A 72,089-nucleotide genomic window follows, 5' to 3' on the forward strand; every position below is an offset into this window, starting at 1 on the left:
ATATCCACTTATCAGTGAGTACATACCATGTGTGTTCTTTTGTGTCTGGGTTACCTCTCTCAGGATGTTATTCTCTATTTCCATCCATTTGCCTGCAAATTTCATTAAATCCTTTTGTTAAATAGCTGAGTAGTACTCCATTGTGTAAATGTATCACCTTTTCTGAATCCATTCTTCTATTGATGGACATCTGGGTTGTTTCCAGCTTCTGGCTATTATAAATAAGGCTGCTATAAACATAGTGTAACATGTGTTCTTGTTATAAGTAGGAGCATCTTTTAGGTATATGGCCAGTAGTGGTATAACTGTGTCTTCAGATAGAAGTATTTCCAATTTTCTGAGGAACCACCAGATTGATTTCCAAAGTGGTTTTTCCAGCTTTAGATTGCTCCAGTAGCACTTAGCACATGATACTTATAGAACATTGCCTATTAACCCTGGCCAGCAATGTTGAGCTCTTCCAGAGTTCTGTGGTGTTAACTTAGATTTTCCTATCATTTCCAATCTCCTAGTCACCTTTTCTAGTTACTCTTTCAACCTTGTGACTAGCAATGTGGTTAGAATCTCCACTTTATTGTGTCCTACAAAAGCAGGATACACCGCCTGTCAAACTCATGAAGAATAGCATAGATAGGAATATATCATTGGTTGTAAACCTTTAGTATGATTAATACTAAAAAACCATGTAAGAACAGTAAACAAATATGGGTAGCTTTTTAGGTTAATAAAAGAACAAAGTGAAGTCCCACCTTACATTATCACAAATAAATATTACCTATAATACAATAATTGCATATTATACTAGTTACAACCAGGCATGAGCATGGCCACCAATTCTTTTTAAGTCAGTCATAAACCTTACATAGTGCTATGTCCAAGTTGCAGGTAACCAAAGACCACGGAGGAACCAATTCCAATGTAAAACACATAAGGTTATTTTATTATGACCTCAGGAGCAAGGTATTTTAGACTCTCACAATTGAAGTGAGTCATAGTGAGAGCTTAGTGTCTAGAGTTTCAGGGTTTTTATTGTGGTTGCAGTAAGCAGGGGGAATTTCCATATGGGTCAGTAAGTTAATAGCTTTTGCATTTCTGGCATAATCTACAGGGACAGAACACAGGGTCAAAACCACCTGACAAACAGGATGGCTAAGTTATCTATTCTCTGCAGGATGTCTTAATATACATATACATATGCAAATGAATATACATATGCAAATGCATATACATATGCATATACATATACACCTTGACCCTGCTATTGTAGCATGAGTGGCTGTTGCTAAGGCGACATATTGCGGTGGCCGGGGATTGAGGCTGCTATAGGATACTTGCTCAGGAGGACTCTGATTTTCTTCTTGAAATTGGACTTTAGCCCCTGGTCTCTCACAAAATGGAGTTTCTTCAAAAATGAAGTTGCTTGGGCTTTACAATAGGAAGCAATTGCAAACCTTCAATTGGTGCAGCCTCCTATATGTCATCAAGAGTTCTGGCAGGAGTAACAAGCTGAGGTACTACTCCATGTATAGCACAGTTATGAGGAGTTCAAGGTGGCCAGGAGAGAATTTATTGATGAATGTCTACTAGGATAACTGAGATCCTGACTGCAGATTAGAAGAACAAGGCTCTTAGCTTGAAGATCTCTCAGCATAATACTTTATAACAATATTTAACAGTGTTCACTACTTCATCAAATTTTCTATAGAGAGTTGTTTCCTTGGAACTTATTTCTTTTTATGTATTCAATTTTTTCACACAATATGTGTGGGGATATTATCTCTTTGTCTCTGTTTTCCCTCCTATCTCTTATGATGTGTTACCTGCATTTGCTATATTCACAGACATCGGTATCCTCATCCCTATCTTCTTGACCATCTTGTTTTTTAGTCCATTTAAGGAACTGAGATCTAACTCATCTTCTTAACCACAAGAAACACTACTTCAGATTTCTTTGAACAAGTTAGTTATTTAGAGTACAACATTCTGTTCTATTCACCCTTATTTTGCTCCTATATGTCCCATATGAAAACCCAGCACTGTAATCATCTGTTAGATTTAACAAGAACATCCCAGATCTCTGTTTAGTAGTCGCCAGTCCTGCCTCTCAGTCTTCTCCTATATGCACTCTGTGAACAATGCTGTCTCCCTTAAATCATCAATCATTCTTTATCTATTCAAGCAACTTTTGAAATCCAATATCATTATTTGTATGACATGGGAAAGTAAGTAAATATATTTTGGTTTATTGTAAAAAAAAAAACAAACAAACAAAAAAAAAAAAAAAAAAAAAACAAAAAAACCCCAAACCTGTATTAGAGTTTGCATTAGAAAGACAAGTGGCTTTCCACAAATTTTTACATTTTTATCAATTTACTAAGAATTTCATAAAATGTATCTTCATCATATTCAACACCCCATCCAAATTCTTTCAGAACTATCCACACATCCCTACCTCAAGCCTTCAATTTCTTTTATTTTAAACTTATTAATTTCAATTTGTGTTGCCCAAGTACTCTTGGTTGTATTGCTGACCATGAATGTGCTCAGCCTACCTGTGTCCACACTTTTAAAGCAAACTAACTCTCTCTCCCAGCTCCTATCAAAGGTCATCAGTACTTCATTTAGTGCTAGGACTTCATGTCTTTCTCTTCCCTATCTCCTGTGCTAGGATATTATTTGATTTCAACTTTCACAGTTTATTGTGCATGCTGTCACAAATAACAATGAGTACATATGTGTACTGTAAAACCCTGGAGTCATAAGACATTAAGAAATCTAACAGGTACTGACTTTTAAGCTGTATCTATACTAGTTAGCTTTCTTCATGCTAGAAGGTGGTATGCTTTCTATTGGAGAAAAAGTGAATAGATATCATCCTGCCATGTACTCTATGAACTAAAAACTGAGTGGCCTGACAAGACAGGTCCATTTATGCAACAGTGGCACAAATATGGGAGAAATAACCAACCTCATTATTATATGCTTAAAGGAACACTCAATGAAATGGAATCTATAAATAGCACAGTGAGTATGGCTGACAACCTCTGGCTAAATAGTACATAGTCTATAAAGAAGAATATACTAATGTTAATCTGTGAAATGATCATAATACTAAGATTATCTCCCCTTTAATTATTACACTGATATTTTTGAAGGACACAATTGACTAAATCCTTAGATACTCTGAATTACTAATATTCTTATTAAAAGATTATAGTAATTTTATATTCCTCATCCAGGATAAACAGAATCTGGAAGCAATGATATCATGGCTAATGACAAAGGGGCCTAAAGTAGGAAAACACATAGAAATGATAGCTGTGATATTAAGTAGCCACCAACTAGGATTATGAGAAAAGGCAATGCAGCCTTGTAAGATGGAAGAGAGGGTATAAAAAGTGAGAAATGTGCACACCAGGACTAGAATGTTTTGGGTGGCTCTGGACTCAGGTGAGTTTCTGCGGGAAGCATGGCAACTGTGGATATGTTGAACCCGCTTCTTGTGTCCTTACAGTATGACAATCATGGAGCTGCTCGAAATAACCAGGACCAAAGAAAGTAAGACTTCTGGAAACACCCAAAATGCTATGTATAGTGATTCTACTATATTATCACAACCTGGAAAAGAGGAACAAAATTCAAATTTTCTTTTTTGTGTAATGTTTTTGGTCTTCCTCCTGATGGATGGGTACAAAGGGAAAATCATATTCACTATCATGTGTAGGACCCAGCAGAGGGAAATGAAGAAGCCCATGAGCCGTCGAATTTTGACTATGTGCTCCTTCCAACAGGAATTCCAGGGGCTGATGGTGATAGCCTGGAGGACACTCACGAGACAAGTGGTGTTGGTGGACATACTCCTGCCAAGTCTGAGAATATATAAAATAAGTTTGCATCCCATATCATTGAAGAACTGATTCCACTCAAAAGCTCCCGTTATCTGTAACATTCCTTTGGAAAAAATGATCAAAGAGTTGGCTGTGAACACATGTGTAAGAATCAAGTCTATAGTCTTTAATGTGCCTTCGTTGTAGTAAAGGAGTAGATAGTGGAAAAGATGAGAGAAGTTTCTCAGAATTCCAAGTGCACTCTGAAGTGAGAGCACTATTCCTATTGCCAAGTTCCTAGATTGTATTTTGTCATCCATCACTTTAATGCTTAAATCATCAAACAAACAAACAAGAACAAAAAAACATGTTTCAACTAAATGTTTTACTGAACATTTCTAAGCTTGAATATTTGTGTGAGAGTATCACTTGAACTCAAGATTGAAAAGCTGCAGTCTGCAGCATACCAAGACTGTTTCAGAACAAATAATTCTATCATCATTAATAAATGGGAAATACTTCTACTTGAAGACCCAGCTCTTCCACTCCTGGGCATATACGCAAGATGTTCCACCTTGTGGTAACAAGGACACATGATCTACAGTGTTCATAGAAGCTTTATTTGTAATAGCCAGAAACTAGAAATAGCCCAGATGTCCTTCAACCAAAAAATGGATACAGAAAATGTAGTTCATTTACAAAATGGAATACTCTTCAGATATTAAAAACAAGGACATTATAAATTTTACAGGCAAATGGATGAAACTAGAAAATAAATATCATCCTAGGTGAGGTAACACAGTCACCTCACAAAAGTTACTGTCACAAAAGAACATGCTTAGTATATACTCACTGATAAGTGGATATTATTTGTATAGTACAGGTTAACCATGATACATTCCAGAGACCCAAAGAAATTGAAAAAGGAGGGCCCAAGAAAAGATGCTTGAATCTCACTTAGAGGGGGAAATAAAACAGTCATAGGAGGGAGATGGAAGAAAGAATCTGGGGAGGGGATCAAGATCAGGCGTAGGAAGGGATAGGAAAGAGGGCCAGAGGAATAGGAGGAAAAATGGAAATCTGCACCTGCCTGGAGTTGGGAGGGGATTTGGGGGAAATCTCTAGGAAACCCCAGAAACCTGGGATGGGGGAGGATCCCAGGAGTCAATATAAGTGACTTTAGCTGAGATGCCTAACAGTGGGGAAAGAAAACCAGAAGAAGCCACTACCTAGGTTGGTGGTCCAGTCTCTGAGAGCTTCAAAGGCCCAGGTTAGTTGACTGTTGGTCATCCTGTGGAGTTCCTATTCACTTCAGAGCCAGCAATACTTTCACCTATTCTTCCATAAGAGTCCCTCAAGCTCCATCCACTGTTTGGCTATAGGTATCTGTATTTGTCTGGGTCAGATGCTGGGTGGAGCCTCTCAGAAGACAGTTGTGCTAGAGTTCTGTCTGCAAGCATATCAGTATCATGAATAATATCAGAGATTGGTGCTTGCTCATAGTCTCAAGTTGGGCCTGTTATTGGTTGGCCATTCTTTTAGCTTCTGCCTAATTGTTGACACTGCATTTCTTGTAGACAGGATATATTTTGGGTTGAAAATTTTGTGGGTAGGTTGGTATCCCTCTTGCTTTCCTGGGGTTCTTGCCTGGCTACAAGAGGTGGCCTCCTCAGGTTCCATTTCCTCAATGCTTTGAGTCATAGCAAGAGTCATCACCATTGATTTTTGCGTGTCTCCCTTATCCCTGGAGTCTGTCACATCCTGGAGATGCCATCTCTCTTGTCTTTCCCCACACCTGATTCTGAACCTATCCTCATTTCCTTCTCTGTGCCCTCTCCCACCCAGTTCCTTCCCTCCATGTACCTTTTTATGACTATTTTATTCCTCCTTCTAAGTGAAATTCAATCATCCTCCCTTGTGTCTTTTTTCTTGTTTTGCTTCTTTGAATCTCTGGAATGTCGCATCAATATCCTGTATTTCATGGCTAATATCCATTTATAAGCATGTCCTTTTGAGACTGGGTCACCTCACTCAAGATGATGTTCTTTTTCTAGGGCTTCCCTCCTGTTTCCTCCAAATACCTGATCATCTTCCTATTTCCCCCCTTCCCCTCCTTCTCACCCAGATTCTTTCCTCCCTCTGCCTCCCCATGGTTGCTTTCTTCTCCCTCCCATGTGGGATTGAAGCATCCTCACTTGGCCCCATCAGCTTGTTAAACTTCTAGTGTTCTAGGGATTGTATTCTAGGTACTCTGTCCTCTTTTTGGCTAATAGCCATTTATCAGTGAGTACATACCATGCATATCCTTTTGGGTCTGAGTTACCTCACTCAGGATGATATTTTCTAGTTCCATCTATTTGCCTGCAAAACTCATCATGATATTCTCAAGTTACCCGTGAATTTGTTTTTAATAGCTTTATAGTATTCCACTGTATATATGTACCACATTTTTTATCCATTCTTTAGTTGAGGGACATCTAGGTTATTTCCAGGGTTCTGGAAATATTATGGATAATGCTGCTATAAATATAGTTGAACAAGTATTACAAGTAGAATTTTCTAAGAAATCACCTCCATACATGTGTGTTGGAAGTGTAGGGCCACAGGTAATACAGAATGATGACTTTTATAGCAATGTAAATAAAAGATCAAAGTAGTCACAAAAATCAAATGCATCCAAATAAACACCAAGAAAAATATGAGTTCTTACATTATGAGTGCATTTATTCAAAGTACAACATAAGATGGCATTAATCAAGTTTCTTAAAAGTCAACAGGTATGAACCTATGTCTCCATATTCACACCACAACTGACAATACCACAAAGCTAAATTTTTGACTTAATATTATAAAATTATAGCAAATATAATTGTAAGTGTTTTATTTCTATTTTGTGAAATGGAGGATCAGATGGGATCTCCTCTAAATTTAAGCTGAAGCTACACTGGATCTTTCTACAATCCTACTATCTCAGCCTATGAATGTCTAGAGTTGCCACTATTATGACATCTTTAATTTTATAATACATGTATTTTCACAAAGATGAGTTTCATTTGTGAATGTTAGTGAGCTTTTGTATAATTTATCAAATAAATAAATAAATAAATAAATAAATAAAAACAACCAGAACTGATTAGCTGGATGTATTATTTGGAAATGATGGGCAATAAGTAAGATCTTTGTACAGGATGAAGTAAGAGCTGTAGAGTCAGTTCATAAACTTAGCTAAATATTCATGGATATTAATGCCATGTATACTGTGAACTCATTATAGTACTTATTTGAACAGGGTCCTGGAACTTTGTTACACTTTACAATATTGGGTCCTTTTTCAGATAACTAAATCATAAAAAAGGACATCTTCAGGATATACAGCATCTTACATAAAAAAATTAAAAAGAGTTTATGCATGGGAACTTTACTTAAAGTCTATGTACCTGTGATACTTGGCTTGCTGAGGTGTTTGGACACATGGTCAGAAGCGTGCTGCAGAAGAATCTGCCATAGGGAATCTGGGAGAATAGAAATACCAATTATAATCACAGAAAAACACTTAACACCTGAGAACTTCCACAGCATTGGATATACCTTGAAATCAGTGACTAGGAAGTAGAATGCAACCAATGTTAAAGGACTGAGCACAGGCACTAAACTTTCATTCAATGAACAGAAAGGCAAAACGATAGAGAGAATGCATTTGGAGTTTTCATATTTCCCAGTATCTAAGTCACTCCACCAGTTTCCCATAACTGCTATCTGTCTTCAGAGCCACAAGAATTTTAACAGGAGCACATAGTGTGGTCATATTTATTACAACAATCAAGTAATCTCACTAACAAGTATTTGTTTAAGGATTCGTTTTGTTAAGAGGCTTCCTAAAGTTTAGTTGAAAACTGCAAAGAAAAGTGACCATCATCACTGTATAGCCGAGTTCATTTGACATCTTCTATAATTTCTGTAAATGTTTGACTGAGAGAAGACTTTGTGGATGATTGCCTTAATTTAAAAGGTATTTTTGGTTGAAAGATTTGTGTATGGATTGGTGTCCTTATCCCTCCACAGGGGGTTCCTGCCTGTCTATAGAAAATGTCTTCTTTGGGTTCTGTAGCTATACTGCTATGCATCTTGACTAAGGTCACCGGAATTGATTCCTAGAAAGCCTCCCCCATACCAGGTATCCGGAACTTTGTAAGGATTTCCCCAACCCCATCCTGTCTAATAGCAATGTAGGAACAAAGAGCAAAGAGACCGAAGGAATGGCCAATCACTAACAGGTTTAACTTGAGACCCATCCTATGGGCAAGCAGTAATCCCTGACCCTATTAATGATACTCTGTTGTGCTTCCAGACAGAAGCCTATCCTAACTATTCTCTGAGAGGGTCTAACCAGTTGACTGAAACAGATGCAGAGACTCACAGCCAAACATTGAGTGGAGGTCAGGGATGCTTATGGAAGAATTTGGGTAAGGATTGAAGACTGTGAAGGGGATAATAACTCCACAGGAAAACCAACATAGTCAACTAAACTGGACCCCTGTGAGTTCTCAGAGATTGAGCCACCAACAAAAAAGCATACACAGGCTGGATCGAGGCCCGTGCAATATATGTAGCAGATGTGCAGCGTGGTCTTCATGTGGGTCACAGACAACTAGAGCTATAGTTGTCCGTAAACCTGTTGCCTGCCTGTGGAATATGTTTGAGAACAGGGCTGCCTTGTCTGGCCTCAGTTGCAAAGTATGCTCCTAATCTTGAAGACACTTGATGTACCAGATGGGGCGGGGGATACACAGGGGAGCCTATCCCCTTAAAGGAGAAGGGGAGGAGGGATGGAGGAAGGGACTCTGTGATAGAGCATCAGGATGGAGGGGGCAATAATTGAGATGTAAATAAATAAATAAATAAATAAACATATTTTTTGTGCAATTTGGGGACTTGAGAAATGAGAACATGACCTGGTTTCTTGTACAGACAGTACAGACATAATTATATATTCAATAGTGCTACATTTTGAAATGCTCAATTCATATTCATTTTTTCCATTGCATCCTAAATTAATATCATAATATAAACTATAGTGATCCTTATTCAATCTAAATCAACAGAAATTGCCTATGTCTAAGTTGAATTTTTTAACTGCAAGAAAAACAAATTTTATTTTTTGTGTTTAAATATTCCTATAATTTCATGGTAGAAAACATGGTTACATCTCTCAAATGAATACTTGAATATTATTAGTTTCATGATCCTTGTTCAAAATTCATGATCATCTATGAAACATAAAAACTAACATGTCAAATAACATTGGAAAATGTGTTTTGGTATACACTTTACAATTATTTATTTTACCTTTTGTAATTACAACATAATCACATAATTTTCTCTTCCCATTACTCCCTTCAAATCCTTGCTCACTTTTAAATTCCTAGCCCATTTCTTAATACTTGTTAATACACACACACAAATACACAGAAATAAAAATATATATGTATAAATGTATATATGTAACCACACAGGTATGTATGTATATATGTGTACATATACATATGTATATACATATATATATAATGCATATACATATATACATACAAATGTGTTTGTATATATTCTTTTTTTATTAGATATTTTATTTACACTTCAGATGCCATCCCCTTTCCCCATTCCCCCCCCCTTAGAAACCCCCTATCCCATACCCCCTTTTCCTTTTTGCATTTATATATTTTTTAAAAATAATGTTAATCATAGGCTTTATAAGTTTGGAATTGTCCAATCAGAGGTGTAACCCACTGACCAACCTAGATATAACAACTATCTTTGACTGGTGGAGATACATGAATATCTGCCTCCCTGTCTCCCCCCTCTTTCTCTCTTTCATCACCTAGCTTCTCCTCTCCTTCTTCTTCTCCTCTTCTTACTCCTTTTCTTCCTCTCAGTACTCCTCCTACCTTAGCTCCTCCTACACATCACCCTTCCTGTTAAAATGAAACTTTTCTCTCAAAATACAATTAGAGCATAATTATGCCAATTTGTACCAGTGAGGTACAGGATAGTCCTAATACTCAGTCCATCCTTTTGTTGACTAACCAGTTCCTCTGTCATCTATTCTAACTAAAACATTTAGTTCTGAACCTGGCTTTAGGATGAATGTCAGCTGATGACCATCCACTCAAATCTTTTCTCTTAAGGTAAATAGCTATAAGTTTTCAACTCCATCAGAAATCCAGAATGACTGAGTTAACTATAATTGTGGGAAGCACAAAGCATAGCTTCTAAAACTTAGCCAATTTATAGATACCTCTGAACACCTGGACACTCGCTCTACTTCAAAACGTTGGAGCATCTGTTCTTCTGCCTTCTGGCCCGGGATCATCTGACAGACCCTAGTGCTGCAGAATTATTAAGGGCTGATTACTCTGTCTAGGCAGATATAATCAGTCGACTATTTTGCAAGTGTGTCCTTTTCTAGACAGTAATTTGTCTGTAGAAGGAAAGTGGCAATTCTTGCCTAGTGGCTGTCTCACCACAACTGGAGTAACTCCAAGGATGCTCAATTTTGTCTTAGAATTCAATATAGGAAGGTGTCCGGAGCAGACAGGTCTCTAATGAAAATGAACATTAATACTGAAATGTTTGTCATGTCAATTCTAAGGATTTCTGATGTTTTGAAAACCAACTATCCATGTAAGGTAATCTGGACTGTTTCCTGTTAACTCCACTCAGCTATTTCTAAATAAAACATAGAGAACACCCTTATAATAAACTCCAAGTCATGAATTTGTCATAGTTCCTTAGCTCACAGGCTGACCATCTCAAATCAGTTTAAAAAGTTAAAGAAGGACTGGGTCTAAGCTTTGTATTCCTAAATGTGTTATACTGGTACAATGCCTATGAGAGTAACAATATTCATCTCACTCTTATATCACTAAGAAGGTCATGCCAATGAAAACCTTAAAATTTGTAATCAAAGTAAATTGGTGCCATTTAAGAATTTATATCTTCATCTTGATATTAATTATACAGATTTCTACTAATAGGTTATGGCTATGCAATTAACCCCTAGCTAATCCTCTCTATTCCCACAAAACCACTACATTTCCCCCTCTCTATTCCCACAAAACCACTACTTTTCCTGTATATATTCTTACATACATAATGTAATATATACAATCTATATAATGCTACCTGTGTGTATGATTTTAGGGTTATTCATTTGGTACATAAAATCATAACAAATTGAGATTTAAAGTTGTGGAGCCCAGGGATAACTGGTACACAAAAAATTGAATGCTTGCACATAAGGTTTACAGGTCATTTATGAAAAAGTGGAAGAAAAAGTGTAAGAGCTAGAAAATATGGGAGTTTATGATGACCCTGTCTCTGCTAGGAATGGTAAAATATATATTCATAAAGTCTCTCGAACTGCCTAAGCATGAGCTAAATAAGAATGGTAGATAATAACATGATAATATCATATGCTTTAGCTCTAACCACTGGATAGGCAGACATAGGATGTTATTTTGTGATCACTGACTGGTGTACTTTGAATTCTAGGCAAGTGAAAGACATTGTTCCTAAAAGAAGCAAGACTTGTATAAAGAAGGTCAACTGAGTTTGTTTTTTGAATCAACAAGCACAATTGAATGAGATCACTCCTGAACTCATAGTGCAATTGAACACAAACACACATACACAAACACATACAAAAGAAATTAGATTATTAGCTTGGAGTTAAAGGCTTGTATTTATTCTCGTAATCTATCCATTGTATAAAATTAATCAAAATATGTGCTGCGAACATAGTTTAATGGTCACATCTTGGCCTGGCATGCCCAGAGTTATAGGTGCCAACATCAGTCATGAAAACTGGTAAACCTATTATAAATTTTAAGGGACATCTGAATACCACCAACCAAGGGGAAATGACAGATAAACATTCTTCCTAGATGAACATTGTACAAAACTCACCTTAACAATGTCATTTTCCCTTCAACATGTACATTTCTGAGTTCATGATGGAAAGCAGCCTCTTCAGTTATCACACCACTGATATATAGGAGCAGTATAGGTTTTGTCCAGGACATACATGCAATTCTGCACAAAAATATGTTTTTTTTTACTATAAAGGCAGGTTCAGATTATAGTTTCTATTCAATATTACATGAACATAATTTCCTTTTAATCTTTATTAATCAGGTGAAGCTTATTCCCCAGCACCAGATTATCATATTGAAAAAAATAGTCTAGAATTCACATAAACCATGGGGACCTAGAAATGTGAATGGCACAATTACTATGTCCCCAAAACATCTTTTAGGTCAAATTCAATGTATCACTGGGATGATTCACCATTAGCAAGCATCAGACAAGATTTTATCACACCATGTTGGGGACACCATAGATTAGCACCAGATTTGAGACAAGTTCTCTTTAGCAAATCTGCTTGTAGCCCAGAAAGTTATCTATTTTGTTAACTGAAATTTGTCTGCATGTGTTTCCATCCCAGAGTTCCTTCTCCAGACTTGAGCACTTGCCAGACCTCCTCCCTTTTTTGGCCTTTCACAGACTCAGTATAAACTTCATACCTCAATTCTTTCTTCAGCAGAATCTTCAGCTCCTGTGTGCAGATTCTAGCATGACAGCCAGCACTGTGGTAGAGAGGGGAATATCAGCCTTGAGATAAAGATTCATAGCTCTGTGACTTCATCTCTCTCAGAACTGTAATCTTTATCTCACCTGCAATGACAATGACAACACTTGCATTGAGATTCAATAACTTTTCTGAGACTTGTTCCTGGTGATAATCACCAAAGCTCATTTATTGTTTCTTGTGAGTGTCTCAAAAGAAAAAGTGTTTGGAGATCCTCCTAGGATTTCAGGATCATGGAAGGCTGACAGGGACAGAAGTTGCCAGGAACATCAGGATTTGATGTGTGAGAGTGTACATAAAGAAGCCTGTGTGTCTCATTGGGCTTCAGTTTTTTTCTGTGTTCTACTGCATAAAGTAAACTAGTAAAATTCAGATTCCACAGCTGTCCTATTTTAGAACAGTCATCAAAGCAAAGTCACTCACGAATTCAGGGATAGATAATAATGTTTCATTAAGAAGATAACACAAAATCATAATCTGTACCAGAAACTGCTACTTTCATTCTACAAGTAGATGAAAAAAACTATAAATTAAGGCATTTAACCATGCCAGAAAATGTTACAGATATCAATGTCAAGAAGCCTGAACATAATTGTATTCTAATAAAATTGTCCATATATAACTATGCCACATAAAATATGTTACCAATATCCATAAAATATCACATAACATAGCTGTTTTTTTCTTTTTCTTTGTTTCTGTTTGTTCATTTGTGTTCGTTTTGGACACTTTGTAATGTTTACTATTTTTGATGCACACAAGTAAAGAGTACAGTGTCATAAAATGATGAACGTGTAATGAGAGCCATATATATATATATATATATATATATATATATATATATATATATGTGTGTGTGTGTGTGTGTGTGTGTGTGTGTGTGTGTGTGTGTGTGTGTGTATACACACATATCCCCTAAATCTGTTCCATGCATGCTCCTTGGTTGGTGGTTTGACACTTGAAACTCCATGGATCTAGGTTAGCTGATTCTGTAGGGTATTTTTTGTGATGTCTGTAACCTTTTTGGTTGCTTCAATTCTTTCTCCCTTCTTTCACGAGATTCCCCAAGTTCCATCTAATGTTTGGCTGTGGGTCTCTGTATCTGTGCTTATCAGCTGCTGAGTGAAGCCTCTAAGAGGACAGTTATGCTAGGCTCCTTTCTGCAAGTGTCTCAGAATATTATTAATAGTTTCAGGTGCTGGCTCTCTCCCATGGGATAGTTCTCCAGTTGGGCCAGTCATTGGTTGGGCATTTGCTCAATTTCTGCTCCATCTTTATTCCTGTACATCTTGTAGACAGGAAAAAAATTTTGGGTCTGGAGGCTTTGTAGTTAGGTTGATGTTCCCACTCCTCTATTGGGAGTCTTACCTGGTTATAGGAAGTGACCACTTCAGGTTCCATATCCCCTGTTGCTAGGAGTCTTATGTAGGTTCACCCTCATAGATTCCTGGAAGATTCCTTTGTACTAAGTTTCTGGCTTTTCCCAGAGATGCCTCCCATCAATTTCAGTTCTTTCTTTCAGTTTTCTTTCCTCCCATCCTTCCCATACTTGATCACTCCTGTTTCCCTCCTCAGTCCCTCTCTCAGACACTTCCCTCTCTTCATCCACCTTCAATGTCTGAGTTATCTTCCCTTCTGAGTGAAATTCAAGTGTCCTCTCTTGGATTGTCCTTATTACTTAGATTCCTGGAGTCTGTGGTCTGTAGCATGGTTATCCAGTATTTTATGGCTAATTTCTACTTATAAGTGATTACACACCATGAGTGTCTTTCTGGGTCTCACCCCACTCAGGATGATATCTTCTAGTTCCATTCATTTGCTTGCAAATTTCATGATGTCCTTGTTTTTAATAGATCAGTAACATTCTACTGTGAAATTGTAGCACATTTTCTTTATCCTTTCGTTGGTTGAAGGACATCTTCAACCAGATGTTTTCTCATGGAAAGATGATTTCTAATTTTTGGATATTACAAATAAAGGTGCTCTGAAGACACTTGAACAGGTATACTTTGTGGTATGGTGCAACATCTTTTGGGTGTATGCCTAGAAGTAACATAGCCTTGTCTTGAGGTACAACTATACCCGGTTTTCTGGGAAACCACTAAACTCATTTCCAAAGTGGTTCTAAAAGTTTTTACTCCCACCAGCAATAAAAGAGTATTTCCCTTGATCCACATCGTTGCCAGAATATACTGTCTCTTACATTTTTAATTTTAGCCATTCTGAAGTGCATAAAACAAAGTCTCAAAGATTTTTGATTTGCATTTCTGGTTAAGAATTTTGAGCATTTCTTTAGGTGCTTCTCAGCTATTCACAATTCCTTTGCTGAGAATTCTGTTTAGCTCTGTACCTCATTTTCAGTTAGGTTAGTTGGTTTGTTGGTGTATAATTTCCTGAGTTCTTTATATATTTTGGCTGCTAGTCCTCTGTTGGATGTATGATTATTTAAGATTTTTCCTATTCTGTAGGCTGCCACTTAGTCCTATTGCCCACATCCTTTGCCTTCTAGAAGCTTTTAAGTTTCATGAGGTCTCATTTATTTTTATTTTATTTTTAAAATTATTATTCACTTCACATCTCAATATCAGCCCCCCTCTCCTCTCAGTACCCCCTCACACAGATCCTCCCCAATTCTTCCCTCTGCTTCTCCTCTGAGAAGGGGGAGACTCACTCTAGCCATCATCCCCAAACACCACACCCCACTATCTGGGCCGCACCATGGCACATTAAGTCACTGCAGGACTAGGAGCATCGTCTCTCACTGAGGCCATATAAGGTGGCATACTAATGGGAACAAGAGCCACAGGCAGGCAGGCAGGCAGGCAGGCAGGCAGGCAGGCAGGGAGGCAACAGACTCAGTGACAGCTCTGCTCCAGTTGTTTGGAGACCAGCATGAAGACCAAACTGCTCATCAACTACATATCTGCAGGGAGCCTCGTTCCAGCCCATGACCACTGTCATGTTAGTGGCTCCGAAGGGTCCAGATTACTTGACTCTGTTGGTCTTCCTGTGGTGACCCTGTCTTCTCCGTATCCCCCAATCCTTCCCACAACTCTTTCATAAGACTTACCTAGCTCCATCTAATGTTTTGCTGTTGGTCTTTTCATCTCTTTCCTTGGCTTCTGGGTTGAGTCTTGTAGAGAACCATTATGCTGGGCTCCCGTCTGTAAGCCTAAGAGAGTATAATTAATAGACCATGGATTGGTTCTTGATCGCTTAATGGGACTCAATTTGGACCAGTCATTGGATGGCCATTCCCTCCTTCTCTGATCTATCTTTGTCCTGCATATTTTATGGGTAGAACACATTTTGGGTAGAAGCTTTAGTGGGTGATTTGCTGTTCTTATTCCTCTACTAGGAGTCTTTTCTGGCTAGAGGAAGTTGCCATTTCAGGATCCATATCCTTAGGAATTTCAGCTGGAGTTGCCCCATGGAAACCCTGAGGTCTCCTCCCACCCAAAGTCTATGGCATACCCTAGATATTGCACTCCCCTGCACCACAGCCTGTTTGTATTCTCTCTCCCTTGCTTTTTCTACACCTTATGCCCTCATCCCAACGTCACTTTCCAACCTATCTGGTCTCCCACAGAGTTCCTTTCCTCCATCAACCTAAGATATCCATTTTTTCCACTACTGACACTCAATAATCCTCCCTTGAGCCCTCCTTGTTATTTGACTTCTTTGGGAATTATATTGAATAGATACAGAAGAGTAAACAGGCTTATCGTCTCTCTGAATTTAGTGGAATTGTTTTAACTTTCTCTCCATTTAATTGGGTGTTGTACATTGGCTTGCTTTATCTTGCCTTTATTGTGCCTTGTATCCCTGATCTCTCCAAAACATTAAACAAGAAGTGTGTTTGAGTCTGTCAAAGGCCTTTTCAGTATCTATTGAGATGATCCTGTGGTTTTCTCCTTTCTGTTTGTTTTTATGGTGGATTACATTGATGGATTTTTGTATGTTGGACCATTCCTGGATCCTTGGAATGAAGCCTAAATAGGATGATCCACCTTGATTATAGTGGATGATGCTTTCGATGTGTTCTTGGATTCAGTTTGTGAGTATTTTATTGAGTATTTTTCCATTGATGTTAATAAGAAAAATTGGTCTGAAATTTTCTTTCTTTATTGAGTCTTTGTGTTATTTAGGTGTCAGAGTGACTGTGGGCACAAAGAATGAGTTTGGCTATGTTCCTTCTTTTTCTATTTTGTGGAAAGATTATAGGGGCTTTAAGATAAATGAGTTTTCTGTGCAACTTTGTCTCTTTTCATCCTTTGATTTAATGTTGTTAGACTCTTACCTTCTGTCCTACAGCACTGAGCTTTGACAAACATAACAGACTTTTGTCAATAGTAGGTATTATATCATCATTATATCCAGGGTGCAATAAACATTATATAGACACAATAAGAAAATCGATTCTGTCTCAAAATACTTTGCTAATATGCTTTCTATTGAAGCCAAAGAATGCTTTTTAGGATTATTTTTTTTTTTATTCCATCACTTCAACCCCAGCCTGCAAAAGCATGAGAAAATTCACTTCAGTTGTAACCTTCTAATGACACAGCTTTCAGTTGTTCCATCAGAGTGCAAGAGCTGCTTTGAGCTTTTCTATGTTGTAGATGTCTTTATATTGTCTGTGTGAAAAGAGATTACCACCCCTTGTAATTCTTCCTGAAGTTTACATCAACAAAAATTGGTAGCTATTATACAAATTGTGATTGGTTCTCATATATAGCCCATGTATAAGGGTTATTACTGGTATATCATATTCAGGCATATTACTGACAGAATTAGGATTTGTATGTACCAGGATATGTCTCTTAATGGTAGATGAACAGGTGGGTCACCATGTTTTCTTGGATTTATCTGAAGGCCCGCACTTTTATGTAGGATGAGGCTCTATCTCTCATGCTTTACTATTATTGGAAATAAAAGTCGTTTTGAAATATATTGTTTTTGCTCATACATTTCTTTTCCATTGGATAGGTAAGGCGAAGTGAGTTGCCAGGAAACAAAAAATCTAGGTCATTCATCCAAATTAGCAGCAGCAAGAATGGAAGAGCTACTGTGTGCATCTACATAGCTAAAGTTCTAAAGGAGAATAAAAGGTGAAAAACCAAGGTTACAGTAATATAACACTGAGACACTTCAAAGATTTGCCAGGGATTAATACCTAGTTTCTACCCAATGAAACACTGCCCTGTCTCATAACCAGCTACCTCATTGTGCTTCTTGTCTGAAGTTGCTGAAAACTCCAAAAATGTGGTATAAACTTTCTAAGATGAGTTCAAAACAAGAGTCAGAGGAGAGGATATTAAAGCCCTACACTGTACCCACAAAGAAATAAGGACTGTTGAAAATGACACTATTTTAGAAAGATGAAAAAGGAGAACATGAAAATAACAGGTTATGTGTAACACAGTGAACACGAATAAGTTTGAAGGGGCCAGGATATATTTCAAGGACTATTGAGCCATACATCAGAGCTCAGTACTTAGAGTTCAGGCATTGATGTCATGAAAAAATTGATAGGTCTGATCATTGTGCACTGTAGAATTATATGACATTGTGTCAGGCATACAATTGGCAAAGGCCAAAGTATTTCAACTGAAGACACAGGGCAAGAAGAAAGCAACTATCATAGTAATGGATTTGGCTGTGTGGAGTGGCCTACAAAAAGATTCATCACAGAAAGATGATGGGTCAGAGTATGTATCATAGATTAGAACAAGGTTTATGTCAGGGATGATGAGTATATCTGAATTTCTAATGACAGATATTGTGAAATGGAGGACTGGACAGGTTGCTTTGGTCACAACACCTGACTTAAGATCATGAATCATTTGCCAAATCTGGTGCATATGTGTATCGGATAGAGTCATCATCAAGGATTAGTGATGTGAGATCAAGGAGAAGCTTTGGAGCCCCTCACTTAACCACTTGCTCTCCAAAGATCGAGTACTAAATGTTGATATCTCAAGGATTTTATCAGATTTGTTGTTTAGGTTTGCTATGAACAAATTAGCTTGCTGATGAAAACACCTAATGGATATAATGCTATATAATTTATTGTTACATAAGTCAGGCTGAGGCTATGAAACGTTTATAAATTCTTCACCATCACGTGGTCAGTTATGTTTTTACATCCAAGAGATTAGACTGTCCAGCTGAATGAGAGCCACATAAACACAGCCCTTACTCAATTGTGCCTGAGCTTTTGGAGACAATAACATCCACAGTTGAACAAGCCTATGCACACAGGATACTTACAGACCCATAGTTATCCTCAGTGTCTATTTTTATTCCTGTCTTTTAAGAAGCTCATCTGAAACCCATTAATAACTCATTGTAATGATGGACTTCTGAAAGATATAGTGCCATCCTATTTCTTTGACCTCAGAGTATAAAAGTGACTCAATGGCCACCTGGGTGTTGATACTTTATGACCACAGCTCATTCTGCCTGAAACAGGGTTATTGACATGTGGCCCCATATATCTTGAAGTAAAGACTCAGTAGCAGGTTCCCAAGACACTCATTCATGCTTTGTGGTTACCTCTTTCCAGAAGGACCTTTCATATTGCATAAGGCCATTCTCTATTCAGTGATTTTCACACCTCAGACCATTGGTCAACATGGAAGTCAGTCAGATTTGAAATGGTTTGAAATCTATTTTCAAGAAGTCTTAGTAATAAAATTTACACAAAAATGTTTTTATTCAAAGATATATTTTATCATAATTTCCCCTCATGTCTGACTTAGAGTTTTCCTTCTTGTAATTCTGTACATAGTACACAATGTTTCATCTGAAGTCCAAGTCATTGGTGTTTTTCTCTTATTTTGGGTGAAATGATACAATTGTAAAAAACTTCAGTGAATGCAAACTTACAATATAGGCCAAGATAAACATGCTGATGAAATCTTCTGGCATCTATGAATGTGGAGTTTCCCATGACTGAGCCTCCAACCTCTGGCCCTTTCCACATACTAACTTTCCTCATCAAGTTATATCATAAAATGCCTTATTGTTCTCCAATGTCCTCTCTTCCGAGAATTCTGAATGTCTCCAAGGATTCTGTGTCATGTTAGCTGAAGACATTGCTGGTGACATGGTAACATTATCTTCAACTTTGTGTGTCTATAGGTGCCTTAGTGAACTTCTACCATGATTATAAAGTACTTCTTTACTTCTAGTGTTTTTTATTTCTTATTTTTTTAAACACAGTACATCCAGGGAGATGTGAGTACATGTTTAATGTTTCTTGATTGGGAACGAATGACATATCAAAGGAAGGGTGCCACTTAAAGCAAACTTGGTAAACCAAGTAATTTTGTTGGGATTCCTTAAGGAAATATTGACAAGGGGTTACTTACATGGATTCAAAGACATAAGCATCCCTACAGCCTATCACATTCTGCGACTAGATTCCACACCATAAACATAACCTAATGTTAACACTTTGATAAATGAAAATAGTATTACTACAATGACTCTTATTGACTTATTACCAAAACCACAGTTCACAGTATATCTTAATTCTTCTTAGATGAGTTTATTTAAAGTAGATGGTAACTAACACAGAAACCTTCACCAATTGATGAATGATGAGAGAGAAAAAAATACCAGCGAATGCTGAGATACAAATGAGACATAATATATTAAATGCACTATTTAAGGCTTATTGAACTTCTATGAAGTGTGACTGGAAAGATAAGAGGCAGAGATAGTTGATGACATCAAGGAAACATTGTTTTCTAGAAATTACTGGGTGTATGCATATGCCAGTGTGACCACTTAATGAAGACATATGCAAGTCCAAGACTGAAACAATCCCAAAGTAAATGGAGAAAAGTGGGAAAAGCCAGAAATCTAGCAGAGGAGCTATTAGTGTTTGATAGTTCTTGTGGAGGGAGTGTCAGTTTGTTTACTGTAGTGACCCCTGATAGGTGGACACAAGAACAGTTCCTATTACTTGTATTCTGCTGCTCTTGGAATTGTTCATGCTGAAGATTTCTTTATTCTACCAACATGTTGCTGTGCTGTGTATTTCCATGCAAGTTGTTTTCAATGAGTTAGTTCATTGGTAGATCATGCCTATTAGGACAAGAAATTTTAACTCACAAAATATAAGTAATTTTGTAAAATCTTGCTTCATCTTTCTTTGGCTTATTTTTAATCAAGATGCCTTTCCTATAATAAGCTTGAATGATAAGTACAATTGTCTGTTTCCAAATTATTCTAGTGAATTATTGAGTCTCTGTAATTTTTATATGTAAATTTTTGTAGCAATTGGATTGTGGTCAGGCTTCTTGCCAGCTGTTTATGTATTTCAATTCTAGTTAATTTGCAATATCTTGTACAAAAAAGGCAATAATTTTCAGTGCAGATTATGATGTCATGTTTTCCTCTTACTGATATTTCAATAGCTATCCCTGAATTTCTGCCTGACTCTTTGTTCTATCTTAGTGTTCTAAAGGGAAACAGTCATGATTTTTGAAAATTAATTGTTTACATTATACAGATGAACCAAGAAAACACTAGAGTCCAATGAGACACAAAAGTTTCTTTGAAAGACTCTCAAACATCGATGACTTATGTACCCAGTGCTGTCTCATTGTGCAATCCTTCAGCGATCATGGAATCCCAAGAGGCTCTCCAAACATTTTCTCTTTTGAGACAGTGCAGGTAAAATAGATTCCCATTCTGAAGAAGATGAAGCCGTAAAGCTATGAACCCTTATCTGTGTTTCTCTCTCTGTTTCTCTTACAGTGCTGATAGTCATGACAGGAGCTGCACACTGAGCTGAAGGTTCTGCTGAGGAATAGAGTGAAGTATGTGATTTGTACTGAATCTCTCTCTTTTTTGTTAATCATTTTATTCATTTACATTTCAAATGATATTTCCTTTCTTGGTTTCCCCTCTGCAAACCTCCATCTCATACCCCTTCCCTTTGCCTCTACGAGGATGATCTTCTACCCACTCACCCTCTCCTGCTTCACAGCTCCAGTATCCCCCTATGCGTGGGCATCAAGTCTTCATAGGACCAAGAGCTGAGTCTATTAAGCAGAGAAAATAAGCAAGGTCTGGTAAGTGCTCATGTCTGGAGAAGAGATTCTGGGATGGAAACACAAGCAGACAAGTTTCAGATAAGGATGAAGAAAAACTTTTTGGCTATAAGCAGATTTGCTAAAGAGAAGAGTATCCCTGACCTGGTACTGATCCATGAAGTTCCAAATATTGTGAGATAAAATCTTGTATGATGCTGACTATTAGTCAATTTTCAAATATATGGAATCTGACTTCAAAGCTGCTTAGGGATTATAGTAATTATGTAATTTCTGTTTCCATTTTCCATATTTTATATGAATCCTACAGAAAATGTAAATAAAATAATAAATATTGGGATTAAAAACTTCAATTGCTTGACAAATATTAAAATAAAATTATAGTCATTTAATTTTGGAAAAGAATTCTAGAATCTAAACTAGTTTCTATAGTAAAAACATGTTTATATAGAGACTTACCTGTATGTCTGGGGCAAGACCTCAGAGTCAGTTATGTTCTGCTGCTTTCTATCTTGAAATTGTGGATATAGGCTGACGGGCAGATGATATTGTCATGGGGAGTTTTGTACAATGTTCATTTAGGATGAACATTGTGTGGTTTCCCTTTGTTTAGTGATATCCAACAGTCTCTAATATCTTAATATTAGGTTTCCTAGCTTTCATGCTTGGTATTGTTTATACATGTAAATTTAGGTCCTCAATCTTTCCATCAACTCTTCCTTCTAATGTTTGGCTCTGGGTACCTGCACCTGTCTCCACTGGTTGCAGAGACTCTCAGAGAACAGTTATGCTAGGCTCCTATCTTCAAGTATAAGTAGTATAATTAATAGTGTCAGGGATTGTTTCTTGCCTACAGGATGGGACTCAAGTTGGGCTAATCATTGGTTGACCATTCTCTCAGTCTCTCCTCCATCTTTGTTCCTGCACATCTTGGAGGCAGGATACATTTTGGAATGAAGTGTTTTGGTTGTGTTGGTGTCCTTATCCCTCCACCAGGAGCCCTGTCTGGCTACAAGTGGTGGCTTCTTCAGAGTCCATATCTCCCACCACTAGGAGTCTCCGCTAGAGTTACCTCCATAGACTTCTTGAACCTACCCCCTTCCAGGTATCTGACATGTCCTAGAGACTTCCCTGCCAATGATTTCTGCTCTTTCCCCACCATCCCTACACATGATCCCCCCTGCCCTGTTCCCATCTCCATCAATTGCCTCTTTCAGTTCTGTCCTTCTCTCCACTTCTGATACCTGTTTTACTTACCCTTATGAGGCAGACTAAAACATCATTCCTTGGACCCTACTTGTTATTTGACTTCTTTGGATCTGTGGTTTGTAGCATGGTTATCCTGTACTTCATGGCTAATATCCACTTATAAGTGAGTACACATCATGCATGTCCTTTTGGGTTTGGGTTACCTCACGTATGATGATATTTTCTAGTTCCATCTATTTGCCTGCAAATGTCATGATGTTCTTGTTTTAACGGTCAAGTAGTATTCCATTGTGTAAATGAACCACAGTGTGCTCCATTCTTAAACATTGGTTGCATTCTACTTCCAAATCACTGATTTTATGGTGTCTCCAATCTTGTGGCAGCTCTTAGGATGGAATATCTTTTAGTAACTATGATTTTGTTTCTGTCTTCACAGATATTCCATGGAAGATTCTTCTGAAGCAACATCCTGAGAATGTTTCCAGTGACCTCAGTGAGCCAAGTACCCCAGGTATGTAGAATTTAAGAAGGTCTAATATATGCTGTGTTTCTAACTTCTTTTTGTAAGATGCTGTATATTTCTTTGCATGTTTTAATAATATAAATGAACATGCAAACATTATAAATTATCACAAAGATTCAGGTCATATTAATTCACAATATAATTGTCATGAATATTCATGTCTTTTTTCAATATCTAGCCATTTTTCTATATTGTTCATTCTACAAAGTCCTCCTCTTTCTTATGAATCACCTTTAAGCAACCTTTCTAAAAATTTTTCATTCTGATTCACTGTGATAGGAGATAAAAAATTCTACTAGAATTTACAAGTGAAACTCATCTTAATGAACAACACCTACATCAAAAAATAAGTGATTATTTTTGCAATACATAGTCTGTGGTACTGGGATTTTAGAATGGTCTATTCCAGATATAGATAATATTTAAAGTGAGATACTACCTAAACTTCACATCAAAACATTGAAAAAATTAACAACTATATTTGGCACAATTCTCGATCATTAAATCAATACTTTTTTCTGGGGAGTTATAAGTTGGTATGTGATTATGTGGATATAGTTACATATCTATATGTTCTTTTATGAGATTTAATCAATGTAGAGCTACTCTGGTTCTATATAAATGCAATCATAATGTGAGTACTCATATTTTCCTGGGTAGTTCTTTGATACATTTTGTTTTTGTGAATGGCTTGATCTTTCATTTGCATTGTTACAGAGAATCTTGGTGTGTATCAGCTGGTACAATTCACCTCTAATGGCCATGTGAGGACATCTTTGGTTAGAAATCAGTGTTCATTTGCACATTATTATTTTTGTCTTTGCCTGTTGTTTTGAATCGCTTATTTTCATTCTATTGTCACTTGGTAAGAGTTCACCACACAGGATACAGTTGCTATTGCTCTTTCCCACAATCTGCCTTCAAATGAGCAGCCATGCATGTGTCATTATGTATGAATTTTTGTGACATTTAATGAGAGCTGTTTCTCAGTGTAACATGTTCCAATGTTTTATATGACCATATGGCTACAGTCTTCTACCTCTCATAATAAAATGTTTTGCTAACAGTTTATATTTATGCTGTTATATAACATGTACAGTTGTATGGATTCAGTGTTACATAAGGGCTCTATGAATTTCTTTCATGTTGAACTGGTGATTAAAGTCTATGTTCTTCCAGTATGATTTGTAAACTACAGTTCATTCTGGGTTGTAGAAGTGAGCATTCATTCTACTTCGAATCCCTAGCCATTGTTTTTCACAGGATAGAACTATTTTATTCTTAATACTAACATTTCAATAAAATGTATTAGAAGTTCTATCCATAAATATCTGCATTTATTGATTTTAACAATTTTACTGAAATTTATCATTTATTGATTTTAACAATTTCACTGAAATTTATTAATGGTGATGATAAAATATTCATCTTGAAACAGAGTTTTGATATGTTGCACACTATGACTTGAAAATAGATGGTATTGTGATTCTTGAACATACAAGTCCCAACTTAGAAAACTTACTTCAATACATAGTTCACAGATGTGATTATTATCATAATTTAAAGAGAAAATTTCTGAATGACTTAATGATGTCCAGGAACATGGCAATAGGAATAGGACTCTTACTTCAGAGTACACTTGGTATTCTTGGAAATTTCTCTCTTCTTTTCTACTATCTAGTCCTTTACTACAATGAACACACACTAAAGATTGTAGACATGATTCTTATACATGTGTTCACATCTAACTCCTTGATCATTATCTCCAAAGGACTCCCCCAGATAATGGGAGCTTTTGGGTGGAACCAGTTATACAATGATGTTGGGTGCAAACTAATTTTATATGTTCAAAGACTTGGCAGGAACATGTCCATCAGCACCACCTGTCTCTTGAGTGTCTTCCAAGCAATCACCATTAGCCCCAGAAACTCCCACTGGAAAAAATGTAAAGTCAAATTAACAAGGTTTATGGGCTTGTCCATTTCTCTCTTCTGGATCTTGTTTATGCTAGTAAATATGCTTTTCCCTGTGTATACATCTACCAAGACGAATAGCAAAAACAAGACACAAAAGAGAGATTCTGAATTCTGCCATTCTCTAGGCCGTGACAACATAGTAGATTTACTGTATACAGCATTTTGTGTGTTTCCTGAAGTTGTATTTTCTCTGCTCATTGTATGTTCTAGCACCTTCATGATTATAATACTTTATGTACACAAGAAGAGGGTTCAACACATCCTCTGTACTCATACTTCTCCAAGAAGCTCCCCTGAAATCAGAGCCACACAGACCATCTTGATCCTTGTTTGTACTTTTCTAGCATTTTATACACTCTCTTCAATTTTGCAAGGCTATATTGCTCTTTCACATGATCCCAGTTGGTGGGTAATGAATACCACAGCCATCATTTCTATGTGTTTTCCTACATTAGGCCCATTTGTAATGAGTCGTGATTTCACTATTTTCAGATTCTGCTTTACTTGGATGAGAAATATAGAAAAAACATGCTCTTGTAATAAAAAATAGATCGAAGTTGGTTTTTAACAATTTAAAGATGAAGATCTAATCTTGGGTCACTTGTGTCATTCAAAATATCTGTGTAATAATGAAATAATATATGGTAAGATCACAACCATTTAATCATCATTTCACAGCAGAATAGTACTATATTCTCCCCTATAGCTTGTAATTTAAGTGGGTCTATGATCCTGTTATAATGTGTTTGGTTATTTGTGTTATATTTTTTCCCACTATATTGCTTTATTGGGCCCACCTTTTTTTTGGGGGGGGGATGTTAGCCAGGTACATGACTGGATATTTCTTTCCTCCAGTAAGGAACATAACAACTACCAGCAGTATGTAAGCTAACAAATTCAGATAACTGCAACTGCTTTATTTCTTCATGCTTTATTATTCTAATATTTTACATATATATTAATATTATAATATATATATATATATATATATATATATATATATATATATATCATGGAGTTTGATAGTATGCACAAGATCTGTGCAAGCTGATGTCAGATACTATCCCAGCACTGAGGGAAAAGAAAGATAGGAATGAATTTTCAAAAATACCTGAAATCCTTGTAGTATTGGATACCTGCAGGTAAAGAGAGAGACTCATTTTACTGTAGTGGTGTGACTATGTGTTAAACTGAGCATATTCAGTGGCAGGCAGTACACACAACATAAAGTAAACTTTATGGTATTTAAAAGTACTTGAACAACAGGGCAGATCTGAGAGAATTTTGGAGAATGTTTTACTATGATCAAGACACAGCCTATAAAATTTTTACTGAATTGATTAAAAACTATAAAGTACTGGTGGAAGTGGCTTGTGTTTTAATTAAACTCTACTAAGTGTTGGAGTTTTATCTGGTGCCCATAGGGGCAAAGCAGAGGTAAAAGAAATAGGAAATTCTACTCTGCATATTCAAACGGAGGCTTATTGACAGAAATCTTGGTAATTTTTCTTGAGGCTGTAAACAGGTGATGTCACATTTCCTTAAACTAGCAAAGGAACAATGTGTTCAAGAACAGCAGCTGACTGAGATACGTGTAGATACTTACAGCCAACCATTTGGACACTGTCAGTGTCCCTCTGGAAGAGTTACTGGGAGGATCAAAGGAGCTAAGGAGGATAACAATCCCACAGGAAGACCAACAGTATCAAGGATTCCAGGACCCCTGTGGTGAGCTCCTAGAGACTAAGCCACCAATCAAAGAGCATACATGGGCTGGTCCTCCTCCCCCCCCCCCCCCCCCGAAAATTGGAGCAGAGGACTGCCTTGTTTCAGTGGGTGAGAATGTACCTAATCTTGGAGAAACATGACTCCCCAGGGGAGGAGGATGCTGGGGGGAGGGAGGTAAGGTGGGAGTAGGCGGGTGGGTGAGGGGGGTGGGTGGGCGGGGGTACACTCTCCTCAAAGCAAAGGAGAGGAGGAATGAAGGGGGAAGAACTCTTGGAGGGGGGGACCAGGAAAGGGGCAACATTTGAAATGCAAATAAATAAAACAATTAAAAGAAAAATGAAACAAACATAGAAACAAAAACAATGTAAGGAGATTACTGCAGTTTGTAAATATAGTAAATTCAAAAAGCACAGTCAAAAAGGAGGTAAAGTCCCCACATGTACCATGAGCAGAATAAATACAGAGAAAAAGTAGAAACTGATTTTAGAGAATGATCTCTCTCTAGAAATGTTTGTTTAATTAAGTAATTAATTTACATTCCAGACAGTGCCCTTCCCCCACCACAGTTCCTCATTCCATGCCCCATGCCTGCTTCTCTTTGCCTCTGAGATGGTGCTACCTCCCAACCTCATATTCCCCATCCCTGGGGCCTAAAGTCCCTCCCACTTTAGTCTCCCACTGAGGCCAGACCAGGCAGGCAGTTCTGTGTTATGTATGTGCTACCAAGGTATGTTGCCTGGCTGGTGACTCAGTCTCTGAGGTCTTCCAGGACATCTCCCAGGAGTCTCTGTTAGTTGATACTGCTGGTCTTCCTAGGAGGTCACTGTCCATCCCCTTCAGCTCCTTCAATCCTTTTCCTAAATCTTCTTCTTCTCCATATCCCCTATGGAGATAGGCATACCAGACTTCAGTCCAATGGTTGCCTGTAAGTATCTGCATTTGTCAATTGTCTCACTCAGCTGTTGGTAGGGCCAGGTAGAATAGACTGTCATCAGGTAGTTTCAGAGACAGTTTATGAATGTTAACTTTCATTTTCAAAGCACACTACTATCAGACATATTACTGAAGCCACATTCTTTCACCTCATTGAGCTGTGCTATAATAACAGCTGCTCTAACCTGTAGACAATAGGTCTCAGTTACCCTGGTGCAAATGCACCAACAATCTATCCATTCCTTGCATTGGCATCATCAATGCTAATTTCTACGTGTTATGAGACATGGAGTAGTGCCTCCCCTGATGCTCCAGCAAGAACCTTTGATGAAACAAATGAGGCTGTATTCATTGAAAGGTTTGCTGGTTCCGATATAAAGATCATGAATAAGTTTGGGAGCTATACACTTGGCTGTAAATGGTTAAATTAAAATCTGTATATTGCATGTAATACTTCTTCTGGTAATATAAACATTCTCTTCACTTTTTTTATTTAGTTAATATGAAAGGTAATTCTTCTAGGTCTACTCTCCTTACTAATCCTATGCTGTACAATTACTCTCAATTCAGATTTACCACTAATGGTGTCTTCCTACTTGTGCTGTTTTTCATGGATGTGACAGAGTAGGCTGCCTGTACAGAACATAATACTGAGGAGTTTTCAATAACAGGACTAGTCACATCCAACTCCTTTTTGTTTTCCTTAAAGGAGAGTGCCAAGATAATGGGAGCTTTGTGGTAGAATTTTTTTTTCTTAGTGACTTTGAGTACAAGCTTATTTTTAAGTGTTTGCAGAGTTGAAAGATGCATGCCCATCAGCATGCCTTGTCTCCCAAGACTCTTCCAAGCCATCACTAAAAATTCAGGAACTCCTGCTGGAAAAGTCTTAAACTCAAAGCTTCAAAGTACATTGGCCAATCTATTTACCTCTACTGTGTCCTACAAATGGTGGCAAATACTTTTTTTCCTGAATTCATGCATGTTCAATGGAGCAAGAAAATGTGTCATGTAAAAGAGATTATAAATTCTGTTGTTCTGTACATTTTGAAAAAAAAACTTAGAATCACTGTACACATTACTGTACCAAGAATTATTGTTTACTGTGCTCATTATCTGTTCAAGAAGCTACATGATTGTTATTCTGTATAGACACAAGCCACAGGGTTACCACATCCACAATACTTATGGTCCTACCAGACTCATCAATGAAGGGAAAGACACCTAAACAATTCTGGTTGTTGTATTGACATTTATAAATTTTTATATCCATGCTTTTATCTTACAGGGCTTCATGTCTCTTTCCCATAATTCTAGTTGGTGGCGAATAAAATTCACAGCCACTAATTCTAGGTGTTTTTCTATTTTATTTTTCTTTGTTGTGACATGTGAATCCATAGTTTCCGCATACTGCTTTTGCTCAATAAAGACTATAAAAATACCAGAACCTTATCTTAGACATACACATTAGAGCTTTCATACTTATTATTTAAAACATAATTCATTCATGTCTTTCAAACAATCAGTACTATAATGCATGAGGGAAAGTTTTAATATCATGAACCTTTCAACGACTGAGAAGCATTTTCAGGGCTCTGATGGTTAGAGCCTACAAGTCACTCTATACTTCTATTCCTTGAAATGGCTAAGAAGTATAGCCAAATATTTTGGCCATATAAACAGTGAGGATTATGGACTCTATCTCAATAAGGATGTCTTACATCTAATCATAATGTGGTTGCTTATTTTATATCATATTTATATAAATGTTACCACTGTTGCAAAAGTGGGCAAGTAAAATTGTAGTTCACAGAATTCACAGGTGAATGATATTGATGACATGTTCCTCCAGTAGAGGTCAGAGAATGTTGAATACTAGCCAGTGAATATATACTTCAAGTCAGTACCTGCTGTATTTCTCCAAGTTTTATGAGTCAAAGATTGTCAGATACAACTTCTGTGTAACAACTTATGCAAGTGCAAGTCAGACAATATCCCAGCACTGGAAGAAGGAGGAGATAAGCATGAAATCCCAACACTACATAGTGTAACACTGTCATGTAATAGCTGCTGAGAAAGAAAGACTTTTGGTTTGCTTTAACTTTGTGACCATTTGCTCACCATGTATTTTGAACAGACTCAAAGCTAGGCCTTACATGTAAGAGTAATAAAGCAAAGCAAATTAGATATAAATTAGTAGAGACTTGGTGGTGAAACTGAAAATGAAAAGATGAAAAACGGTGAATGTGATCAAAATATATGCATGAAAAATTCATGAAAAATATATGTATGAAGAATCAGTGAAAACAACATTAACACAAGATGGAAGCCACTTGTCTTATTAAGGTAAACTATAATATATGTTTTCATATTTATTTTACTAATACTGATTTGTAGAGGATGAAACCAGAAGTGAATGCAGCAAGTTTTTAACCTCATATAACAAACACCTTGTTGACAGAAATTTAAGTTGTTTTTCTTGAGGTTAATTGAATACTTTAGATCTTAGTGCCTCAAAGAGACAATTTGGGAAAGAAAGATAGGTAGATAGTGCTGAGAACTATGACAGTAATCAATGCATAAAAAACACCTGCAAGACTGAGAAAGTCATAAGCAAAAAAAAAGTATGTAGAAAGAGTAGAGACAAAATTTGAGGTACAACTCTTCCTTGTTTGGTGAGAAGATGTGTACTCCAAATTATTGTAAGAATGCTTCATATTGTCAAGAGCCTTTCATGGTAAGTCACCTTTATGTTTTATATTTCTTATAAGTGAATTTAGTGAACAATTTTTTTTGAAGTGAACACTTTTATTGAAGCTGTCAGACCTTTTGAGCCACAGTACTGAGACATCAAACATATGTCTCTGGTATATAGCAGGCACTCTCATCAGGATATGTGGATGCTTACAACATTTTACAGGCATCTCATGACACTTCATAACAAATACAGTTATTTTTGAGAATCTTTCACAGCTGTTGCATCCTACAACAATGATAGAAACTTCCTTTCAGTGGCCTCTCATTGACCATGCCTGAGGATGTGCCATTACATTAAGTGTTAGCATCATGGATTTCAGAAGAGCTGTCATCTACTGGTGACATGGTCAGAGTGACAAAAGATGGCCTCCTTTTCATCCCATCTACCAATTCTTGAATGACCAGTAGGAGGCTACAACAATGTAGGTTTGTTATTGGTTGCTATGTTGGCTTTTGATTAAAGCTCAAAAGATTAAGGGTGAATTATGCATGTCTAAGGATGTTATAAGTAGAATTTCATTATATATTATAGATAATCTCTCTCATATCAAGGTATGCTTGTGCTTAACTATGTTTTTAAAATTTTTATTGTTTTTTTTTTTACTTATTTGCTTTACATCCCACACATAGCTCCCCTCTCTGTCACCACTTTCCCTTCTCCACTGCGAGGGTGGGCACACTCCCCCTGGGTATTCCCCACATTGACACATTAAGTCTCTGAAACTAGGTGCATCCTCTCCCACTGATGACAGACAAGGTAGTCAGCTTGAAGAACATAACCCATGTTCATTCAACAGCTTTTGGGATAGCCTCAGTTCCAGTTGTTTGGGACCCATGTGAAGACCAAGTTGCACATCTGCTATATTGTTCAGGAAGGACTAAGTGCTGCCTGTGTATGTTTTTTGTAGTCTCAAAGAACCCCATGGGTCCTGGTCAGTTGATTCTGTTTGTCTTTCTGTGGAGTTTATATTGTCTTTGATCCCACAATTCTTTCTCCTACTCTTCCACGAGTCCCCAAGCTTGATCCACTGTTAGACTGTGGGTGTCTGCATCTGTCTGAGTCAGTTGGTGGGTGGAACCTCTCAGAGAATAGCCATGTGAGGCTCCTTTCTGGAAGCATAATAGAGTAGCATTACTAGTGTCAGGAATTGATACTTACCCATGGGATGGGTCTCAAGTTCGGCTGGTTATTGATTGGGAGTTCCCTCAATCTCTGTTCTATCCTCAATCCCTGCATTTCTTTTAGACAGGATGAGTTGTGGGTTGAAAGTTTTGTGGATGGGTGGTTTCTCTATTGTTCCTCCTGGGTTCCTGCCTGGCCACAGTAGGTATCCTCTCTAGGCTTCATATCTCCAGTGTTATGAGTCACTGGTAAGGACACCCCCATTAATTCTTGTGTGCCTCCACTATCCCAGGTTTCCATCTCTTCCTGGAGCTGCACCCTACTTACCCACACCCATTAGTTGCAAATTTCCTGTGGAAATTATTTAAAGGTCCCTCAATTGAAGAGTGGATAAAGAAAGTATGGTACATCTACACACTGCAATTCTTTCCAACTATTAAAACCAGAGATATGAATTTTGCTGACAAATGGATAGATCTTGAGAATATCAGCTTGAGTGATTGAGCCTAGTCCCAAAAGGACATGCATGGTATGTAGTCACTGATAAGTGGATATTAGCCATAAAATACACTTATGATGACCATGCTACAGTCCACATAACTGAGAAGCTTGGGCTGGAAGGAGGGCACAAGTGAGGATGCTAGAGTCTCACTTGGAACAGGGAATGGAATGGCTGAGGAAGGCAGATTAATGGAGGGAACCTTGTGAGAGAAGGGGTTAGGAAGGGAAATGGAGCATTCATGTTCAAGTGTGGGGAGGGGTAGGGTAGATGACCCTGAGACCATGAGAATGTTTGTTTTCTATTTATTTTATTTTATTATTGTTTTGTTTTTGCTAAGCTGAAAGGTTCTATCCTATGTCCATCTATCCTATATTGTAACATGAGCTCTCATAAAAATTTATGGTCAGTGTTCTATTCTTACTTTGTGTTTTTTTTATGACAGGAGATGGATTGAAACAGGTTGAGTGGATTTCCTGTAGCAGAAAACACAAATACCTTTTAACCCCTGAACTAGCTACAAGGTTGGAAGAACTAATGTAACATTGTCATATAGTTGAGACTGTGAGGAAGAGTATAGATCAGAAAGCCATGACCTGTACTTCAAAATTGGAGATATTTTAAGACATCTACCAGGAGTTTAGAGATAAGTGTCTTCTTTCAAGGTGTTTTCCTCTTGTGATGAACTTTCTCTATTTAGATTTCACATCCTAAACTTTCCAAAATTTTGCTAAATGGTATATCATCTAAAACCATTTATTCTAAACCAGAGTTTAGGGAGAATTTCATTACAACTATATCTGTCAAGAAAATGAATCTTTTGTTGAGATGATTTAAAGGGAAAGTAAAACAAAACAATTATATGAAAATCCAGCTATTATTATTGAATAGCAAACACACCTGATTGTCTTAGTTTTCTATTCATCTGACATCACACCATGACCAAGGCAAATCATAAAAGAAAGTACTTAATAACTTACACCCTGCCTAGTTTGATGTCCACTTGACACAAGCAAGAGTCATCTGAAATGACGGAACCTCAGCTGAGAAAATGCTTCCATAAGATTCAGTTGCAAGACATTTTCCTAATTAGTGATTGATTAGGGAGATCCCAGGTCATAATATATTGTGCTATACCTGTGTGATGGTACTGAGCTTAATAAGAAAGAAAGTTGGGCAAAGCCATAGAAGCAAGCCAGTAAGCAGCAGCCCTCTATGACATCTTAATTAATCAGCTCCTGCCTACAGACTTCTGCCATGGAAGGGTTCTTATCCTGACTTCCTTAATAATAAACAGTGCTGTCAATGAGTCAGCTGAATAAACACTTTCCTACCCAATTTGCTTTTGGTCATTGTGTTTCACCATAGCAATAGTAACCCTAAGGAAGATAGAGGGTTACAGTTTCAGGGGTTAAATCCATTACTATAATGGCAAGGTAACCTCCAGCAATAAGAGACCATAACATTGTGGCAGTAGTTGAGAAACCACTGATTCACAATCATGCAGCATGTGGCATGTGGAAAAAAGAGAGCAAATAGCAAATTGGGAATGTTGTGAGCATTAAAACCTCAAAGTTAAACTTGGTGACACATTTTCTCCATCAAGGCTGCAGATTCTAATATTTCCCAAAAAGTTTCAACATCTAGGTACAAAGCTTGTCATTCACTGTGTGCATTACTTACTTTTATTGTCATAAGATACCTAGGCCAAGACAACTTGAAGTATGAAGAGTTTGAGTAGCTCTATAGTCCCAGACAGAGTCCACAATAGATGCATGGCAGTAGGTGGGTGGAACAGGAAAATAAGTGATCACGGTTTCATTTATACTTGAAACAGTGAGGTGTGTCAAATGGCTTGGGAATGTATATACTGAAAACTTGCATAAATGATTAACTCCCTCCAGTAAGACTTTATCACCTGAAAGCTTCAAATCCTCCCCACAAAATGCCTGTGTCTATGACAGAAGTACACAAATGTTGAAGTTTATAAGAATATGTCTCAATCAGACCATTAGAAAACCATAGTATTATGACCATCTGGAAATTCAAATTGTGTTGTGTTGAACAACAAAAACAACACCCACATAAACTTTAAGGGTCTTAACATGATTTGAAATTCCAGAATCAAAAGTCTGTTTGGTGACTCAAGGTACTCTCTTAACTGTGAGCCCCAATAAAATACAAAGAGCCATATTAGGCTTGTTACACTTTTTTTTAATATATCTCCCCTTAGCAGATATATCATGACTCTGGCATCTCCAAAAGCTAAACTCAAGTGAAACCTAAGCTCCACTTTCACAGATTTTAGGAATGCACATAGCCTCATTATTATTTCTTTGTTGCACATAGTCTTTCCTCAGTAGATGTGGAAAAACTTAGAGCAAGAATGCAATAATTATATCTATTTTATTTTTTATGTCCTCAAAGACAGTATCCCATATATGACATTGCCCTTTTTGCATGAAGCCTTATTTTTCTAAACAGCTTTGCAATGTTGAAGTAATTGCTTTCATGGAGTAAACAACCACTTAACCTTTTTCATTTCATAAGTTAGAGAAATAATTGGGTGGGATCTTCCCTTAAGGGTTGTGTCTCATTCTTTCATTGCAGATCATGAAGGCTCTGTATATAGTATCTAATATCCTTTTTGTTTCCTGTCTCTACTAGTACATGCCTTGACTGTAACACTATATTTCATAGTACTTATTTGCATCACATTGTACATTTTGAACTTCTGCCTTACCTGCTCTTTTTTTGGATATTTTAATTATTTATATTTCAAATGTCATCCCCTTTTCCCATTTCTTCTCCCTAGAACCCCCTATCCCATCCCTCCTCCTGCTTTTTGCTTTTATACCATTTTAATTACATGCATGTATTAAGGTTAGTCCTAGGTTGAGGGTCTAGCAATACAATAGATGCAAACAGTCAAGGAACAAGCAAGACAATAAACACAAACGGTCAAAGAAAAAGCAAGGCATTAAACATAATTATGTGAACACTCTCAGAATCACTGTTTCTAAGGACTTATCAGGATGACTAAAATATCTGAGTCAACTTCCCTTTCCTAGCCCCAAATCAGTTTTATGTTTGAAGCCTAATTTCTCATTCTAGCCTAAAATTTAGATTCCTGTCTGAAATTACTTTTTCCTCCAGCCTAATATTTAGATTCCTGCCTAAAATTACTTCTTTGTTTTAGCCTAAAATTTAGATTCCTACTTGAAATTACATATTGTTCTAGCCTAATGTCAGATTTCCTCCTGAAGCCTACTTTCTTGTCCTTGTCCAATGTCATATTCCTGCAAAGCAGTGCATTTCTTTGTCTTTGGGCCATGTCAGATTCTTGCCAAGCAGCCCCAAAGACTCTTTGCCACTCCCCCTTTTTTATTTCATTAACAAGACTGAATCTGTCTTAGGTTGTTCTGACAAGAATGCTTTCCTTACCCATCATGGAATATGCATATGCACTTCTGTCTTAGGTTGGTAAGGTTCTGTGAAGAATCTTACCCATCCTCGGCTTGCCAGCCTGTTAATTTAATAACTGTATCTGGGTCCATTCCCAGGTACAAGCCACATACTTTGGCTGCCAACATGTTGATGTTAAAGACAAATTTTAACATGATGGGCATGAATAAATGTATTCCCAGGACAAAAAGGGCTAGCATGATCAAGCTATCTATATCATTCTTGAAGCTTGAACAAAATAGAAATACTGACCTCAGGCCATGAGTAATTTTATCAGCCGTATCTACCACATCAATGCTCAGCAGAACAGCATTCTTGAAATTCATAAGCTCACTATGTAATGTTAAAACATGCAGAGAAGTGTTAAATTATGCCAAATACATTGCAAGTGTCTTTAAACTTCTGCCTAATTATAATGACTACCACTGTAAAATTTTAGAACTACCATGAATCTAATGGTATTTGGTATGACACTTGAGGTGGCTTCTTACCCTTAAATTTTGAACCTCCTTCTAGTAATTTGAATAGAATAAAGAGCATCAATCCATTCTTCCAAATGCCTATCTAAATCCTCTTTTATATTCAACACATTAGTAAGATTTTTTGCTAAATGATTAACAAATTAGCTGTCTTAACTTCTTGTGTCACAAGAATTGCAAAAGCAGTGGTGCTAGCGATTAATGTAATTAAAGTTGTTATACCAGCAATAATTAAGCCCACTCCCCTGTTGCTTCTGCTTAAAGGTTGACTCACTTCTTCCAGTACTTGCAAGCTAGTTTTAGAATACCAAAGTTCTGTGATATTCAGGGCAATAAAACAAAAACTGGTTGATAAACCTCCATAACTGACATGCGAATTTCAAAAACACAAACACAATTAGAAGGTGTACAATCAATGTAACTTACAATAAATATTGTAGAAGAAACAAAAGTATTTTAACTTGACAATTAAAAGAGCCTTAGCACATGTGCTAACACCTGTTTGAAATTCAGATCCTGCCCCAACCTTTATTTCTTGCTAACATAATATTATAGAGAACTGCAGCTCACTTCTTATCTCTGAAAATGTCCAGAACCAGACTTCCAAATAAAGACAGTTATTTCCAATACTGTATTGATTTCTAGACCAGTACATGATTGAGTCTGAATAACTGGTCACATTTAAGAATAACACAAGAGTAATTATTACTTCTCTTTTTGATTCTCTGTTCCACAAGGTCTAAGTACTTGAGGTAAGGCAGCTTATCATATTAGGGGTATAGGTAAGCAATGGTGGGGTGGGAACATGTGTCCAATACAGCTCCATAGTCACCCTTGTCTGGGCTCTCAGCAAACTCACAGGTCAGCATCATTCTTTGTGCTGGCATCAGCATGTCTCACAAGTCACTCTGGTGGTAACCATGCTCCTTCAGCATCCTGCAGAAAAAACACAAACATGCCCCTTTCCCCATATTTAATACTTTAAGTATGCCTAGTTGTAGAGTACTATAGACACTCAGCACAAAGTTCGTTGGCATTCAAGTGTTTTTTTAAAAAAAATTAAAATAGAAAATAAAAAGAATGTGATTTAAATAAATTTGTGGTGTAAGGGGATATATTGTCCCTTTTTATTTTATGAAAGTATTGTTTTAAAGCTCCATGGGCCCCTTCCACAGTCTCTTGTCCTTGACAATTATAAAGAGTCCCTATATTATAGCTAATGTTAAATTGCTGCTAAAAAGTCTCAAATGTTCAACTGTGATAGCCAGTTCCATTATATAATATTTGTTTGTTTGTTTGTTTGTTTGTTTTTCTACACTTCTGGGTGTGTTAGAAATACTGGGAGTCCAGCCTTTTTTGGGTTTGAGTGGGTTGGTTGCTGAGCTGAAGCCTTAGGGCTTCTCCAGGCACTGCACAGACTGAAAAAGACATGCTGTTTTTTTTTTTTTTTAAATTGTAGTCTTGCACAATAGTTATTAGTAGTAAGTATTTCACAGATTCAATGCTATTCTCTCTTGAAATTTACTCCACCAAAGTAATCTATTCATTAGTTTTATAGTCAATCTCACATAAATTCTCAGTGTCTGGGCAGAAAAGAAAAAAAAATATTTACTAAATAATTTTGCAAATGGTTCCTCATCTATTAGCAAATATTATTTCCTTTTAAATCCACCTTTATTGTTCGTGTATTGTCCATATTGTTCTCAGAAGTCATTTTTAGGATTCTGTCAGGGTGGTTTATTTAATTCTCTTCATTGTATTGAACAATTTTCTGTTTAAAACTCCAATGTCTAATTCCTTCACAAAACAATATAGACAGATTTTTAAAAACAGTATCTCACTATTTAGAACAATTGACTATTAGCTTATTTTCTATTGTTATAAAACACAGTGACCACAAAGAACTTATCTGAAGAAGAGGTTCTTGGTGCTTATAATTACAAAGGGATGTGAGCTCGTCATGATGGAGATTCCTGGTAGCAAGCACCCTTCATGACAGCAAGAGTTGGAAGATGAGAGTTTATATCTTCAAAAGCAAATAGGAAGTATAAAAGACAAACTTTAAGTGATAAGATGTTTTTAATCTCATTGCATGCCCCATAAAGTACTTTTCAAGCTAGGCTCAATCAACTACACACCAACTGGGTACAATGTGCTCAAATACTTGAGATTAAAGACAATGTTTCTTTTTCAAATTACCATATTTTTCATCTAATAGTCTGTGGGCAAATGTTTTAAGTTTCAATTTTAATGTAGTGACTTATTGCAATTCAGGGAATTCTGCAATGTAAAGCTCACAGGTGGATCAGGAATGTTGGTGCTCTTGTTTGCATAAAATTTTCAAAGAAAGAGGGTAAGTGTTATGCTTCTATTTTATGCATTTAAGTTATGTCTAAAAAAATTTTTGTAAAATTTTCACAGCTGTTGCAGGCGATATTTAAAATGGTGGCACTCAATCTTGCTTGATTTTATGGGGCCACCATGTTCCCAACTAGGTTAGGCCTGAGGTCATGAGCAGTGAAGTGTTCTTGCCACTGCCGTGGTTCCAACCACTGGCTCAGGCAGCCAGCTCAGGAGGCCAGAGACACTGGCCCTGCCATCCAAAAGACAGCAGAGTGGGAGATGGCTCTGCCAATCTTAATTATCTATATATTATCTATATTTGGTAATACTCAAGTATCAAGATGCCCACACAATTGGAGGTGTTAATCAATTAACTAACCTAGATATAAGTTGTTACCTAGGACTGCTCTTGGAACATGTGTGGTCATCAATGGCTCCTGCACCTCTGCCTCCTTATCTCCTTCTCTTCCTTCTCCTCTTCCTCTCCTTACTCTTCCCACCTTAGCTTCTCCCAAATTGTGAAGGAATTTTCCTGATACATGTCATCCTTCCTGTTATAATAAAAAAAAACTTTCTTTCAAAAGACAATTAGAGCACAGCTATACCAATTTGTATCAGTAAAGTACAAGATAGACCTAATACCCAGTCCATTATTTTTGTCAACTAAATAGAACCTCTTTCATCTCTTCTAATTAAAAGACTTAGTTCTGAACCTGACTTATGTCCTGGCTTTAGAATGAGTGTCTGCTGAAAGCCATCCTCTCAAATCTGTTCTCTCAAGGTAAATAGCCTGGTTGGCTATGAGTCTATAAATCTTCAACCCCATCAGAAACCTGGAATGACTGAATTAACTGAAGATATAGGAAGCACAAAGTATAGCTTTCAAAACCTAGCCAATTTATAGAGATCACTGATTACCTGGATAGTCCTTTACTTCAAAACGTTGGAGCAACTGGTCTTCAGCCTTTTGGCCCAGGATCATCTGACAGACTTAGTAATGCAGAAATTTTAAGGACTGATCACTCTGTTTTGGCAGATATAATCAGTTGACTATTCTGCAAGTGTGTCCTTTTTTTCTGGACAGTTTATTGTCTGTAAATGAAAAGAGGCAATTCTTGCCTAGTGGCTGTCCTACCACAACTGGAGTAACTCCAAAGATGTTCAATTTCTTCTTAGAATCTAAGACAGGGAAGCTTTCAGGAGCAGACAGGTCTCTAATCAAAAACATTAATACAGAAATACAGAAATGTTTGTAATGTCTATTCTGTGGACTTCTGATGTTTTTGAAAGCCAACTATCTATGTAAAGCAATCTGGACTGTTGTCCATTGATTACTGTCAGCTATTTCTAATTTAAATCTAGAAAACACCCTAACAATAAACTCAGAGCCACAAATTTGCTATTAGGCTCTTAACTCACATTGCTTAATCACCTAAAAACTGTTTAAAATAGCAGTCATAGAAGGACTGGCTCTAAGCCTTATATTCTTAAAGGTGTTATATAAGCACAACACCTATATGAGAGTAACAATTTTAATCCCAATTTTATATCAATAAGAAATCCATACCAAAAATAACTTTAAATTTGTACAAAACAAACTCTGTATCAATGTAAGAGATTATAACTTCAACTATGTATCAATTATACAGACTTCTACCAATAGGCTATGGCGATGTAATCAATTCTAGCTATTCCTCCCTGTTGCAATAAAACCATTGCTTTCCCTTAGAAAGACAGCCTAATATTAACCATTTCAGTCCCCAAGCCCAGGGAATAGGGGCGCTGACTCTTCGTTAACTTCTTCAAGCTGATTACGGGCGTTGAGATATTAGAAGAGGGGTGGGAGTAAGAGTAAATTGATAAGCCTCTGACGCTGTGTCTTCACTGCATCCAGATGGAATTCCAGGACATCAGAGGTTTGAGCATGTCTGCTCAGTTTGCTTGATGAGTAGATACACCAAGGCTGTGTATTCTGCAATATACAATTCTCAAAACAAATTTTAGTATCAAGATAATTTTCTGTTTGAATTCTGGAATCTAGTCTTCTGGTGGCCTACCTCTGTCATGTCTAATTCATATAATTCTGGGAGGTAGCGATACCTTAATCATCTTTTCTAAAAACACACAGACAAAATCTTTTTCCAAAAATAGCATTTCTTTGAGCAAGTAACCAGAAAAACCTTTATCTTGACCTCTTTTCCAGAATAAAAATATAACCACAAAACTGTAAATCACACCCATTTTGAAAATAAAATCAATTTAATAGCTAAAATACTGCATGTGCCTATTCTTAGGCCTTTCCTATTTTTCCAAACAGAGAATGAACCCAGAATTCCCCTGGGGCCCACCTTAGACAGAACCTGAGTCTCCTGTAAGGCTACAGACAGCAAACATACCTTAGGTTTATTTTAGACTCCATGCAGTGCTTATAGTTTGAGAAGGTAGCACTGGCTAATGTACCATTTAATGGATATAGATGACATTAGTTGTAAGGGACAGATGTAAATTCTTCTGGAGTTGACCTATGCTTTGACTTGTCATTGCTGATGTAATGTTCACAACTTTTTCAGCATATTTCTGTATGATAACTTCTTTTTAATTTTCACACAGATGTACAAAGTAAGCAATGATATCTTGTGTAGAATATAACATTATAGTACTACTTTACTCTTACTGTATTATAATTCCTAAATTCCTAAATGAATCTGCTCTGCTCAAAGTCTAAACACATAAAAACACTTAATTTTATAATAATAAATGTAATAATTTCACTTTTTGTAAGGGAGTCCAGAGATAGTATTGAGAAAACCTATTTACATGACTCTCATATTAGAGATCTTGATGTTCCCTGAACTATTTTTATTGCCTAGCATCCAAGATCAGAAAAAAAAAACATAAGAACTTTTCCAACCTATTGGTCTCTTTGGAGACACTCACGAAAAACTCACAATTATCTTTGACAGTTAGAATCTAGAGAAGTTGTTGGCAGAACTTTTCCAAACTATTGGTCTCTTTGGAGATACTCATGAAAAACTCAAAATTATCTTTGTAAGTGAGAATCTAAAAAAGTTGTTGGCTTTCAAAAGCAGTGCTGTCACTGCCACTCCAGATGAAATAAAATTGCAGTTCAGAAGGGAGATGAGGCCACAGAGCCAGAGACTATTGCAGACTATTGTAGTTTAATCTTCCAACCTCTTTTATGGTGCTTCTGGTCAGCAGAACACAGAGCCAATGATTCTGAATTAATAACAAGTTTGGAAAACACTTTAATTTTTTAAAAATGTTTTGTCTGGGAAGCAGAAAAATCAAGGAATGAAATACTAGGTAAGTGCTTAAGTCTAGAGAAAGGATTCTGAAGTGGAAATTGTAGTCCAAATTAGGTTTGGAGCTGTAAGATGAGGCACTAAGAGAAATGTATCCCATGTATTTCTCTAATCCATGAGGTAGCTTATGTAATGTGCTAAAATCTTCTTTGAATCGAGTATATTTTGCAAATCACCATGAAATCAGACTTTGAAGGTACTGAAAGATTACAATATTTATCATTTACATTTCTACTGCCACATAATTTACATAAATCTTGACTATGGTTTTGGTATAACAATCACAGATTTTAGTATAATGGTATACATTGGAACTATAACAATCAAGGTGTCACAGAAAAAATACAGTATCTGGAGTTGCTTATGAAGTTAACATGTTGGTTGCTCTTGAGCACTACACCTCTGACTGGGTGTAGGCATTAGATGTTTAAAAAGCCAATGGTGTGATGACTTATGATGATACATTTTTCCATGAGTTTGGAAACAGATTATCATAATAGTGAGAGTTGGGTCATATTAGGATCTTCTGATCTTTTTCCTAGTTTAATAACACTCTGTTGTTATGCCAACCACTAGATTAATTTTCTAGTGTATTCATTGTTGATATTGTTGGAGCCAAGAGCTTTGTGAATGGAAAGTGCTGATGTTACCAAGAAGCTATGTCCATACCTAAATTTTTTCATTTCAATTTATGTAATGTATGAGGGTTCAGTCTTCAGATCTTATATATTTGGTTCGATCTGAACTATGTAATAACTTTCCTGTTGTTTAACGTTTTCCAAATTTTTCCAAAATTACTCATAGTTTATAGTTTAGTAACTGTAAGCCTTAAGACTAGAATTAATAATAATTTAATATTATTTGTGTGTATATTTGCATGTGAATTTTTGTGGGCAAGTCTACCTGTATGTTTAAGTGTGGTCCTATTCTCTCTGTGGGTATGTGTACACCTGTTTTGTGTCTCTTTGTTTGTCTGTTTGTTTTTTCTCGTGTCTATGTGTGTCTGGGTGTATTTGTAGAGAGAAGACAGGTTGATGTCCTTATTTAGACACGTTTTTAAAATCCTTGTCTTAATGTTCATTATTTTTATTTGAGAAAGAGTTTCTAACTGGCTTAGAATGCTTTACATATTCTAGCTTGCTAGTCATGGAATTTCACAAATATTCCTGACACTGACTACAAATTTTGGGTGATTGCATGTCCCAACAAAGAACATTTAAAAAAAAATGGTTTGTGGAGACTTATGTGAGGTCTTCTTATTTACATGGCAAAGACTTTAATAACTGATCTATCTCCTCAACTCAACAAAACCTTAATTTATATGGTATATCACTCAGTCAAATGTTGGTTTTCATGTGATGTAGCTGAGTGTCAAAACGATACTCTTTAATAACACATTTGGTAAATAGTGCTGTTGGGCCTTGGATGAGGTAACTCCATTTAACCTGCCACCTTCAGTCATGTAGGACACAGGTAGAGGGCTTGATTAACAAGTCTCCACCTCCAGAGATTTAAATATTAATGGATTATCAAAAGGCCAGGGGCGTAGCTTATTAACTTATTCCCTCCCTTTTTCCCTCTCCCTATAAAAATTAGGCTCCCCTGGCTTTTGGCGGGGGGTGGGGTGGGGGGGAGCGCATACCATCTATATCCATTTATCACACCATGAACAATAAAACTTTTGGAAACTCCACGTGTTGCCTGGGCCTGCCGCTGCCAGATTGCAAACTTCTGGAATCTGAGCAGCCGCCACCACCAGCTCGCCACCGGACTCCCTTCCTCCCCCCGCGAGATTTTTGTCCCCACATAGTGCTATGTTTTGACACCAGGAAAGGCGAACATATTTGATGCAAAAATTAACATTGAAGCTTGGTGGTACAGTACAGTACATGCTTTTTGTTGTTGTTGTTTTGTTTGTTTGTTTTTGTTTTTCGAGACAGGGTTTCTCTGTGTAGCCCTGGCTGTCCTGGAACTCACTCTGTAGACCAGGCTGGCCTCGAACTCAGAAATCTGCCTGCCTCTGCCTCCCAAGTGCTGAGATTAAAGGCGTGCACCACCACCGCCTGGCGTCAGTACATGCTTTTAATGTCAGCATTCAGGAGGGAAAAGCAGACAGACTTCTGTGAGTTTGAAGTCAACCTTGTATACACAGACATATAGGACAGACAGGGCTATATAGAACTTGTCATAAAAAATAAACAAAACAAACAAAAATTGGATATTGAGTCTATTGTTCACTAATCAAAGTCACCTTGGCATGAATAGTGTTTTTAGGACTAGAGAATAATTTGAGAATATCATCATAACAAATGCCAGAAAAGTAGCATAAAATTGCAAGTTAGAAAACTAACTTTAAAAATGTGCTTCCCTTACCATTATGGAATAATGGAGTAGGCAATCAGCCTACTTAAGTCTTTTCATTGCTAACAACCCCATTATGAATTTTAGTGTTTGTTACCAAGGTTTCTGTCAGGTCCCATCTTGCCAATGAAGGGAATGGAATTTTCCACATCAAATATTTATGGAAATCATGGAAGGTGTGAGATTAGGATGATTATATATAATGGTGATTCATAGATTGTCATTTCTCTTTGAGATTTCATTTTACCTGTACTAAATTTATTAACACAGTAGCATCTTAAATAAGGCATTATCAGTGACAACGCATCAAAAATCACTTGATATGATTTTTAATACAGTTACAGTGTGTGCTCATGTAATGAATTGTGTGGCTCTGAAGATAAACCTTAGCCACTGAGACTTGGTGAACTGAGAATCAAGATTTGAAGTGGCCCACATATTTCAAGGTAATAGGCGTCTGGATGATTTTTTCATTCTTTATGTCATCACTTTACTATCTTCACTGATTGAGGGATGAGGACCTGACTAATTCTCAATTCCAAAGTGTTCCAATTTCCAATCATTGTTTTCTGTGTTCCTCCAGTATTTGGAAATTCTTAGGCTGTAAGGTGACAATTTTATTCTGTCCTCACAGATCTTCTATAGTAGATTCATCATTAGAACTTCCCAAGAGTGTGTTCAAGACCTCAGCAAGCTAAGTGCTGTAGATGGGCAGAACTTAAGAATCCCTCATACATGCTGTCGTTTCATTTGCCACATGTAAGTCTCTGTGTATTATGATCGATGCCCTCCTTTGTATGATTTCATTATTTAAATGTATTTCTTATGGCACTTTATACTTTCCGCTGACTTCTGGAAGTTCCCATCTTGGATGGAGTTCGGTTCTAGACATAGGAGACTTTGCCAAAGTGTCTGACTCCATTAAATCACCCAGTTTGCATGGTTTCAAGTTCTTGATGACCATACAACCCTCACAATGCTTGCCTTACATGAACTTTCCTCAATGGTTATGTTGCCAACAGAAACGATGCTGTGAGGTCCCAAAAGGCATGCAGCTGTTCTTGGTACTGCTGGTGCTGATGATCTCTTCATTTATTCTCTCAAGTTGTCAGTGTTCTCTGTCTTCTCATTCAATAGTTTTAGCTGAGGAGGAACTCACTAGAAGAATATGTGTCCCTCAGGATCAGTACCTTTAGTTTATGTTATTAATAGTTTTCTGTATTTTTTCTTTTGTTGATTTTAAATACAATCTTTCCCTTGTAATAACCTATGACCATGAGCACAACAGTTTTTCTGTGTTTCCATATTTTTCTAATACATGATTGAATCTTAGGGAGATCTCAGATCTAAGGACTTAGAGGTGAGTCAGAAGTAATCCAGGCCTTGAACTACATTCTGTTATTTTCTGATGGCTTAAATGCCTTCAAATTAGATGCTCAGTGAGCAGAGGATACATCATAGATGTTTAGACTTTATATTTATTCACTAATTGCTGAAAGATGGAATATCCTTATTTTCTTCATCAAATATAACTATTCTATTAGGAAAATGCAGTGGTTTTAGATTGGTCAAAGAGTAGTATGTTATTTGATTTTTTACTGGTCCACATCAATAACTTAATGAGGTATGTAACATATGTAAATTCTTCTATGAATAGGACTTTGATTAAAACTCTAGTAATTGCTGGAATAGTATTTTTAACTTTATCATATTTCATTATCATTTGTAGCTGTTTGTATTTAGTTTTACAAGAGAGCAATGCTTAAATGCAATGATTAGCACAGATTATGATATCATTCACCTCTCTCTATTGATATGTTATTGACCATCACTGTAATTCTTAGTGACTTTGCTCTGAAAAAATCAATCTGAAAATCAATAATTAACTTTGTATTATTTATAAGATCTATGAAAAAGCTGGAGTCTAGCAATACACATACACACACACATCTATTAATTAGAATGACTCTAATATGTCATTCCCTCCAATTTTGATTCTAATTACCATTTAGGACTAAAAAAATTAGACTCTCCTAAACACACTGTTTTATTTAAAATTTTAAAAAACCCCTTCATAATTAACTTAAATAGTATGCAACAGGAAAAGATTTGCAAATGTTCTTAACTTCCAATAATAACATTGACTTTGTCACTTCAGGTACATTGGAAATTGCTTTTTTGAAAGAAGATAAGAGTCATAGATTAGCAGGCCACTATCTATGTTTCTAGGCGTCTCTGCCACTGTTTTTTGTAACACCTCATTCTGTACATAAATTATTCAGCTTACTGAGAAAGTAGTCAAGTGAACATTTTCTTTTCCACCTGAGAGGCAGAGAATCAAAGAAATAATATCTGGTAAGTGCACATATCTAAAAAGGGGATTGTGAAATGGGAACAGATATAGTACAAATTTAACAAAGGTCAGAAAACCTTTTTAAGATGAAGATGAACTAGCAAATAAATAGAAAAGAGTCCTTGATATGTCCTAAACTGTAGTGACTATAATTATACTTCAATAAAATATTTGCTAGGGTAAACCTTTGATTTAAAATTGTTAACAACTAGCGTGTGTGTGTGTGTGTGTGTATGTTTAGTCATACGACAGTCACAACCTCAGTTTTATGATCTATTTTTTTTGAGATATACTCTCTACTTTCTGGAACTCTTTTAGTAGGACAGGATGACTGCTTAGTAGGTAGTAGGAAAACTGTGTCTACATTCACAGTGCTTGTATGACATAGTTATGAGAACATATCCATTTATTTTTTATGTGATGTCTGGAATTTTAATTCTGTTCCTCATAATTGCAATGCATATGTGTGTGTGTGTGTGTGTGTATGTGTGTGTGTGTGTGTGTGTGTGTGCTCAAATGCATATATGCATGTGATTTTTCAAAAAAGAAGCCATGTAATTTAAGGAGAGTTGGAAGGCGTATATGAGATGACTTGTAGGAAGAAATGAGAATAAAGCAATTTGATTAATATGCAATCATAACAATGAGCAGATATTAATAGTTTACCTGAAAGATACCATGATGATTTACTTTATAGAATCACAAATATGTGTTTTGTACAAATTAACCTTGAGGCTGCAACTTATTAATCCAACTTAGACCTCAGAAGTTGCTGTAATAGCATTACACTATTGGAATAACATTGAATGTTTATTTTTATACTTTGTCTGCTATCAGGTTTAGTTTTTCTGGTTGTATGTTGAAGTACTTGATCCATTGGACTTATGTTTTGTGCAGGGTGATAAATATGGATCTCTATGCATTGTTCTATATGTAAAGATCCAATTTGACTACCATCATTTGTTGAAGATGTTTTATTTTTTCTATTGTATATTTCAGTTTTTTTTTAAATCAAAAACTAGGTTTCCATGTGTGCTTGGACTTATGGCTGGGTATTCATTTCAAGACAGTTGGTCATCCTGTTCATTTTTTTTTTGTCAATTCATAGCTATTTTTGTTACTATAGCTATGCCATGCAATTTTAAATCAGCAGTGGTAATATGTTCTGGAGTTCTTTTAATGTTCAGGATTCTATAAGCTATTTTGTTTTTGCTTATTGTTTTGTTTTGCATATGGAACTGAGAATTGTTTTTTTTGAGGTGTATAAAGTATTGCTTGAATAATGATGTGTATTGCATTGAATTTGTAGATTATTTTTTATAATGAGACATATTGGGCCAACCGGTGGTTAAATAATGACACAGAGATTTATTTATTTTTATTGTAACTTAGGCTTTTAACTTGGGCTAACTCCCAGCTACCTCATTATTATCCTTGCCCATGTCTTATTCTGTGGTTTGTTCTTTACCTCTGTAATAATCCTATTATGTCCAACCACTTGATGAATCTTCTTGCATCTGATTCTTCTCCTAAAGATGATCTCTCATTCCAGAAGTCCCACCTTCCTTTGTCTGACTAGGTATTTGCCATCAAATCTTTAGTAAGCCAGTCGACATGGAAGAGAGGTGATTACAAAGTACCAAGACAGGTGATGAGTCATAAGAATAAAAATATCAAAATCTGGCCAATTCTCAGCTCTCTGCATGAACAACAATCAATGATTGAATATACAGACATCCTCCACACAGGTTACTCCAGAAACTTTTGGTATGATGGATATGTTTAATGTTAATTCATTCCATCCATGAGCATGAAGGACTTTCCATCTTCTGATTTTTTTCCATTTTTGTTTTTAATGACTAGCAGTTTTTAATCATATAAGTCTTCCACTTGATGGTTAGTTAACCCAAAACATTTTCTATTTGTTGAGACTATTGCAAAAATATTCTTTCATTCATTTTTTCAGTCCATTTAATGCATATATATATGCAATATATATATATATATATATATATATATATATATATATATATATATATATATATATATATATATGGTTTTTCGAGACAGGGTTTCTCTGTGTAGCCCTGGCTGTCCTGGAACTCACTCTGTAGACCAGGCTGGCCTTGAACTCAGAAATCCGCCTGCCTCTGCCTCCCAAGTGCTGGGATTAAAGGCATGCGCCACCACCACCCGGCGATGCTTGTATATTTTAAGGCTACTTATTTTTGTCAGTTAATTTTATACACAGCTTCTTTAGTAAAAATGTTTTTCCACTGTAAGTGTTTTCCAGACGAATTCAAGGGGTCAGTTATGTAGACTATAATCTATCTGCAAATAAAGAAAACATATGGAACTAATTATGGTTTGCATACTATCTCTTGAAGCAGGCATACTAATCTCTGTATTAGTTCAACTGTTTTATAACTCTTGATGATGGGAACCCATGCTCAATTCTTAAACATGGGATGCCTTCTATGTTCTTATCATGTGATTTTGAGGCATCCTCAAGGTCTAAAAATCTTCTAAGTTGAAGCATACATTTTCAGTGATTATATGTATTCTTATAAATCTGAAATGGGAAATTTAACAGCTTTATCTTTCTGTGAGTATGTCAGCCTTCTAAGCAAACTAGAGACTACATGTAAGTACAACATATAAACCTCAAAATCATGTCATTTCCACAGTCCTTCTTTAGGCCTTATATAGGCTGCATTTTCTTTTTATGATTTTTTTTCATCTAAAAGTGTACAGACCAGTATATAATAATGTACAGGAAAGAGTCATTATAAATGTAGCATGGGCATTACAGTGAGTTCACAATATGCATCATATTAACATTCATAAGTGTTTCTTGTTTGGATCATGATCTGGTTTTGTTAGACCTTGACTCTTGTTTTGTAAAGATACAAACAGAACTTGACACACATTCAAGAAACCTTAGCTACTGTTTACCTTCTGTGTGTATCATAAGTCATTTTCCAGCAATGAGACATATAGATTTCATATATGCACAGCTCACAAAATTTTAAGCAAAATCCACCTAGTGTGAAATATGTAAACTAAGAAATGGAGCGAGATCTTTGAGTAAAGATTTTACTTGTACATATATCGTAAAATTTGTTATTTTAGAAATAATCTAAATAGTACAGATTTATACCTATTATAATTACTCATAGACTCTAATAGTCTAAAATCTTTTCAGCATTCTAATTTTCTTTATGTTCTTGTAAGATGCCTGCATATCCCAATCTTTAGCAAGAACTGATATTTTCCACCAGTTTTACTTAACATTTCTGCTGCTGCATGACAATCCCAGATAGTGGATTTAATAAGAACCGAGAACATTCTTTTGCACATTAAATGTGTTTTTTTCCCATTTTACTTTTGAGATCATAATTACAACATTTCTCCTTTCTTTTTTCCTCCTTCCAAATTCTTACTTAAACTCCTTCTTAATCTTCAAATTTATGTTCTTTTTTTGACTAATTGTTATTGTAAATATATATGTATATACATATTTCTTTCTAAACTTGAGTTTCTCATTTTGTATAATATTACTTGTGTTTGTGTGTGTGTGTGTTTTAGGGCTGACCTTTTACCACTAGACAACTAATTGTTGTGGTCTTCCTTAGGGAAGTAACTCTTGTTCCTAACTTTCCTTAGTTTTCTAGAATTCATTTTTGTGTAGGTTTAGGACATACTGGCTCAATGAATTCACTTTGGCATGTCTGGTGATGTTGTCCTTGTTCAGCTCACATTTGCAAAGAATATTGGTGAGATTTTATGAATTTCTGTATGCTGCTATGAGGCAAATGCAATTCTTTCATACAATCAATTCTTTCTTTATAGCTGGTGAAACAAGGTAAATGTCTCAAGAAAGAAAAAGTGAATGTTATCATCAGTTTTGGGGAAGAGGTAATTCGGGATTTTAAGGCATGGGATCTGATCAGTTTGGTTATGAACAGGGCTGTCCTTTCCTAGAGTTTAGATATTGCTAGGAGACACAATCTCCCAGAAAACTTAGTGATGTTTGTTTTTGTGACTAGAGCAACAATGAACCTGGTAAGTATCTGTAGTTTAGGATGTGAATGAAGACCATTGGACATATGCAAATGAGCAATATACCTGGATTATATATGGCAGACTTCTTTTTTCTTCTTTTGAGGATTCTCCATGGTGGTTTTCAGAGCAGCTGGATCATTTTGCACTCTTATCAATAGCAAATGAGGATTCTTTTCCCTATTCCTAAACAGTGTTTGCTAATAGTTTTATTCCTGCTTTATTCATTTTGACTGGGATGAAATGAAATCCTAGTTGTTTTATTTTGTATTTCTACAATTGGTAAGAATAATGGGCTGTGTTTGAGGTATTTCTTAGTAAATTTTATTTCTTCAATTGTAAACTCTTTGTTCAGGTCGATAGAACACTTGTAATTTGATCATTGGTTTTACTCGGGTTTTATTTTTGTCCATGTGTGTTTGTTTTATAGACCAGATAATATTATTGTGCAAGATGTATAGATGTCAAATATTTAGAATTCAGATAAGAAAATAAATGGCATATTATTAAATTGGAAATATTGATATATTTATCTTTTTATGCAATAAAAATTATAAATAGTTTATTTTGTAATGTAGAGGTGAGAGTTCTTCTTATCGCCACCAAATTATCATCGTGTCTCCCAGAGTAACTTGACTTTTTATTTAATAATTAAAAATTTTAAATATATTTGGAATTCTTTCTTTAAATACATATGCTTGATGATTGCAACAGTCTCACTGCAAGTTTTTAGTAATGTGCAATTGCTTTTCAAACAGGATTTTGTAATGTTGTCTCCACTGCTTCCACAGGCTTGAACTCAAAAATATTCTTCCTCACCCATCATCCACTTCCAAATATGAAATCATCATTTTGATCAGAGAAGTGATATTTATGTCATTAAAACACAATTTTGGTTAATTACAGGATGGATTCCAGGGATCTGGCAATAGTAGTAATATTCATCCTTCAATGTTCTGTGGGAATTCTGAGAAATTTCTCTCTTCTGTTGTACTACTTAATGCGTCATTTTAATAAACACATATTAAAACCAATTGATTTGATTGTCATGAACATGTTCATAGCCAACTTCTTGATTATATTCTCAAGAAGTGTGCTACAGACAATGGAAATGTTTGGGACTGAACTATTCTTCAATGTCTTTGTTTGCAAATTGTTTTTGTATACTGAAAGAGTTGGCAGAAGTGTTTCCATTAGTACCGTCTGTCTCCTGATTGTCTTCCAGGCTATCACCATCAGTCCCAGTGACTCCTGCCTTACTGGTCTTAAAGTAAGACTTCCAAAGTATACTAGTGTTTCTATTTTCCTATGCTGGGTTTTGTATTTGGGAGTAAATATGATTCCACCAGTGTATGCATATATTAAATGGAACAGCAATAATGTGACATATAAAAAAACTTCAAAATACTGCTTTAGTATAGGTCGTGATGAATTTTCAGGCTTGTTTATTACAACATTTATTGTATTCCCTGAAATCTTGCTTGCTGTCCTTATTGTCTCATCTGGAAGCTCAATGGTTGTCATTTTGTATAGACACAAGCAGAGGGTTCAACATATCCACTGCACTTATGCTTCCACCAGAACATCCCCTGAATCAAGAGCCACTAAAAGCATTTTGGTATTAGTGTCAGTCTTTGTTTGCTTTTATTCTCTCTCCTCCATCTTATATGGTTGCATTGCTCTTTTTTGTGATGCTGGCTGGTGGCTTATAAACATCACGTCCATCATTTCTCTGTGTTTTCCTATTTTGGGCTCCTTTCTGGTGAGCCATGATACTGCTTTGCCCAGATTCAGCTTATCCTGGATAAGGAATACAAGAAGACCATAATTTTTATATTATGAGTGTATCTTATAAGAATTTAGTCATTTATTTTTAAGCACCAATATAAGACATTATAATAAAAGCCATTTTTTCCTTTGGGGGAACTTTAATAATTGTTTAGGCTTCATATTGTGTTCATCATCACCTGTATGTGAAGAGCAAGCAGGAATGAAGGGGTTGCCCTTTACTCAACAAATATAGCTCCTTTGGAAAAAATCTTAAGTAGTTTTTTTCAAGTTTAAATGAATAGTTTAGATCTTGATCCCAAATGCTTTTTCCATAATGTTTGAACAAAAAGGATACATATAAATTATGTTTTAAAGACGCAAACGGTTACTAGAGTAGTGACTATTGTTAGAAAGTAGTTTATTATTAAATAACTATGTATGCTTAATCATTTTGCAAAATTTTCTTCTGTACTTTTTATTATATTTGTGTGCAAAAGAACTCTAGAAAACAGGCACAATGTCAGTTTTTAGAGCAATGTATAAAATAAATTTGCTGCACAATACAATTAAACTTAAATCTTTTACAACAAAGGCTGTGGCATTTTTGTTAGCTATTTTTTGTAAGACTGATGTTTCTCAGAAACTCAGGTTGAGGATTCAATTTCTGTACCCACTGCCAAACGTGTGTTATCCTCCACACATGAGAAATTGTGAAGGAAAAGAAATAATTACCGTCGGGGTATTCATGTTGCTATTTGTTCCCAAGTAGTAATCACCTTCCTTTCTCTTCTAAGTATTGTGTGCTTTCACTCAAGGTTGATTGAAGGTTTGCAAAATAACTCCAAACTGTCACAAACCCTAAATATAATTATAGCTGTAATTTCAAACAGGACAGGCAGATATTTTCCTAGATGTCTAGACAGGAGTACTTCACAGTTTAAATTGAAGTGAGTTTAAGTGTTACATGTGTGCAGGAGTCGTAGATACAGCCCCTTGCTTGATCTTTGGTGGTTCAGCCTCTGAAAGCAACCAAGTGTCTTGGTTAGTTGATTCTATTGGTCTTTCTGTGGAGTCCCTGTCTCCTTTGGGTCCTTTCACCCTTCCCTGACCTCTTTCACAAGATTGTGAACTCCAGTTAATGTTTGACTGTGGGTCTCTGCATCTGTTGCCATTGGCTGCTGGGTGAAGCTTTTCAGAGGACAGTTATGTTTGGCTCTTGACTGCAAGCAGAACAATAACATTAATAGTGTTAGAGATAGGTTCTTGCCCATTGGGTGGGTCTCAAACTTGTCCAGTTATTGGTTGATCATTCCTTCCAGCTCTGCTTCTTGTCCTTGATCATCTTGTAGGAAGGACATATTTTGGGTAGAATGTTTGGTGAGTGGGTTGCTCACATTATTTCTCTATTGGGAGTCTTGCCTGGCAACAGAAAGTGGTCAGTATAGGATACATATTCCCCATGGCTTGGAGTCTTAGCTCTCAGCTAAAGTTATTCCCATAGCGCTCTGCCATCTTCTTTCACCCTGTCCCAGTCTCTGGCATGTCATAGAGATGCCCATTCTTCACCCCCACAGATTTCTGTGCTCCCTTCCCTGCTCTCCCTACACCTGATTCCCCCTCGATGCTGTCTCCCTCCTTTTTACCTAGTTCCCTCCTTCCATTCATCTCCTATATAAATTTTATACCCACTTTTGAGAAAAATTCAATTATTCTCACTTGTGCTTTCCTTGTTAATTGTCTTCTTGGGTCTGTGGATTGCAACACAGATCCTGTATTTTATGGCTAATATACACTTAAAAGAGAGAACATTACATGCATTTCTTTATGGTCTGGGTTATGTCATCCAGGATATTTTTTTAGTCCCATCCATTTGCTTACAATATTCATGATGCTTTTTATTTAAATAGCCGAGTAGTATTCCATTGTGTAAATGAACCATATTTTCTTTTCTGTATTCCGTTTTCAGTGTAGGTACATGTAGGTTGTTTACAGTTTTGTCCATTATGAATATAGTGCTATGAACGCAGCTGAACAAGTGTTTTTGTGGTATGGTAGAACATCATTTGGGTATATGCCTGGCAGTGGTAGGGTTGGTCTTGAGGTAGAACTATTCCCATATTTCTGAGAAACCACAAAATTACTTTGCAGAGTAGTTGCATAAATTCACACTCACAGCCGCAACAGAGTAGTTTTCCTCTTTTTTTTCTGCAATCTGGACAGAATGTGCTATGAGGTGAATTTTCTTTCTTACATTCTAAGGGATGTAAGGAAGAATCTCTGAGTCTTCTTTATTTGCATTTCTCTGATGACTAAGAATGTTAAATATTTCTTTAAGTGTTTCTTGGCCATCGGAGGTTGCTCTGTTGAAAATTCTTTAACTCTGTACCACATTTTTAAGTATGTTATTTGAGTATTAGCCATCTTCAGACCTAGGGTAGGTGAAGATATTTTCCAAATCTGTTGGCTGTCATTTTGTCCTATTGCTGGTGTCCTTTGCCTCACAGAAGCTTTTCAGTTTCGTGAGATCCCATTTCTTAATTGTTGATTTTAGTGCCTGAGCCATTGGTGTTCTGTAAAGGATGTTGTCTCCTCTACTAATGAGTTCAAGGTTATCCCCCACTTTCTGTTCTACTAGATTTAGTGTATCTGATGTTACTTTGAGGTCTTTGATTTACTTAGACTTGAATTTTGTTCTAAATATGCATCTCTTCACATTTTTCTGCATGGAGATATTCAATAAGACCAGTGAAGGGACTGACAAATCAGAATAAACTCTATTTTGTTTTTAATATTCTCTTCTAAGTTAACTTGCCCTTAGAGAGGTATGAATCCCACCTTCAAGGTCTGAGAACAATCATGAAATGTTCCTGGTCATAGCAAAATAGACATAGCAGATGCAGCTGGCTGATAACAATAGAGTATGCTAAAAAGTCATATCTTTCCCAGGTCAAGATGCTCCTTTTATGATGTAGGCTTTCTCTTTGTGGTTTAACAAGGTGCTGTGAACAAATTATCTTAAAAGCCAACATTCCTTTACCCTCTCATGTAATGCCAAGGCTTGGAAAGTCCTGCTTGCGGATTTTTCCTTTATAAACCCCCTTCATCTAGACCTGTAGGGTTACTCTCTTATCCTGTTGCAACAGGAAGGTTTGTGGCCCAGGCTCACATATGATTTCATTGGAATAGTGGTTCCTGGTGGTCTCTTTGTTGTTTTTTTTTTTGCAATCTGGGCACAGCAGCAGCACCATTTGTTGAAGATGTTCTCCATTTGGCATTGTATGGTTTGGCTTCTTTGTAAAAGATCAAGTGTCCATAAGTGTGTGGGTTTATTTCTGGGTCTTTTATTTGATTGCTTTCATCAGTGTGTCTGTTTCTATACCAATACCAATCGGTTTTTTTTAAAATCACTGTTGCTCTGTAGTGTTGCTTGAGATTGGCAATGATGATTTCCTCAGAATTTCTTCACTGTTAAGAATTGTTTAATATATCTTATTTTTTGTGTGATTGTTTATTTATCCATACTGTTGAAAGCCCAGGATCTTATCTGTCCTGAGCAGGTTGTGATAAGGTTTTAGGGTCACTGCAGGGAGAGGGGTAACAGACCTTCTCCACTCAGGGGTCGTATACTGGATTGACTGTGAGATGGTCAGTTCCATGAGAAGGGAGAGAGTATGCTAGAGGCAGAGTGTTTGACATTCAATTGCTCTTTAATATTACTGAGCAAACAATATATTATCACCAATGCCAAAGCTATTGTTAACAACGAGGTATTCCCAAATTCCCTATGCATTGCCTCTATCAATATCAGTACAATAAACACAAATAATAAATTGCTAATTACCAAAGAAATAAGCATAGCAATAAGTACATCATTATTCATGAGTTATACGACCCCAGTCCTTATGACTGCAGTTTCCAGCAGCTTAGGTCCAAAGAATGCTTGACCACAAAGATAGGGGCATTCCGCAGCTTCCAGCCGCTCAGGTCCAGAGAGTGATTATCCACAAAGTTGGAGGCATTGGTCTTGCCTGCTGCTTTGATGAACGAGTGCAGCAGAGTGCTCAGTCTCTTGGCTGCTGCTTTGATGATCAGGTTCAGCAGAGGAGGTGGAGGATCACATCAGGCAGTCCATGGCTACCAGGGTGATGAAGTGCTCTGGCCAGGGGCTTCTCTTTTATGCTTGAATTGGGGTTACTTCTGATGTGCATGGAAGATAACCAGTCATGTCTGGTTATCTCTGGGCTATGACTTCACTGCAGGTGGTTATTTTACAGATAATAACTTATTTCTATGTACACACATTTTGATTCATAAAGTTTCAAAGTAACATCTGGTTATCACATCTTCAAGACTTTTCCAGACTTGTTTTCTTTCCTATTACAATTTGGAGTCAGTCCTGTTAGGGAACCTGCTTCTTACACATATGAAGTTTAGAATTACTCTTTCAAGGTCCTTAAAAATTGTTTTGGAACTTTGATGAGAATTGCATTGAATCTACAAATTGTTTTGGGTAAGATGGTCATTTTCACTATGTTAATTAAACTAATTCATGAGCATGGGAGATCATTCCATCTTCTAAGGTCTTCTTCGATTTCTTTCTTCATGGATTTGAAATTCTTGTCATGCACATGTTTCACTAGCTCAGTTAGAGTCATACCAAGATATTTTATATTACTTGAGGCTATCATGGGTTTTTCCCTAATTCATTTCTCAGCACATTTGTTGTTTATATAAACAAGGGCTACTCATTTTTAATGTTAATTTTGTACACAGTCACTTTGCTGAAGAGGGTTATCAGCTGTAGGAGTTCTAGTAGAATTTTCACTTATTTATACTATTATGTTATCTGTGAAGAGTGATACTTTGACTTCTTGCTTTCCAATTTTTATCTCCTTTATCTCCTTTTGTTGTCTTATTGATCTAGAACTTCAAGTACTATACTAAATAGATAGAGAGAAAGTGAACAGCCTTGTCTTGTCCTTGAATTTGTTTCACTCCACTTATTTTGATTTTAGCTATTTTCTTGGTGTATATTGTTTTTATTATGTCTCTGTATGCACCTTGTATCCATTTTGCCTATAAGACTTTAAAATGAAATGTTGGTGGATGTTTTTATCAAAGGATTTTCAGTATCTAATGAGATGATCAACTTTTTTCTTTCATTTTGTTATGTGGTGGATTATGCTGATGAATTTTTATGTATTGAACCACCCCTGCATCTCTGCAGTGAAGCCTACTTGATCTTGGTGAATTGTCTTTTTCATAGGTTCTCTGATTCAGTTTGCAAGTTCTTTTTGAAGTATTTCTGCATTGATGTTCATAAAATAAATGAGTCTGAAATTCTTTCTTTGTTGAGTCTTTGTGTGTTTTAGGTTTCAGCATGACTGTGGAGTCGTTGGATGAATTTGGCTGTGTTCTTTCTTTTTTACTTTGTGGAATACATTGAAGAGAATTGGTATTAGCTCTTCTTTGAACATCTCGTATAATCCTGTGCTAAAACAGTCCGGCTACTGAGCAGTTTTTGGTTGGGAGACTTTTAATGACTGCTTCTATTAACTTACGGGTTACAGGGATAATTACATAGTTTATCTGGTCTTGATATTACTTCAGTAGTTGGTATCTGTCTAAAAAAACTACCTGGTTCATTTAGATTTTACAACTTTGTGCAGTACAGACTTTTATTTATTTATTTATTTGTACTATTATTTTATTTACTTACATTTCAAATGTTGTCTCCCTTCCATTTCTCCCCTCTGCAAACCCGTTACCCCAGTCCACCCTTTCCCACCCACCCATGAGCTTCCATCTCACCTTTATAGCACTTCTCTTCAGTGGGGCAACAAGTCTCTACAGGATCAACAACCTCCCTTCCCTGATGGCAGATAAGGCAGCCCTCTGCTACATATGTAGCAGAAGTCTAGGACCAACTCATGTATACTCTTTGGTTGGTGGTTTAGTCCCTGGGAGCTCTGAGGGATATGGTTAATTCATATTATTGTTCTTCCTATGGGGTTTCAATCCCCTTCAGCTCCTTCAGTCCTTCCCCTAACTCTTCTATTACGGTCCCCAAAGTTCAGTCCTATTGTTGGCTGTGAGTATCTGGCTTAGCCAGGTGCTGGCAGAGCCTCTCAGAATGAAAGTTATACCAGGTCCTGTCTGCAAGGAATTCTTGGCATCAGCAACAATGTCAGGTTTAGGTGTCTGGGGATGGGATGGATCTGAAGATGGGGGAGTATCTGTTTGGTGTTTCTTCAGTCTCTGCTCCATGTTTTTTGGTCCCTGCATTTCCCTTAGACAGGAACAATTCTGGGTTAATGATTTTGAGATGGGTGGGTGGCCCTCATCCCTACATTTGAGGATATGTTTAGATAAACATATTGGAGTTGGTCTCTTCAGGTTCTGTCTACCCACTGTTAGGTATTTCAGCTACTATCATCCCCATAAGGTCCTGGGAGTCTTTTGCATTCCTGATATCTGGGATGTTCTAGTGCTTCCCCTTGCCTCTTTACATATTTCTCTTCATTCTCCTGGCCCTCTGGACTTTTGTCCTGTCTCTTCCTATATCAGTTCCTGTCTGTATTTTTTTTCTTGCCCTCTTTCCCCAACCAAATACCTCCCTCTCTCTGCCTCCCATGATTATTTTTTCCCTTCAAAGTGGGACTGACCTTACTTCTTATTAAGCTTCATTTGGTTTGTAAGTTGTATCATGGGTATTTTGATGATTTATGTATATTTCTCCTAGGGAGTGGCACTATTAGAAGTTGTGGGCCTGCTGGAGTAGGTGAGGACTTGTTGGAGTAGGTGTGTCACTATAGGTGTGGTCTTTAAGACTCTCATCCTAGCTGCCTGGAAGCCAGTATTCTGCTAGCAGCCTTCAAATAAAGATGTAGAACTCTCAGCTTTTCCTGCACCATGCCTGCCTAGATGCCACCATGTTCCTGCCTTGATGATAATGGACTGAACCTCTGAACCTGTAAGCCAGCCCCAATTAAATGTTGTCCTTATAAGAGTTTCCTTAACACTTGCATGTAATTAAAATGGTATAAATCAAAAAGAAGGAGGAGGGATGGGATAGGGGGTGTATGGAGGAAAAATGGGGAAAGGGGATAACATCTGAAATATAAATAAATAAAATATCCAATAAAATTATTTATGGATACATAAAATATACAGATAAAATGATAAAAATAAAGCCCCATAAGTACCAAAAAAAGAGAAAAGAAATGTTTCTGTAGCAGGATATTTATTCTGCTACATTGTATTCTCAGTGGAGCTTGGTGATTAGGCAGTAGAAGAGAAGGTGGAGCTGGGAGAAGAAGAAAGGAAGGGGAGGGGAGTAAAAAGAGAATGGGGAGGGGAAATTGAGGAAGGGAAGGAGAAGGAGGAGGCAATCAGCCATGAAAAACCACAGATGGGTGAAAAGCTGTCCTGGGTAGCAACTTCTATCAAAGGTTTAGATATTGGGTAGCAACTCTAATTGTGTGTGTGTTTTGTTGATTGAGCATTTCTAAATATATAAATCCTTTAGATAATCATTAAGATTAAAGAGTCTCATTTCTACTAGGTACTGTATGATGGCAGATATTGTCTGTGGCTCAGCTGTGCTCTGTGAATGCAGCATGAGGAATTGGCAGAGCCAACCTCTATGCTGGCATCTTGTGGGTGCAAGGGCCTGTGCATCTAGCTAGCTGGAGCCCCGTTCAGAGCCAAGGAGTAGCGGAAACATGGTGGCTGCCTGAGAACAAGCTGGAACGGACACCAAATTTTAAATATCACCCACACAAGTTTCCTTGGCCAGGGTGTCTGTTCACAGTAGTAAAACCCTAAGTAAGACAGAAGTTGATATCAGGGACTGGGATATTGCCGTGATAGGTCTGACCATGCTTTTGTTTGGATGTATGTGAATTTTGGGATTTTAGAAAGCAGTGGAATGTTTTAAGTTGGGCTTAATGGGTTATCCTAGTAGAAATATGGAAAACTTTGTTGCTGAGTATGATTTGAACTTTGTAGACCTGGCCCAAGAGGTTTCAATGGAGAAGAATTTCACAATGTGGCCTAGAGACTGTTTTTGTGGTACTTTGTTGAAAAATGTGGCTGCTTTTTGCCCTTGTCTGAAGAGTCTGCTTGAGGCTAAGATGAAGAGACTCAGATTAATCGCCTTGACAAAGGAAGTCTCAGAAAGCCCATCATAGACTTTGTTCTCTGGTTAAGACTTATGAAGAACATTTTAATAAGCATAGCAATATTAGAAAGGGAAAATATAAAATAAATCATTTAAGTATTAAAGGGATACCAGGAAGTGAAATAGAACTGAATCTTGTGTTTGAAGATATTAAATTGAATTATGGGAGAGGTGACCCTGGGGCAAGATCCCACCCAGTTAAGTTTAAGTCCTGGCATAATATTACAAGCCTTCAACACCAGGAGGAACAGCCATGCAGCTTTCTGAGTTCAAGGTCAATCTTCAGAGCAAGTTCCAGGACAGCCAATCTAGGCAGTGAAGGAGTTTAAAAACAGAAAGCTAGTGATAATGTAATAGAACAAGGTGGGCCATGTTTCAGCCCTAGCAAACAGCAGAAGTTTGTCAACTTTGGCCATGTGTCTCTGGATTTATAGTCAAGAGGAGGAGACTACTGGGACAATTGATGGTAGTTGGGTAGAGCTAAGAAATTCGTGGTGATTAAGAAGAGATCAGCATCACTGAGGTGAAATCTTCTGGGCAGTGTTTTCTGAGCGCACAAAGAAGCTGTGTTCCAGAGATAACCAATGTTGTACCTCATACTACAGCTGTATTTGTTAATGTGTAAACGTTACCCAGGTTGTACTGGTTTTGAAGACATGAAGAGCTCATGAAGAGAAATTGAGGCTTTGAACTATAAGAGGCCATGGAAGGCCATTGGTGAAGGTACAGCCTCTGTTGCAGTTCATGGCCCAGGACTTAAGGAGTCATACAAAGGAGTTGAGGCTTGGCGCCATGAAGAGAACCTATGAAAGGCTACTGATGAAGCCTAGCTTCAGTGAAAGTTTCCAAAGTATTGGAGATGCCTGTACCATAGGATGATCACCAATAACAGTAGCTGCAGTTAAGTGAATCAACCTGAGCTTAGAGTGCTACAGAGATCAGAGCTGGAGAAATGACAAAAGCCCTTTGGAGGATCCCAGAAGATCATGTGTGGGTCATAGACCTTGACACAAGAAGTTATAACATTGAGATTGTTTTGGAGATCCCAAGATGTTCAAAATGCTATAGCTATGGGCTATCTGCCCAGGAAAGCTGCTAACAGGAAGTGGAACTAGCCCAGGAGAAAAAAGTTTGTTACAGTCAACAAAGATGAAAAAGAGTTGGCATTCTAAAGGCTGCTTTGACATCAAACATGGAGACGCAGAGTTGGGAGTTTGCCCAGCTGTTTTCCTGTCTTGCTTTGGGGATTACAGTTAAGTGATTGGATGCATCTCAGAAGAGTCTTTGAACTTTGGACTTTTAACATTGTTGAAACTGCTATAGACTATGGAGACTTTGGAAGTTGGACTAAATGTATTTTTGCATTATGCTATGTTTAGGTATGGTCCCCATAGACTCATATATTTGAACAAGCCTATGGGGTTCAGGGAGTGGAATGTGCTGGTTTGTATACGTTCTCCCCAGGGAGTGGCACTATTAGAAGTTGTGGGCCTGTTGTAGTAAATGTGGTCTTTTTGTAGTAGTGTGTGAGCTTTACTATGGGTGTGAGCTTTAAGACCCTCATCCTGGCTGCCTGGAAGCCAGTATTCTGCTAGCAGCCTTCAAATAATGATGTAGAACTCTCAGCTTCTCCTGCACCATGCCTTCCTGGATGCCACCATGTTCCTGCCTTTATGATAATGAACTGAACCTCTGAACCTGTAAGCCAGTCCCAATAAAATGTCTTTATAAGAGTTGCCTGGGTCAGAGTTCATAGCAGTAAAACCCTAACTACGACAGATATTCTGAGTTTCTGTTCTTATATCCACATATGTGAGTGCATACAATGTATGCCATTTTGGGTCTGTGTTACCTCATCCAGGATGATACTTTCAAGTTCCATTCATTTGTCTGCAAAATTTGTTGATGGATTTTGTTGATGGATTTCTGAATATTGAATTATCCCTGCATTACTGGAATAAAGCCTACTTGATCATGATGGATAATTGGTTTAATGTGTTCTTCGATTCGGTTTGTAAGAATTTTATTATTATCTTTGCATTAATACTTCTAAGGGAGATTGGTCTGAAGTTCTTTTTGTTTGTTGGGTCTTTATGGGTTTGGCATGAGCATAATTGTGGCTTCATAGAACAAATTGGGTAGTCTTTCTTCTGTTTCTATTTTGTGGAATAGTTTGAAGAAAATTGGTATTAGGTCATCCTTGAAGGTCTGATAGAATTCTGCACTAAAATCATCTCGTCCTGGTTTTTTTTTTTTTTTTTTTTTTTTTTTGTGGGGAGACTTTTAATGACTACTGCTATTTCTTTAGGTGTTATGGGACTGTTTAGAAAGTTTATCTGGGCCTGATTTAACTTTGGTACCTGGTACCTCTCTAGAAAATTGTCCATTTCATCCAGATTTTCTATTTTTTGTTGAGTGTAGGCTTTTGTAGTAGGATCTGATGATTTTTTGAATTTCTTCACTTTTGTTGTTATGTCTTCCTTTTCAGTTCTAATTTTATTAATTTGGATACTGTCTCTGTGGTCTCTAGTTCATCTGGCTAAGGGTTTATCTATCTTGTTGATTTTCTCAAAAAAAAAAACCAGCTCTATGTTTTGTTGATACTTTGTATAGTTCTTTTTGTTTCTATTTGGTTGATTTCAGCACTGAGTTTGATTATTTCCTGCAGTCTACTCCTCTTGGCTGTATTTGCTTCTTTTTGTTCTAGAGTTTTCCAGTGTGCTGTCAAGTTGCTAGTGTATGCTCTCTCCAGTTTCTTTTTGTAGAAATTTAAACCTATCAGTCTTCCCCCAGCACTGCTTTCATTGTGTCTCATAAGTTTTCATGTGATGAGCCTTTATTTTCATTAAATTCTAAAACGTCTTTAATTTCTTTATTTCTTACTTGACCAAATCATCACTGAGTAGAGCGTCGTTCAGTTTCCACGTATATGTGGGCTTTCCATTGTTTCTGTTATTATTGAAGCCTTAGTCTGTGGTGATCTGTTAGGATGCAAGGAATTATTTCAATATTTTTGTATCTTTTAACACCTCGTTTGTGACCAATTATGTGGTCTCTTGTGGAGAAGGTACCATGAGGTGCTGAGAAAAAGCTATATTCTTTTGTTTTAGGTTAAAATGCTCTATGATATCTGTTAAATCCATTTGGTCCAAAACTTCTGTTAATTTCACTGTGTCTCTGTTTACTTTCTGTTTCCCTTATCTATCCATTGCTGAAAGTGGGGTGTTGAAATCTTCCACTCTTATTGTGTGAGGTGCAATGTGTGCTTTTAAATTTAGTAAAGTTTCTTTTATAAATGTGTGTGCTCTTGCATTTGGAGCATAGATGTTTAGAGTTAAGAGTTCATCTTGGTAGATTTTTTCCTTTGATGAGTTTGTAGTGTCAATTCTTATCTTTCTTGATAACTTTTGCTTGTAAGTCAATTTTTTTTTGAAATTAGAATAGCTACTCCAGCTAGTTTTTTGGGACCATTTGCTTGGAAAATTGTTTTCCATCCTTTTACTATGAGGTAGTGTCTCTCTTTGTCACTGAGGTGCATTTACTGTATGCAGAAAAATTCTGGGTCCTATTTATGTATCCAGTCTTTTAGTGTGTGTCTTTTTATTGGGGAATTGAGTCCACTGATATTAAGAGATATTAAGGAACAGTGATTGTTGTTTCCTGTTATTTTTGTTATAAGTGATGAAATTATGTTTGTATAGCTATTTTCTGGGAGCCTCCCAGACCTGAAAGAGTAGTGGCAGAGGCACAGAGTAGGAGTCTGGTGATGGCTTTACAGTCTCAGGGTCTCAGGGCTTTGTGGTTTTCTGGCATGTACTGAAATGCTGATGATAATGTTTAAAAAGTCCTAAAAATTTCTTGTTTCTTTTGAGGGTAAGAGACTGATGGCTTAGGTGATTAAAACCTATAGCCTAACAGAGAAGGATTAGGCAATGTGGCCTTTGTTCTGTCTCTGCAGTAACTGGTGGGCTCTAACTTTTAGCTGCTAGTCTAAAGTTGCAGGAAGGAAAGGACACTTACAAAAGTAGTTGTAATATTTGTTACTAAAAAGTAAAAAGTTTCCTATGACAGGTATCTAAGAGGAAAAGCAGAAGGATCCTATGCATGGGGGGCGGGGTTAAAAATAAATTCTACTCTATCTGGGAAAAGGGAAAAAGTTCTACTCTATCTCTCTATTCTCTCAATTCTATCTGCTTCTCATCTTTTTGTCCTCAGTACTTATATGTCTTTAAGAATACATGATCACATGTTACAAAGTTCATCACAAGTTCACACCAAAAGTCAAATCATAAATTGATATAGAGGTTTACAACAGAGAATGTTTACATGTTTATCCATTAGAAGTAATTTCTGGCTAAACATCTTTCATCTGTCTAGGTCCACAGGTTCACTGAGGGTTTAAAACTATAAGTTATTAGTGAAGTTTTTTATAGATAATCCCAGTCAATATTTTATATTCTATCTTAGCACCTATAATAAATTGTTAGTTCCCTTTTAATAACCTTTGATTAATTGTTTTACAACCTCTTGGAATGTGCTCTGTTGTTATCTAAGAGTTATTAACTGATGACACTTGAGAGACTGGCAGAGTTCTCATCATAGTTTTGACTATCAGAAAAGGACCTAATAGCAGTCCCCTTATAAAAGAATGTAATAATCATTGATATAATTTTAGGAATTTTTATAGGATCATCATTAAGACTTAAGTGTCATCTACTCATTTATATAGCATCACTACAAGACAGTACATCTTCGTGGATCTGCAGATATCTGTTCTAAAGGGATGTGATATTGCTTAGTGATTGTTATATATGTTTAATAATAATGGGAATAGCATATTAATAGTAGGAACCTTTCCTAAAAATGAATCTTTTACAGCCTTGTTTAATAAGGCCACTCCTATTGAAGATTATATAATAATCCAAGGCAGGCCTTTTCAGGATGATTGCCTGCTAGTTATTAGCTTGCCCCATTATGACTCCTGGCAGCTATCTTCTTTTGGGTTTTTTTGAAGATTACTTTCTTTCTTCTTCTAGGTTATAATTTCCCTCCTTGTGTTGGAATTTTCCATCTATTATCCTTTGTAAGGCTGGATTTGTGGGAAGATATTGTATAAATTGTGGATTTGGTTTTGTCATAAAATATCTTGGTTTCTCTATCTATAGTGACTAAGAGTTTTGCTGGGTATAGTGGCCTGTGCTGGCATTTGTCTTCTCTTAGGGTCTTAGATGTATTACATCTGTCCAGGATCTTCTGGTTTTATACTTTCTGGTGAGAAGTCTGGTATAATTCTGTTACATAATAAAACCTATAGTTGGGTCTTAGAAAGGAGAATACATGATCTTAGCTGATGTGATAAGTGTGAACACACTGAGTACTTTGATACAGAATTTTGAATCCTTAACAAAATCTCATGACAATTTCAGGCAATGGAAAATGGCAAAATAACTCTAGAGATCAGTAACTAAAAATGTTCCATGGATTTTAGAATAAAGATGGAATCCTGGATGATTTCTCTTTCATGATTATCACCTCTTACATTTTTGCATTCCACATGATTTAAGTTATTACATGTTCTTTTCAAACTTTGGGCAAATTTCACTTCCAAATTATTGTCTTTCCAAGTGTATCAACATCTTTACAGTTCTTATATTGGAATTGTCATTGTGTCATTATTATTTTCCTGAATTTCAACATCTAGTCTAATAAGTTATAAGAACAATTACTTTGTGTATATATAAAAAGCTATCCAGGATCTCCATGAGGTACAATGCTACCAAGCATCCTGGACATTCACCTGCCTCGTGTAAGAGTGTAGTGAATGTCATTGTTCCTGTTTCTTTATTTAATGGAGATCATAATACTACAAAGTTTAAAATTTGCATCTTATTACAAAAGATTCACTGAACACCATGTTTTTAAAATTGTACTGTAAATAATAATCATTTTTGTGCAAGGATGTTTTATTTTTAGGTCCATAATTTGGGTCTTTGGTTCCATGGCATCTATCTTAGACAAATATTAGCAGCTCTTGAGACCCATTCAATGTAACTTTCTACTAACACAAATTCATTTCTAGTGACAATTTCCTTTAAACATTTATTTATAGGCATTATTTATATGTAAGTGTGTGAAAGGGACCATTAATTAGCACTGTGTTTCAATATAACATTATCTAAATTGATTTTTAAATTTCATAATGAATAAATTTTATGCTAGGTAATTAACTATTGCTTAAGCATAGAAAAATATGAACATTGTTCTTATGGAATTTAATTATTTATGATAAATTTTAGATCAGAAATGTAATCAGTATGGATTTATTTCCTGGTGCAGATGTTGATGGATTTCCTTCTTTACTGATATGTATGGTTATCAGAGTTATCCTGAAAATGCACAATGTAATGTCTTCTCCATTTTCAATGTTTCATCATTGCACTTTTTCTCAGTAACAATGTTGCAATTTTAATGCTGAATATTCTAAGATAGATTACTCAGAGTCCTCTTCAGAAATGTGTGCCTTTAAGACTAGGACAATTTTACGGAATGTTATTATGGTTGCCAAAACATATGTCATTTGTGTTAAGATCTTGCTATGATGCAAATATCTGGTTTGTTTTATTGAAGTCAAGTGATTCTCTCCTACCATCCTCCTAGAAAAGAAAACATTGAATTCACCATTTTGCTCAGAAAAATAAAAGTTGCCATAATTAAAGAAAAAGGTCCTAAATGACAAAACGGACTTGGAGAATTTGGCAATAGGAGTAATGTTCTTATCACAGTGTATGGTTGGAATTCTGGGAAATACTTATCTTCTATTACACTATCTAATTATTAACTATAATAAATATATATATTGAAGCCTACAAATTTAATGCACACACATCTGATTATAACCAACATCTTGATAATTTTCTCTAAAGGCATGTGTTACACAATGGTGGTTTTTGGAATAAAAGGGTTTGTCCATAATTTTATTTGCAAACTTGTTTTTTTTATAATCAAAGACTTGGCAGAAGCATGTCTGTGGCCTTTACCTGCCTCTTGAGTGTCTACCAGGCCAGCACCATCAACTTCCAGAAATCTTGTTGTAAGAATCAAAAAGTCACATATTCAAACTACTTTGGCCTGTCTATTTACCTCTTCTTGGTCATATATATTACTATAAATTTCACTTTTCCCATATATTTACATATAAAAATGACTGAATATAGTATGACCAAAACCAGAGACTTTTTTATTCTGTTCCTCTAGTGGTTGTGATAAAAATCATAGAATCACTGTACATATAGCATTATTGGTATTTCCTGAAGTTTTGTTTTCTGTGCTCATAATCTGGTCTAGTAGTTCCATGGTTGGCTTTTTATACAGACATACACATCATATTCACACATCCAGAGCACTTCTCTTTCCCGTAGACCCTCCTCCGAGCTTAGAGCCAACAAAATATCCTTCTTCTTGTGTCTACATTTATGGCTTTTTATACTCTCTTCTCCATATTGCAGTTTTGTTGCTCTTTTATATGAGTCCCACTTGTGTCCATTGAAAGTTCAGCATGAAATTGATGAGGGAAGCTTCTAATATGTATAAGATAATGCTTCAGAGGCCTTTGGATGTTTATCTTATTGAAAGCAGTACTAATGTAATCATAGCAGAGTGGAACTCTAAAAGTGAATTTGTACTCTCGATGAATGATATCCATGTTTTTTCATATAGTAGTTTCTGAGTGAAATTAATTAGTTATCTCTCAGCTCTTCAGACTCAATTTCTACAGTGTGGTTGAACAAAACATATACACATTAGATGAGTTTGGTAAAAGCTAACACATTAAAAACTAAGGGGTGACTATGGTGGGGAAATAAACTTTCATCATATCTTACATGTGTTAATGTCTGATACACAGATTTTGCTTGTCTTGTCTTTACTGTTGTTGTGTAAATAAGATCTTTGTATAAAAAAAACCTTACAGTTTCATTTGTGGAATTGATAACTAAAAACTATTAATACAGAAAGAAATGAAGTAAATATTTTTGTTATAGGCAAAGTATTTGAAAGTTTGTTTTTGTCTGTATAAAACTGTCATTTATTAGGGACATTATTTAAAAGGTGCAGAATGCTTGTGTATACAGGGCTCATTTCATTCTATTGACATTTAAAATGGTGAGCAGAAGGTATCATTTATCATCAGAATGTTCATACTGTCTTCTGTTTCCCAAGGACTAAACACATTTAATTTTACTCTTTGTATCTTATCAATTTAGTCCACACCAATTGAAGAGATTTAGGATAATTTTCATCTTTCAATGATGCTTAAAATATTTATAACTTTCATTTCAATGAAGATATGTAGGACTTACTCATCTCTAAACTGTAGTCTCTAAGTTAAATTGTATAATCTGGAGCAGCAAATAATCTGCATCTCAGTACAGATTGTCCAAACAGTTTAAAACAGTATTAAAATACATCGCTTTCTTATGTGTTTAAATATACTACAAATAACTTAAAATGTAAAAAATATTAAATTGGTTGAATCTAAGGAATTTCTTCAAATATTGACTCTTGACAAATCCAACTACAGCTTCACATGTATAAACTGCATTTTAAAGAAAGAATCCTTCTTCTATGATAACAAAAAGGTACATAAAGAGGAGGTGCATAGAACAGATGAATGACAAAGATAATATCAGAATATGTTATTTGATATCAGAATTTGGGGGAAGAAATTAGTATACTCTGTTTATTCCAGGAGAATATATACCAACACCCTCAAGTGTGGGAAAAGTCTTGTAATAATTATACACACCATGCTTTTTTTTCTCTGCATACATTTAATTCAAAGGTTTTGGATCTTAGCGATAGAACAGTTCTTAAATATTTGGAGTTTAATAAGCTACTTTTTTTCAATCATGAAAGATAATGCTGAAGACAGTGAAGATTATGGAGGCATCACCTATAAAGTTTCAAAGGTTAGTAATGTTTTTTTCATGGTCTCTTTTGTACTAGCTTATATTCTAATGTATTTTTGGATGGCTAGGGATAAAGACATATCTTAAAACTACAAGAGATTACTGCTGCTGAAATAAAGTCTTCACCTTGCTGGTCTTTAAATGCTTGTTGGCTAAGGCTGAAAAATTAAAATTGATTGATTAAAAATCAATGCAGGAAACTTAGAAAATAAACAACTTGATATTGATTGAATGATCACCATGTCTGGGACAAAATCAAGAAATTAAAGGCTGTTGAAAATGAGAGAGAGAGAGAGAAAGAGAGAGAGAGAGAGAGAGAGAGAGAGAGAGAGAGAGAGAGAGAGAGAGAGATATTCACACCAATTTCCCTTATGAACATTCATGGGAAAAATATTCAAATAAATACTCATAATTTGAGTCCAAGAACAAATCAAAGACCACACTGGGGCATTGAGCCTCCACAAGACCAAGAGCCTCCCTTCCCATTGATGCCAGATAAAAGCTATCATCTGCTCCTTAAGCAGCTGGAGCCATGGCTCCCTCCATATATTCTTTGGTTTGGGGATCTGGTTGACATATCATTGTTCTTCCTATGGTATTGTAAACCCCTTCAGCTCCTTCAGTTCTTTTCCTAACTCCTCCACTAGGGTCCCAGTGCTCACTTCTACGGTTGGCTGTGAGCATCCACATCTCTATTGGTTAGGCTTTAGGAGAGCCTCTAAGGGGGCATTGATACCAGGCTCCTGTTAGCATCAGCAATAGCATCTGGGTTTGGTGTCTGCAAATGGAATGGATCCCTAGGTGGAGTAGTCTCTGGAAGGCCTTTCCTTCAGCCTCTATTCCACTCTTTGTCCCTGTGTTTCCTTTAGACAATAGCAATTCTGGGTTAATATTTTTGAGATGGGTGTGTGGCCCCATCCCTCAACTGAGGGCCATGCCTAACCTCTGGACATGGTTTTTACAGGTTGAAACTATGTATTTTATCAGGGTTAGCACAGAGAGACTGTGAATTGTTGAAGAGGATTGTGAGAGGATTGGTGAAGATTGAATATCATGCTGCTACCTAAATTTGGTAGTGTGTAAGTATCCCCCATGTTACTGATTTTAAAGGAATGAAATGGACATGGAGAGCAGCTGAGACGTGGTACAGAGAAATAGGCACAGAGAGTACTTCGGTGCATGTGTAGCCTCCATTGTAAGGGAGGCCCAGTATTAAATGAATCAGGGAAATTGCTTAAGGTTTGACACAGAAGATGTTAGGAAAGTCCATTAATGAAGAATAAACCTTAGTTTTAGTGGTAATTCCAGAATTGAATGGGTCATGGAGATGGGCTTTGGTATGTCCATGTTTGACAGGTTTGGAAGGACTAAAGAGAGGCCAGGAGATAATGAGTAAAATCTGTGAAGAATCTAGTATATTCAATAACAAGTTTACAGAACAGCTTCACTGAATTACAAGACAAGGAGTGTGTGATGTAGAGAAAGGAGCTAGAGAACAGGTTTTGCAAAGAACATCCGAAGCCATGGTCTTGAGCCACAGTTATTGGTCAGTGAGTGGTTTACAGGGTTAAAATTTAGCTTGCAAGGACAAGGGATGTGCTCTATTCTTTTCCTCTAGCAATAAAAATGCATGCCATTTTTATTATTTCACAGGAACACAGAATTGAAAGACTTTGGTGAATTAAGGAGACACTGAGTTTTTAAACAGAATTTGGACTTTTAAAATGTTGAAATTCTCAAAGACTGATATCCTTTTAAGGTTGGAATGCTTTAAATTATGACATTGATATTAATAATAGATCTTGGAACTAAATGTGAAAGTAGTTGTTATTGGTTTAATATCAACGTGACTATGTGTAAAGTTGACAAGAAGTCAATAATGTTTTTTGTTTTCCTTTTGTGTTTAGTTTTTCTTGGCTTTATATGAGATAGAGTCACCTGAGAAAAAGAAATAGCAATTGAAAAAATGACATAATCATATACTCATTTTAAAAAAATGTTTCAATTATTTACATGTCGAATGTTACCTCCCTTCTGTCTTCCTCCAAGAGTTCTTCTCCCAATCTTCCCTCCTATTTACCTCTGAGGAGGTTCTCCCCATCCACCTACATCACCCACCTACTCATCCCACACCCTACTCACATCCCCTTCAACTCTTACCTGGAACATCATGTCTCTATAGAATTAGACACAATGTATCCAACTCAGGCCAGACATGGCAGTCCTCTACTACATAGCTGAGGGCCATGGGCTACCTTTTATATGCCCATTGGTTGGTGGCTTAGACTCTGGGAGCTCCCTGCGGTCGAGGTGAGTTGAGACTGTTGGTATGCCTTTGGGTTTGCCATCCCTTTAGCTCTATCAACAGTTCTGGTAACACTTTCATAGGTGTCCCTGACCTCAATTCAATGGTTGGCTGAGTATCTGCAATCTCTCTAAGTTACCTGCTGGTAGAGCCTCTCAGAGGCAGCCAAGCTAGGCTCATTTCTGCAAGTACAGCA

At 36.5% G+C, this 72,089-nt stretch overlaps 2 protein-coding genes and 1 pseudogene across 2 annotated transcripts; 2 read left to right on the forward strand and 1 right to left on the reverse strand.

The window, feature by feature from the left end:
* Nucleotides 1-3,211: 3,211 nt before the first annotated feature.
* Nucleotides 3,212-4,147, reverse strand: LOC143440607 (vomeronasal type-1 receptor 4-like; annotated as a pseudogene).
* A 20,591-nt stretch (nucleotides 4,148-24,738) lies between these two features.
* Nucleotides 24,739-25,797, forward strand: LOC143440608 (vomeronasal type-1 receptor 4-like). The gene has a single exon (XM_076927409.1). The coding sequence runs from the start codon at nucleotides 24,859-24,861 to the stop codon at nucleotides 25,795-25,797; it is 939 nt and encodes a 312-aa protein (XP_076783524.1). The 5' UTR covers nucleotides 24,739-24,858.
* Nucleotides 25,798-51,568: 25,771 nt separating this feature from the next.
* Nucleotides 51,569-52,536, forward strand: LOC143440680 (vomeronasal type-1 receptor 4-like). The gene has a single exon (XM_076927460.1). It carries the CDS (start codon nucleotides 51,578-51,580, stop codon nucleotides 52,496-52,498), a length of 921 nt encoding a protein of 306 aa, XP_076783575.1. The 5' UTR covers nucleotides 51,569-51,577; the 3' UTR covers nucleotides 52,499-52,536.
* Nucleotides 52,537-72,089: the final 19,553 nt, after the last annotated feature.

Source organism: Arvicanthis niloticus, chromosome 30 (assembly GCF_011762505.2).
Source record: "Arvicanthis niloticus isolate mArvNil1 chromosome 30, mArvNil1.pat.X, whole genome shotgun sequence".
In the NCBI taxonomy this organism is placed as follows: Eukaryota; Metazoa; Chordata; class Mammalia; order Rodentia; family Muridae; genus Arvicanthis; species Arvicanthis niloticus.

Coding starts and splice junctions, on each gene's coding strand:
- LOC143440608 (XM_076927409.1), top strand. CDS start 24,859: ATGATGTCCAGGAACATGGCAATAGGAATAGGACTCTTACTTCAGAGT.
- LOC143440680 (XM_076927460.1), top strand. CDS start 51,578: ATGGATTCCAGGGATCTGGCAATAGTAGTAATATTCATCCTTCAATGT.